The 72,089-nt window shown below is 37.9% G+C and overlaps 3 protein-coding genes and 1 pseudogene across 10 annotated transcripts in view; 2 read left to right on the top strand and 2 right to left on the bottom strand.

Annotated features, from left to right (window-relative positions):
* The window catches only part of LOC114163513 (uncharacterized), a 993-nt gene extending 252 nt beyond the window's left edge, over nt 1-741 (top strand). Inside the window, exon 2 of the mRNA XM_028047818.1 lies at nt 58-741. Within this exon, the coding sequence (XP_027903619.1) occupies nt 58-741 (684 nt within the window). The remainder of the gene's footprint in view (nt 1-57) is intronic.
* Nucleotides 742-13,482: 12,741 nt separating this feature from the next.
* LOC114164851 (GDP-mannose transporter GONST2-like) lies at nt 13,483-20,577 on the top strand. Of its 7 annotated transcripts, XM_085666273.1 has the most exons (6): nt 13,488-13,969; nt 14,857-14,984; nt 15,685-16,035; nt 16,395-16,492; nt 16,586-16,623; nt 19,655-20,577. In XM_085666273.1, the coding sequence occupies exons 3-6, from the start codon at nt 15,938-15,940 to the stop codon at nt 19,730-19,732; spliced, it is 312 nt and encodes a 103-aa protein (XP_085522399.1). In that variant the 5' UTR covers nt 13,488-13,969; nt 14,857-14,984; nt 15,685-15,937; the 3' UTR covers nt 19,733-20,577. The 7 variants fall into 7 exon arrangements, 2 of the variants coding, with proteins under 2 accessions (XP_085522399.1, XP_085522400.1); XR_014984457.1 differs by having other exon boundaries at nt 13,483-13,969; nt 16,395-17,337; nt 19,655-19,877; XM_085666274.1 differs by lacking the exon at nt 14,857-14,984.
* A 33,723-nt stretch (nt 20,578-54,300) lies between these two features.
* Nucleotides 54,301-56,420, bottom strand: LOC114191145 (uncharacterized; annotated as a pseudogene).
* Nucleotides 56,421-69,408: 12,988 nt separating this feature from the next.
* The window catches only part of LOC114162198 (omega-hydroxypalmitate O-feruloyl transferase-like), a 4,124-nt gene continuing 1,443 nt past the window's right edge, over nt 69,409-72,089 (bottom strand). The window contains exons 3-4 of one of the 2 annotated variants that reach the window (XM_085666233.1): nt 69,564-70,440; nt 69,409-69,503 (exon numbers count right to left, since the gene is read on the bottom strand). In XM_085666233.1, coding sequence (XP_085522359.1) covers nt 69,577-70,440 — 864 coding nt within the window. In that variant the 3' untranslated portion in view covers nt 69,409-69,503; nt 69,564-69,576. Of the gene's footprint in view, nt 70,441-72,089 lie in introns of both variants that reach the window. The other variant, XM_028046007.1, reaches the window with a different exon arrangement.

Raw genomic sequence — 72,089 nt, 5'->3', positions numbered from 1 at the left:
CCCTTGTCCATCAAGGATTTTGCTGCTCTGGTAGAGAAGGCAAAAGTAATGGAGAAGATGAAGAATGAGGTAGAGGGCCAGCGATCTCAGCAGCCTCAGAGGATTGGTGGACCATCTGGGTCCAAGCCCAGACATGACGAGTGGAGGAGACCATACGACAAACCTCATCATCAGCCTCAGGGGTCTAGGGGTCCTCCTCCCCAGCAGAGTCGAGTTCAGTGCTATATATGTGGAGGTCCTCATCTGAGGAGCGCTTGCCCACGCATGGAGGGCTACTGCAGATGCAACAATTGTGGCAAGGAGGGCCACTTTGGGAAGGATTGTCCCACCCTTGCTAGGGCAGTAGCACGCCCTCCAGTTCAGGCTTCTCACCAGCACCAGCGGAGAGATAGAGGCAACAGGCCTCAGGCGACGGGCAGGGTATATGCCATGACCAGAGCAGAGGCTACAGGCTTAGGTAACATTGTTATGGGTCGATGTATGATAGCGGGTGAATCTTTGTGTGTACTGTTTGATTCTGGAGCGACACACTCATTTGTGTCATTTGCTTATGTGGAGCGTTTGGGTTTGACGGTGCGCGAGCTGCAGTGTGAACTTGCAGTATCTACCCCGACATCGGGTTTGGTCAGGACGTCGTCCTTGTGTGCTAGGCTTCCACTGGAGGTAGAGGGACGTAGGTACAGGGTGAACTTGATCTGTCTGCCTCTACAAGAGTTAGAGGTGATCTTAGGAATGGATTGACTCTCTGCCAATTGCGTTCTAATAGATTGTCGAGAGAAAAAACTGCTTTTTCCCGACGCATAGGAGCCTGAGTTGGTGTCTTCTCAGGGTGTTATGAAGGAACTACATGACGGCGCGTAATGTTACATGATCTTCACACATCTGGAGGTGGAGAGAGGAGAGGCGACGTTAGTGATACCAATTGTGCAGGATTTTGGAGATGTATTCCTGGAGGAGGTTCCAGGATTGCCTCCCAGTAGAGAAGTGGAGTTCTCTATTGATCTAGTACCAGGGACAAGCTCGGTGTCGATGGCCCCATATCGCATGGCTCCGGCAGAGTTGGTCGAACTTAAGAAGCAAATAGAGGAACTGATGGCGCAGGTTATCCGACCCAACATTTCGCCTTGGGGAGCGTCGGTGCTATTGGTAAAGAAGAAGGATGGGAGTTCGCATCTGTGTGTAGATTACAGGCAACTGAACAAGATGACTATCAAGAACAAGTATCCGCTCCCGAGAATAGATGACTTGATGGATCAGTTGCATGGGTCATCAGTGTTCTCGAAGATAGATCTGTGATCGGGTTATCATCAGATCTTGGTAAAGGCTGATGATGTACAGAAGACGACATTCAGATCCAGGTATGGCCACTACGAGTATGTGGTTATGCCTTTTGGTGTGACCAACGCCCCAACGATGTTCATGGACTACATGAACAGGATCTTCCGGCCTTTCCTAGATAAGTTTGTCGTAATCTTCATAGACAACATCCTTATCTATTCCAGGACTCAGGAACAGCATGCAGAACACCTGAGGTTGGTGCTTGGTGTTTTGAGAAAGAAGCAGCTGTATGCCAAGTTGTCCAAGTGTGAGTTCTGGATGGGTGAGGTTCAGTTTTTGGGGCATATGATATCTGCCCAGGGGATTGCTGTGGACCCAGCAAAGGTTGAAGCGGTGGTAAAGTGGGAAAGCCCTAAGTCAGCCACAGAGATCAAGAGCTTTGTGGGATTAGCGGGCTACTATAGGAGGTTCATAGAGGGATTCTCCAAGATAGTGGCGCCTCTAACTTTGCTTACTCGGAAGGACCAACCTTTCACTTGGACGGACAAGTGTGAGGAGAGCTTTTGGGAACTGAAGAGAAGATTGACTAGCGCTCCGATACTTGTGATCCCGGATGTCGGGAAGCCATTCGAGGTCTACTACGACGCCTCCCACCTCGGACTTGGATGTGTTTTGATGCAGGAGAAGAAGGCTGTGGCGTATGCTTCGAGACAACTTAAGGTGCATGAGCGTAACTATCCCACTCATGACCTAGAGTTGGCGGCTATAGTTTTTGCCTTGAAGATCTGGAGGCACTATCTTTATGGTGCCCAGTTCTGAGTGTTCAGCGATCATAAGAGCCTCAAGTATTTGTTTGACCAGAAGGAGCTGAACATGAAGCAGAGAAGATGGATGGAATTCTTGAAGGATTATGACTTCGAACTCCTATACCACCCAAGAAAGGCGAATGTAGTGGCAGATGCCTTGAGTAGGAAAACAGTGCATACTGCGCACCTTATGATTAAGGAGGTGGAACTACTAGAGAAGTTCAGAGACATGAGGCTACATGTGGAGTTGGGGTCTGAGTCCATTAGGTGTAGTACCCTTACTATATCTGGTGACTTTTTGGATTCAGTCAGAGAGAGGCAGTTGTTAGATGCCAGTTTAAACAAAGTCAGAGAACAATTTGGGTCAGATGAGGCCAATGACTTTGCTTTGGGTGGTGATGGCATACTGAGGTTCCAAGGTAGAGTGTGCGTACCGGACGATGTTGAGATAAAACGGTTGATCCTTGAGGAGGGGCATAAGAGTCGTCTTGGTTTGCATTCGGGCATGACTAAGATGTATCAGGATCTTAAGGAAACTTTTTGGTGGTAGGGAATGAAGAAGGATGTTGCACAATTTGTATCCGCTTGCCTAACCTGTCAGAAGGCAGAGGTGGAACATCAGAGACCCGGTGGGATTCTACAGTCGCTGGAAGTACCAGTGTGGAAATGGGACAACATCTCAATGGACTTTGTAACCCATTTGACACGAACTTTTGGAGGGCATGACACCATCTGGGTAATAGTGGATCGATTGACCAAGAGTGCTCACTTCTTGGCGATGAACTTGAGAATGTCAATGGCCAAGTTGGCCCAAGTGTACATTAAAGAGATAGTGAGGCTTCATGGGGTGCCTTCGAGCATAGTTTCCGATAGAGACCCATGATTCACGTCTCTGTTTTGGCAGACGCTACAGGGTGCGATGGGTAGCAAGCTCACCATGAGTTCAGCTTATCACCCTCATACCGATGGCCAGTCTGAGAGGACGATCCAGTCATTAGAGGATTTGTTGAGGACATGCATATTGGATCACTTGGGGGCTTGGGATGAGGTGTTGCCTTTGATTGAGTTTACCTACAACAACAACTTTCATGCGAGCATCGACATGGCACCATACGAGGCTCTTTATGGCAGGAGGTGTAGGACTCCTCTCTGTTGGTATCAGGATGGAGAGGCAGTATTGGTCGGATCCGAATTGTTAGAGCAGACCACTGAGAAAGTGAGGATGGTGAGGAACAGAATGCAGGCTTCCCAGAGTAGACAGAAGGCCTATGCAGACCGTAAGAGGAGACCCTTGGAGTTCGCAGCCGGCGATCATGTGTTCTTGAGGGTGACCCGAACCACTGGTGTGGGAAGGGCTCTCCACTCAAGGAAACTTTCTCCTAAATTCCTTGGCCCGTATCAGATCACGAGGAGGATTGGGCCGGTGGCTTATGAGATAGCTCTACCCCTACAGTTGGCGAACCTTCATCTGGTGTTTCATGTATCACAACTGAGGAAATATATTTTCAACCTGTCTCATGTACTAGAGGCTGAAGATATACAGATTAGGGAGGACCTAACAGTGGAAGTACCACTCATCGCCCTTGAGGATAACAAGGTTGAAGAACGCCAAGGAAAGGCTGTCACTCTTGTTAAAGTCATCTGGGATCGTAGGACAGGTGACTCGACTTGGGAGTTAGAGGAGGACATGAGAAAATCACATCCACACCTATTTACCCGGTGAGTCTTTATTTTCGAGGTCGAAAATTTTTCTTGTTGGGGAGAATGTAAGGCTCGTTTTCCATTCTGCCCCTTTTTCTTAAGGCTGCCTTAACCATTGGGCCTTAGGGTTGGCCAAGAAAGGGAAAACAGACTTAGTCCGCCCCAAACCCTAACCTAAACTCACTTTTCGTAAAATAGAGATCCCACTTTCTAGAGCTGCTGTCGTTGCCGTTTTCTGCTAGGGTTCCAACGTTCAGAGTCACGCTTAGCTTGGTCTTTGTTCTGCTCACGTAAGTACCTTTAATCCTTACCGCCTCTATCTTGTATAACTTTCACAGTAACAGTGGGAACCATGTAATAACTCGTTTTATCCACTGTTCCAGTTACGAGTCGGGTTCTAGAGCTGCTGTGCTCCTTAGTTCTATGCCGAAAGTCCTATACGAACCCATTTCTAGGTAGGGAAGCTCTAGCTCACTTGCATATTTCGTTTCTGTTATGTTATGAACTGTCATTTTGAAGTTATTGGAGCTGGTATGATGTGGTGATGAGTTGTGAATGTGTTAATATATGTGGGATGGGCTGGCATGGATCACTGTTGCAGGAAAACAGTAGCGAGACTTGCTAATCTCGCCCAAGCGAGCCAGTCTCGCCTAGGCGAGACAAACAGGGACTCGCCCAAACCCTTTTACGCGAGAGGTCGCCCAGGCGACCCGATCTTCTTTTTGAGCGAGCGAGCATCTCGCCCAGACAAGAGGGGTCTCGCCTAAGCGAGATCCCACATTGCTTTCTTGGTGTTTTGAGCCCTCGCCTAGGCGAAGGGGACTCGTCTGAGTGAGAATGTCTCGCCTGAGCGAGACCCTTCAGCTTGAGCGAGGGGTTAGGCGAGACAGTGCTGTGTTTTGGTTGTGTGTTTACTCTCGGATGATTGGAATTGTTTGGGTATGATTGCTATGATGAGATACATGTACATATGTATGGATATATGCTTAATGGAGTGCTATGTATGCGTGACGTGATTCATAAATGGTGAATGATGGGTATTGTGGGAACTTGGCATGTGAAATGAATGAGTGGATTGGAACTAAAGTAACATGGTATTGATATAAGATGAGGCCCTAGACTCATGGGGTGGTGGTGACTAGTGACATGGATTCAAAATGTGATACGTATGAGGAATTAATCCCAGGGGTTGGTATGAAACTGTAAATATGATTTAATGTTCTCGTATTGCTGATTTATGAATGTTGGTCCGTGTCAGCGTGTAATTCCTTGGGGTCTCTAGGTGAGACTTTCGGGGTTGCGCTTCAGTGGTCGGGACGTAATTCCATGGCCCCTGTTAGTGAGTGCCCATGGTGGTGCCCCATCTGTATAACTAGGTAAGGATTCAAGGTAAGGACTGCATCTTGACACTCTAAGGGGCCAGTTAGTCTCACTCAGAGCGGACTAACTCCTGTTGTGAAAGTAGCAAGAGCCCTGAAATTCATTAAGGGCTAACCTTGTGGTGAAGGAAAATTGATTCATTGAAACACTTGTAACACATAGCTCGGGGGTGAGCAACTCGGGGGTGAGCAGAGGCATCCACCACAAGTGCAAGCGTCCGCTGAATCTGACCAAATTATATGTATCGGATGAGTCGAGTCGTGTCGTAGTGTATTGATTGAAAGTCATAAGATGTTTGGTTGATTGAATGTATGGTATTGTGCATTTATATCTGATTTGATGGATGAAATCTCTTGTACTCTAGCTTACCCTACTTTTATTGTGGTATGTTCTGCTGTGTGGTACTCTCTCTTGCGATGATCATCTACTTGTTGATGTGAGCAGATGCGAGGAATACCCGCGGGCAACAAGGAGATGATGGTTCCGCGGCATAATCTGCATGGGCTAGTTTTAGTTTCTTTAGTGGGCTTCTCTTTAGGGCTAAGGCCCATGTAATCAGATATGTGATCTACTTTCTAAAGGGTCTTAATGATAGTTATAATACTATGAAAGCTCAAATTTTGCTCTTAGATCCTCTTCCTAATATAAACAAAGTTTACTCTCTCATTATGTAACAAGAAAGGCAAAACAATGGTATTGCCAACTTAGGAACAAAAAGTAAAGTCTTCTTTAATGCCACTGAAAGGCATTATAAGCCTTAAGATTAAGGCAATTGGAGAGGTCAAGGAAGAGGTATTGGGTCTCGATCTCAAGGAAGTGGAAGAGGAAGAAATCCCAACTATGGCAAGCAGAGTTCTTATTGCCATAAGATGAACCATACAGTGAAAGAGTGCTACTCAAAACATGGGTATCCACCTTAGTATAAACAAAGGAATGATTACAACAAAAATTCTATGGAAAAAGGGAGCAAATAGAAAAGAGAGCAACAAGTTTGTAATCTCAATATAAAGGAGGATTCTTCTGACAAGCAAACTATGAAAGATGAAGCTATTAAGGGATTCACAACAGATCAAATGTAGAAGTTACTGAAACTCCAAGAGGATTATGAGGATACTAAACATAGCATCAATCAAATGCAGAAACGAACTAATGCCACTGACAGAAACCCACAAGGTAAGAATCTTTGGATTCTTGATACCGGTTAGAATAAAGATTACTTCACTACCTTTTTTAGAATAAAACCTATGAAAATAAAGTTACCTAATGACAATATAGTTACCACAGATTGCTGGGAAAATTCAATTTTCTGATAACCTAATTCTTTTTATTGTCTTGTATGTTCCAAAATTCTCTTTCAATTTAATTTCAGTTCAAACCTTAATTAAGGATTTGAATTGTAATCTGATTTTTTTCCTCTAAGTGTTGTCAGATACAGGACATTATTACATTCAAATGATTGGGCAAGCTAATCTCACTCAAGGTATCTACTACCTTGATAACACTCCTGTCACCAAAATTACTAATTTTTTTCCTAGTACTGTTCTTAATTGTTCTAAGGTTGATGTAGATACTTAACATTATAGGCTTGGGCACCCAGCCCGTAGAGTTACTGAATAAATATGTAAAAATTTTCCTTATATTCAATCTAAAGGTTCTAATGTTTGTGATATATGCCACTTCTTTAAACAACATAAAATACCTTTCCACAAAAGTGATATTGTTTTTGATACTTGCTTTGATCTTGTTCATCTTGATATATGGGGACCCATAGCTATCCCCTTTGTTCATGGTCATAGGTATTTCCTAATTGTGGTAGATGAACACTCTAGACACACATTGATCTTTCTTCTGCACACTAAATCTGAAACTAGAAAACTTGTTCAGAATTTTATAATTCATGTTAAAAATCAATTTGACAAGACCATTAAATGTTTCAGAACTGATAATGGGCCAAAATTTAATTGTGTTGATATATTTAATGCTTATGGGATAAATCATCAAAAAAGTTGTGTAGAAACTCCATAACAGAATTCAGTTGTGGAGTGAAAACACCAATACATTCTCAATGTTACTCATAGTTTGTTGTTTTATTGTAATTTGCCTAAAGCCTATTGGTGTTGTGTTGTCACTCATGCTATTCATATCATTAACAGATTGCCCACTACTATCATAAATAAGAAATGTCCTTATGAAATTTTATATGAAAAACCTCATACTTACCTTAATCTTAAGGTTTTTTGAACTCTATGTTTTGCTAGTACCCTTGAAAATAATAGGACCAGGTTGGAACCTAGAGCTAGAAAATGTGTGTTTTTATGTTTTAAAACAGGTGTTAAAGGTTATGTTCTCCTTAACACTATAAGTAGAGAGATTTTCATATCTAGAAACGTGATCTTTTATGAGAATGTTTTCCCTTACAAAACTTTAAATTAGTGCATTCAAGCAATTGATAATAACGATCATGACTTGGATTTTTTATTGGACGACATTAATAATTGCGTCAATGATGACTATGCCAATAATGATAATAATGATCATCTAAACAACAATGATCAAGGCTCTGAAAGCATAAATCTAAGATGAAGGATTGACCCCAACCAAGGATGGAGGCACATGCTTAAGAAGACTAAGCATGTTTAGAAAGGAAGTTCACTCATCCTTCATCCCTTTCATTTGTGTTTGTTATTTTTGATTCCTAAAGTTGACTTAGTTGAATCAACTTTAGTTGATTTATTGACCTTTGACTAGGTTTGACTTGTTGACTATAGTTGACTTGACTTAAGCCAACATGCTAATCTATGTTTATTTGCTTTGTAGGTTAATTAGGAGTAAGAAAGCAATGCTAGGTGGCGCATGGTGATTGGGGAGCATAAATGATATGGAGGAGAGAGTAAAACAAAGACATAAAGCATAAAGTAAAAGGCATGAAGCAAATGTACCTATGTACCTTTGGTCTCCTTTGTTTTTAGTACACTTTGGCCACTTTTTGGAGACATATGAGACACATTCTTTGTCTCCTTTTGTGCTAGAAGGAAATTAGCCTTGCACACACCATAGTTGGCTCTTTTGTCTCTCATTTTTGTAACCTTATTTGACCTAGTTTCTAGAAGCTAAGGTTAGGTTTTTGTAGAGACATCCTTAGGTATCTTTTATTTGCTTAGAGGCCCCTAAACTCTTCTATATAAGGGGTGCTCCTAGACATGTAAAAGGGTTGAACATTTTGAAGTAAAAACACTCTTGTGTCTCAACCATTTGTGAGAGTTTCCTCCCTTGGGAGTGAATACTTTTAAGCCTTATCTTGCATAGCAAGTGGCGGCACACGTCCACTCATCTTCAAGGTTGCCATGGCTTCTAGCCTAGCCTTATAGTGGCATGCTTCTCACATTTTTACCATTTCTTTCCTATCCATTTTATGTTTTCTTCTTCCTTTAATTGTTCTTGGTTTTTTATGGTTTATGTGCCTTCCATTTCCTTTTTGTTTTGAATCAATCCATCATCTTCTTCTCTTGAGCTTTGTGAAAGGAACCTTCACATCTAGATAGCATGCTATCTTAATGTGCAGTGGGGATTTCACTTAGTTTTCTTATTCAACTCACACCATATTCAATAATCTTAAAAAGAAACAAGATAATCCTTCATCAATCTACAAAGAATAGAAAGACAGAAGAAAACTCCTTTTTACCTAAAGGACTACATAAAAGTGAACAATTCCACAAACCCTAAACAATTCATTCATAATAAATATGTTCATAAGACCAATTATCCCATTATTTTTGTCCTCTTATATAAATATTTGTCTAAAGAACAACTTAATTATACTCTTGCTATAACTGCTTCCTATGAACCTCAAACTTATGTAGAAGCTTCTAAGGATATTAAATGGCCTGATGCTATTAATAAAAAAATAAAGGCTCTAGACACTAGTGCAGATTTTGCTTTTTACCTCGCCTTATATGCCTCGGTTGGCAAGGAACCGAAGCATATAATGGCGTGGTGGCATTTTTGCAATTTCAAGCAACTTTTATGCCTCGGTTAAGCTAAAACTCGAAGCAAAAAAGGGTTATATGCTTCAGTTCAAAAAAATCGGTGCCAAAGGTGGCTCACATGCTTCGGTTGCACAGACTTGAAGCAAAAAACGTGGCTCTTTGGCCTCGGGTGACACTGAACCGGGGCCAAATAGGGCTATATGCCTCGGTTATTAATTGAACCGAGGCCATATAGTGAACTCCAACAAAATGCAAGTGTACAAGGGTCTCGACATCACCACGAACAAGGTCACCGAAGTAGAGTGTGGCGGGTCCCAAATCACTTACTTGACACTGTTGACCCTAGTATAAATTTCACTGCCAGCAACTTCTGTCGCCATGCCACTTCCGCAATCGATTCCATTATGGAAAGGAATGGCTTACCCATCATTGCTGCAAAGAAAACCAGATAAAAAACAAGCACTGTCGTGATGCGCCCAGAAAACGACTTTATGGCCTCGGGTCCCATTGCAACCGAGGCAAAAAAACGACTCTGTGGCCTCGGGTGATAACCGAGGCCAAAAGACCTCCCTTTTGGTGTCACCCCAATATGCCTCGGTTCTAAAACTGAGGCAGAATTACGAAAATAACCAGGGCCAAAAGCCCCAATATGCCTAGTACTTTACTGATCTTCCTAAAGGAAAGAAACCAATAGGGTGTAAATGGATTTTTAAAATTAAATATAACTCTGATGGGACTATTGAAAGACACGAGGCTAGGCTTGTAGCTAAGGGTTATACTCAACTAGAAGGGATTGACTTTATTGACACTTTATCTCCTATTACTAAGGTCACAACTGTGAGACTTCTGTTAGCCATTGCAATGACAAAAAAATGTTATTTACACCAAATAGATGCTGATAATGCCTTCTTACATGGGAACCTTGATAAAGAAGTGTACATGAAACCACCTCCAGATCTTCAAATTCCCAAACCAAGTCAAGTGTGCAGGTTAAACAAATCCCTCTATGGCCTCAAACAAGCTAGCCACCAATGATTTGCTAAATTGTCCTCTTTTGTCATTTCTACTGGTTTTATATAATCCCAATCTGATCACTCTCTTCTTACTAAAGAAAATTTAGATACTTTCACTATTCTCCTTGTCTATGTGGATGATGTGATCTTAGTACGCAATTTCATTACTAAAATTGACAAAATAAAGACTTCCTTACATGAAGCCTTCAAAATTAAAGATTTAGGAAGCTTAAAATACTTCTTCGATTTTGAAGTGGCTAGATCAAGTAAAAGGAATTCACTTGTGACAACGAAAGTATGCTCTGGATATCTTATCTTAGACGGGAATGTTGGAGTGCAAGCCTAGTCAAACACCGATAACGACGCCAAATTTGATAACACTGTCATTGACGCGATCAAATTAATATTGCTTATCTATAACAACTTCAGTTTTGTTTAGAATGTAGTCAACAAAATGGAAAAGGTAAAGTAACCCAAAGTCGTCTCCCATCGAACACGAAATTGATTTTTAACAAATTAGTTGTTATAAAACTATACAAAATGGTTAATCAAATAAAATAAGGAATAAAGAAATAAAATTTGAAAAAGATAAAAAGATAAAAAACAATGATAAAGAAAAATAGATTGATTCCACTACTTTTTCAAAATAGATCCATCATCGGTTATCTAAAGATTATTGCTCAATTAATTATTGTTGTAGATTTTCAAATTAATCAATGTAAATTCTCAATTAATTTGTTGGCGTTCTCACTATTAACCAAAGTAAATTCTCAATCAAAAGCAAGAACTTTGTAGATTAATCATAGTAAATTTAGCTAAAGTATATTCTCAATTAAATATCACTACTTTAATCATGTCCATTCTTTTACCTTTAAAATCATGCAAAAAGCTAAGTAACCAAAGTACATTCTTGATTAATTCTAGTTAAAGTTTTCACCTTTAATCAAAGTACATTCTCAATCATTGGTAGAAACTCATTCAATCACATGAAAATTTCTAAATTTAATCAAAGTACATTCTCTACTAAAATTAAAAACCCTTGAACTCATATGATTGATATGCATATAAATTAAAACATCTCACTAATTAGTTATGATGTAAAAACAATTACTTTCCACGTGATTCAAAGAACAATGAAATTATTTCATTCTAACCTCAAAATCCATAATGAAATTACAATGGAATCAACCCAAAAGTTTAACACTCCATTAAATCAAAATAAAAGAAAAATAGAAGAATGGAGAGAGAAAGAAATTAGCCCCCCCCTAAGGGTTTCTAAATTCCAAAGCGCCAAGCTTGTCTTTGTACTTTCCCTTGGTCTCTTTATATAGGTCTTGATTGAACTTGAATCTTATATTTTCTGTTGCTGAAATATTTTATCTTTTGATATAATATTTCAAATAATTATCAGTTTCTAAAATATTTGGAAGATTTCCTTTGTTGATAATTTGAGATATATCAAAGATAATTAATAAAAAATCTTTAATTAATTATTCAGCAACTTAATTTCTGTTCAATTATGCCCCTCTTGTAATCTCCTCCAATTATCTTCTAAATAATCCAATATCTTCAAGATATATTTTTTTGTTGTGGAGATCTAAAAAGATTCAAGAAGATCTTGCCATATTTAACACTACAAGAAAAATGTTTATTATCTACGAAATATGGTTCATACATAATTTCATTTTATCTACGAAAGTAAAATACATTCTACGAAAGTTTCCTAGGTAACGATAAAATAGATTATCTACGACGTTTACGTAGGTAACCATAACATAAACTTTTCATACGAAATATTACCTACGAAATTTAGCATAGAAAATAAATATCATTAAAAAGTATAAAAATGATTTAAAACAATGTTATCTACGAGATAGTTTCGAATGTAATATTATATAATTTATTTATTTTTATTAAAAATATAATGTATTTAAATTATTAAGTTGGGTCTTCAAACAATTCAAGTCGCTCAGTCATTGCCGAGTCATTATTTTCCTTCATTCCACTAGCCCTTGTGTACCCATTTGACAGTTATTCAGTGCTTAATTGTTCATCTTTAGTGTGTTTTCATCTGTTGGGCTTTATTGGGCCATTGTTCCGAATTTGGGTTAATTTTGCATTATTTAGCCCAATTTTCGTTTTTAATTATTTTTAGGTATTTGGGTGAAGCAATTTTGGAGATTGGACATTAATATTTAGTTGAAGACTTGCCACATCATTGCCACATCATTTCCACGTCATTTCCACGTCATTTGAGTGAATGAGCCAACATTAGAGGCCCAGGAGTGGCATTTTTGTAATTCTGAGTGATAGAATGACATTTTTGTAATTCTGAGCGACAGAATGACTTTTTTGTAATTCTGAGTGACAAAATGGCATTTTTGTAATTACTATGGCAAGGGGTGATGGGACCACGAGAATTAGGTCTATTTTCCATGCACCAGCCGCACACTTCATATTCTTTATTTTCTCCAACCTCCATTTTTGATGTTTATAAGCTTTGGAAGGTGACCCATGGTGGCACAAGCTATTTTTTCACGCTTTCCACTGGTTTTTTGACATTTTATGAGTCTTGGACAGTAGCTATTGCTTGTATCCACGTTTTCTACACCTTGGGTAACATTTATATTGAAGCATTTTCGTTTTTGGTGGCTATTTTCGTTATTCTTCTGTTATCCCTTGCTCATTTTCGTTTGCTGCCCATTTTAAGTTTTCAGCATCAATTCGAAGTCATTTGAATGGTTGAATTTAGAATTCTGTTGAAACCTAATTCGGATTCCATGAGGAACTAAGTTTTCACATTGATTCCTTGCCAAAGAATGAAATGAAACCTTGAGATTAATGTTTTGTTCGGTGGGTTTTGTTATTTCTCCGTTGTGGATTTGTGTTTGGATTTTTAATTGAAGAATCCAATATGAATTTGCTTAATTTTCGGAGTGGGAAACTCATTTTTAGTTGAATTTCATGCTTAATGAACATTGACCAAATCCATGAACGCTTGCATTGCTTAATTGCATGATGAATTTGTTGTTAACCTCCGCTTAGTTGTTTAACAACGAGTTCATGAGCTAATAACGAAACCAATTCAGTTTGCAAATTGTGATGGGAGAAATTTCATTTGAAACAAGGAATCACTACTATCTTTGAGGTTATTTAATTAAAAATTGCAATTACGTTTTGCTGTTGTGTTGAAATTCTGAATTTGCCTGCCAAACCCCCTTGTGTTGTATTGTTGTGTTCATCTGCAAATTAAAGCTTTGAACAAGAACATTGGTCGTTGGAAGACGACTTGGTTCAACTTTCATATACTACATTTTATCTATTTTAATTTGGTGGGGTATGACCTCTATCACTCATCCTCTCACATAGATGCTCTTTCATCTTGTTCATTCCTCTCGCTGTTCAAGTTCATCTGGTTCAAGATTAACTCAAACTGGTTAACCCTACTCACTACTCATGTTCATCCTAACAACTCACCTAACACCTATTCATCTAAGGCCACCCAAAAGTTGTTCATCAAAGGGTCTATTCCTGGACATTCACGACTCTCGACATTCATTATGATGAGGTTCGGTTGAGGAACGAATGTGCGACTGTGCAAACATAAGTTTAGGGCTTTTTTGTGTGACTATGCAAATGACAGCAGCACGACTGAGGTTCGTCCTAGGCTGACACTCACGCTCACCCAACATCGACTGCGATTCATCCCCAACGCTCTCTATCTCGACCCAACTTGCGAGTGTTTGAACGCCATTTGTCGTGAGGAAAGCAAAGATCGAACCCAACTCGCGACTTTGCGAACGAGGTTTGCGAATTGGGTTTTTTTTTTTTTTCCAAAGAGAAGAAATTTGGGTTTTTTCCTGGAAATTCATTGGTTTAGGGATTTATATTTTGCATGTTTTTGGACAATTTTAGTCAATCCTCCACTTTTCCAATCTTAATCTTAGCATCTTAGTTTAGATAATGGTGACTTATGCCATGCATTATGGCTGGAAAATGGCTATTTTTGTCTATTAGTTATTTCATTTGCTTAGCTTGACAACAAGTGGAGGAACATAAAAGTCATAGTGAATTCCAAGGTTGTTTCCTCGGTGGTGTTTGTTATACACCGAAGCTTCTGTCAATTAGATTATCATCAGACACTTACTAGGCCTGGGGTAATTGAAGAGTGTTTTGCCTTTATGTGATGTCCTTTATTATGTTAATGATGGCTGGTATTCACTACTTCTTTATAAATCTTATTAATTATTTTGTTACTTCATTGATACTAAAGTTAAAGATTTTGATATGATTTTAATCAAATTACATTTGCAATATGAATATTTTTGCTGTCAATCTATGGTTGAATTTTCAAGAATATGAAATCTTTATACAGCTTGACTATTGATATTACATTTCCCTATGGTGTTTCTCTACACCAAATATTTTTGTCCATATCTCGTTGATAGAGAAGTGTTGGTTTCGAGAGAGAGAACTTGAGGAGTTCCACAAAAAAGAATTTAAAATTGTATGTATGTTTAGTTTAATTAAGTTGGGTAATTTGATAGATGTAACTACCATATGATATCTAACTTACTTCTAGTCAAGCTTGGCCACTCATAAGAAGGCAAAACTTAGTATCGGGGCATTACTTTCCATGAATTCTGATAACATAAGGTTTTACTGATGTTTCTTTGTACCAATGTGTTGCAGGGTGGTATGTTGGGGTCATGATTTCTCATTTCATATTGTTCCCCTTTCAATTAAGTCCTCTACTTTTCTTGGTTATTGTTGTTTCTAAACGTCAGAATCCCAAAGTTTAGACCGCAATGTTTATGATGGTAAATGGCATTCTTAGATTGAACTTGTTCAATAACATCTACTATATCCATAGGATGACTAAATCATCTTTTATTCTTGTTATATGAAAACTTCATGCACTTGTAGCAGTAAGTTCAAATAATTGTAAGTTTCAGTTTAATCAAGGTGAAACATGTTGGATACTTCATGATGCAAATGCAACAATCCTTGGTAATACAATGTGTTTGAAACAAACATCTCTTTGTTCTGACATTTGTATGCTGACAAATTGAACAATGTTTGCTACTTTATCATGTCAGAAATCATGAAAAAGAAAATGCTGAGAGTCTCATTAATTGGTCAAGTTGTATGATTAATCTTGAAGTCCATGTTATTCACTAAATTGCTAATAAGTCATATTAGTTATTGCTCATTTTAGTTTATGAAGTATTTTCTGGTTCTCTATACAAAATTCATATAGATTATCTCTACTGTCACTATTGTTATTACAGATCTCTCCTTTGATACAATTGGTTATGCCTGGCAGATTATCAATTGTGTTCTTACTACAAGTTATTCCTTATGTCTATTTATCCTTTGTTTCATGTCTATATTCTTTAAAGAAACTTATGATCAATTTGATACTAGGATTGATGGTTTTGAGAATGAGAACCTTCATTAGATCAAATTTCAGTTCTATTTAATCCAAGCTTTGATTATCTGTTTTCCTTTTTGTGGCAGCTTACTCTTAGGTGGTTAATGGATGAAGCAAAAAAGTCAACAAAATCTAGATTTCTTAAAGAGGTGTCAATGGTGTTGCTGAACAATTTATTGTCCTTACCTTTTGCCATCATCTTGATTCTCTTTTTTGGAGAGTGGCATTATGTAATACATTCCTGATTGAATGTGTTTCTCTTCTTCATAATTCAATCATCCCTTTTGCCTCCCCACCATTGTTTTCCTCTCGATTTCCAGCGATGTCGTTAAACTACTGATGTTTTGGGTGGTTGCAACCGCCAGTGGACTGCTTGGACTCTCTATCAGCTTCACCTCAATGTGGTTCTTTCATCAAACTGGTCCTACAACTTATAGGTACTTTTGTGGAGTAAAAATTCAGTAATACATTGATGTAGTCTTGCTAAAAGTCATAGGAACATGTTCAATGATTTCTTATGGATAAAATTTGGAGATAGATTCAGTGACTTTTTTCTGAAAGAAACCAATTAACTTTAGTTAATTTTCATGTGTTGAACGATTAATTTCAATCTCTTTTTAAAAAATTATATAAAATAAAGTTAAAAAGTCACTGAGTCTGTTCCCTAAATCTGGGACAAAAAAGGATGCTAAAGATTTCAGTGAATAAACTAACTCTACCATTTTATCAGATTTTACTATTTCAGATGTTTACTTTGATGTGAGTTCGGTCTAATGCGTTTGTGTGTGTTTTACAGTCTTGTTGGCTCCTTGAACAAGATTCCTATCTCTATTGCTGGAATTTTAGTGTTCAAAGTTCCTCTTAGTGTATCAAATTTATTCAGCATTTTGTTTGGTAATTCATTAAGAACCATTTCACTTTTTATTTATTTGGTAATGACTACTTCCTTTTAATCTTACTGAAACAAAAATTGCACTCTATTTTTAGGTCTTTTTGCTGGTGTACTCTTTGCAAGAGCCAATATTGTAAGACTCGAGGAATTTAAATAATTAATTGAATAATTATTTAATAAATTCGGGTAGTAGGAGCTTTGAACATTGATTTAAGGCATTTAATGCGGAAAGCTATGACGTGGAAAAGTACTAGCTCAAGTGGTTGAGAGTACTTAAATGTGTGAGAGGACTTGGGTTTAAGTCCTATATATGTCGTTTGTGTGTTATTTAATTATTATTGTTTTTAATAATATGCTAGAGCATGTTCAGTGATAATATAATCATAAAATTATATTAATCATCATGAAACATGAATTGGTTAAATGGTGGAACATTGATTTGGCTTTGGCATGGTGAGGGGTTCAAACCTTGGTGAACCTAAATTAAACTTTATTTTTTTGCCAAAATGTTCTTTGGCATGAAGGTGAAAGGGCAAGGAAACCCAAGCAGCCAAGGGAGCGCTGGAAAACCATCATAAGACAACAAATTGAATGGCATTAACCTTAGTTTAATTGTAATTTCGTTTTGCATCATTAATCCCACATTAAGACACCAATTATTGGCCAATTAAGGGAAAAAGAGAGAGGTTTTGTGGCTGGTTTTGTTGGATGGGTAGAGGAATACGAAAATCAGAGTAAGGTGAGTGTATTAAGTGAGACATTGAAGCTAAATTGAGGAGAACTAAGGAAGGCTATTGGAAGTAAGGGAGAACCAAGGGTTACTCAAGTTTTCAGCAAAGGAAACCAGGTTAGGGGAGCTATACTCCGCTATTTTTGTATTCGTTTTGTTAATGATATGCAATATATGATGAATTGGATGTCCTTATTATGGTTATTTTGTGTGATTCTGCATTTTTGGAAATTTTCTAGAAATCGCCTAACGGGTGATGAATCATCGCTAGGCGATACTTCATTTTGTTTGGGTTTTGGGGTTCCTGCAGAGGGACCGCCTGGCGGCACACCCCTGGCCGCCAGGCGATGCAAGTGGATTTACCTTGATTTTTATGTTTTTCTTATTCTGGACGGATTATGATTAGAGGGAAGTCTAGTCCTAACTGTTTGTGAATGATTTAATATCATATGTTGACGAAATCACATGTATTGGGAAAATTAAATTGGGAAGAAATCACATGAACATGGTTAGGGATTTGGAAATTGGGAATTTCGTGACAATGGTAAATAATGCGCGAATTGCAATGATTCAATGTGGATTTAAGATTTAACTTGATTTTCAATGGCATAAAATGAAGGCTAGTCAATTGAAATAGGGTAGTTGACGAAGGAACGCGTTTCTAGACAACTTGAGAATCTAGGAATTTAGTTCACGCAGTGCAGGAAGGAGTTCGGGAAATTCCAGAAAGCTATGATCCGCTTGGCAGTGAGCTGTGTACCGCCAGGCGACGTGACAGTAAGAGTGGTTGAGGTTTGTAGGTGCGAGTGGGATTTTTGGGTCCTTGAATCTGTAGGAATCGCTTGGCGGCACCCAATTGGTTGCCAGGCGCCATATCAATGATGTGTGGTGCTTTGATTCACGAAAAATGCTGTTTTTTGTAATTTTCGCGGAACAGGTACCGCCCGGCGCTAGCTCAGTCCCGTCAGGTGCCACATCCTCACTTCTGGGCGCTAGGCGCAACCATTTTTCTAGTTTGCGCAGTTTTCGTAAAACTGCTTTTCCTGGTTCGTTAACCGTCCGATTTAGGTGAAATTGTGGCAAGTGGTCCATAACATGTGGTTCTTCACTTTGAATGGTGGAGATTGGATTTGGAGGTGAGTAGCTAGAGATATACATTGCTTAATATTGTTGATTCTCTAGTCTGTAAAATACATGAACAAGCTCTGGATAAGTTCAAGTAACTTCTAAAGAAGCATGATTAGGTTATGTGGTAAGTCTCTATCAATTTGAATGTTTCTTTGGGTTAGTCACATGTGAAGAATTGGTTTGGTGAAGTCATGGGTGTCAATATTAAATTGCATCGGTGCATAATCTCATGTGCTTAAAATTGTTAGAGTGTCGCTGCTTATATTTTGTTTGAGCATGCTTGGGATGGTCTATATGACTAGGGGATGAATGAACATGTGAGATGCTATATGGCCTGTAACATTATAGATGGCAATGCTTTTCATTAGGGGTACTCTAGAATGAGAGCAAATGAGAGCAACCTGTGTGAAGTGAGCTTGAACCTGAACTAAAACCAGTAAAGTTCAAGTACCGGTGTAGCGCTTGGCGGTAAGGAGGGGGCGCCAGGTGGAGTTTGTAGTCCAGTGAATACTAAGGCGCGTGGCGCCTGGCGGTAGAGGAAGTCCCGCCAAGTGATAATTATAGTGGCAGTGAAGACTAAGGCGCTTAGCGCCTGGTGGTATGTGTCCCCTGCCAGGCAATCTGGAAGCGGCAACGCCTGGTGGTACGTGTCCCCCGCTAGGCGATTTTGCTGCAGCAGATTGGTGTTATGCTTGCTATGATGTGCGTGATCTGCAAGGCTTCTAAGATATCTTAAAGGTCGGCTTGCTGCTGTTCCTTGAGTTGAGCTCGGAACGTATCCTTTAGTTGAGCTCGGGATAGGGGTTAAGCACGTGGCATTCCTCGAGTTGAGCTCGGGATAGGGGTTAAGCACGTGGCATTCCTCGAGTTGAGCTCGGGATGGCGGATGAACACGAGAAACCCTTGAGTTGAGCTCGGGTTGGCGAGTGTTGCCGGTGTGAGTGTGTTGGTTGTGGCCAGTACGGATGGGTCCAGATAGATTGCCCTCCTCAGTAGTTGACTGACGAGTTTGGTAGTCTTGGGACGTTACGAATTATGTTCGTATATGGGAACTCCACCTAGCGTTACGGTGTATGATCCGTAGCATGGTTTCCCGCACGTGCTCTATCGGTTGTGGCCGATAGGTATGGCAGCAAGACACCTTGAGGTACTCACTAGAAGATGTAGAACATGAATAACATGGAATTCCTTTGGTGTGATTGTGTGATTGATATATTTGTGCCATATATATATATATGTTTATTTAGTTAGCTCACCCTATCTGCTTGTGTTTGGCGATGATCGTGTACGCGGTACACGGGAGCAGATGATGTTGCAGGTGGATCTGGTGAGGCTTAGCAGCGGAGCGGAGAAAACTCATGGGAACAGTTTGATAGAGTTTTAGAATAAAGATGTAATCTATTATGAGACTGTTTTGTTATTTTATTGAATTTTGAGAAGATTTGAACTTAGAGTTATCTTTATTATGAAATAAATTCTTTGAAATTTCCCGCGTTTTTGGGAAATGGATTTATAATAAATGTGATTTTATTTTCTTATTTTATATTATATTTTAAACCCGTAATATCTGGTCGGGATGTTACAAATATATCTTCATAACATTATACCGTATAGGTTATAGTAACCTATATATAAACACTAACACAAAAAAGCCTTTTAACATCCGATATTTTTGACCTTTGACGTCTGCCCAAACATCGACGTCGTACTAGGTGACGTCAAAATAATGTCAAAAAACAGAGCAGACATCACTTAACGTCGGGGCAAAAGGGGTCCGACGTTATCCAACGTTAGGGCCAAAATCAACAAACGACAATTTTTGCGCTAAATGGAGCCAAAAAACATAGCAATTTGACTTCTGTTGGGCTCTGATAGACGTTAAACAGAGCAGTATTGTAACATCCCACCCGGATATTACGAATTTTAAAAGAAAATTAGAAATAAATACGTCAGCATCATTTATTAAATCTCATTTAATAATAATATCTCGTTTCCCCAAAACACGGGAAGTGTAAAAGTTCATTAAGTTACCAGTAAGTCCATAAATACAAAACGGTGAGTTTAGTCAAGTAGGCCATGAGCCTTTACATCAGATTTTCAAAATGGAATAACAAAAACATAAACATAAAAGTTCCCATAATCATCCCCTCTCCGCAGCTAAACCTCAACAGCTCCACCTGCATCATCACCTACTCACGTGTACCGCGTACACGATCATCACCAAACACAAGCAGATAGGGTGTGCTAACAGTTAAAACACACAAAAATATATCAAACATACATATACATGTATAACCAATACAAATAATGCAACAATAGCACCAACTCTTTCTGTATACTGCAGGACCACAAACATATAGAATATCCCTACTTTTCCCACAGAACCTTACTCCATTTCCATCACATGGCCACCACCATGTACACAGATGCACCTAGTGAAAGACTCGTTACCTTCCCTCCACATGGCCACCACTATGTATATTAAATACATCAAGGAACCTCGTTCCATTTCTTTCACATGGCCACAACCATGTTAGCAGTGTTATACCTCTTCTAGTAAGTATCTCAAGGTGCCTTGCTGCCACACCTATCGGCCACAACCGATAGAGCACGTGCGGAAATCATGCTACGGATCACACACCGTAGCGCCAGGTGGAGTTCCCAAATACGAACATAGTCCGTAACGTCCCAGGACTACCAAACTCGTCAGCAACCACTAAGGAGGGCAATCCATTGGACCCATCCGTACTGGCCACAACCAGCACACTCACACCGGCACACTCGCTAACCCGAGCCACAACTCAAAGTTCCTCGTGTTCATCCGCTATCCCGAGCCACAACTTAAGGGAAGTCATTCCGGGCCACAACCCATAGAATGCCACGTGCTTAACCCCTATCCCGAGCCACAACTCAAGGATACGTTCCGGGTCACAACCCATGGAACACTAGCAAGCCCACCAAGAAGATATTTTAAAAGCCATGTAGAACACCTCTTACAAGTTTCATCTTGACTTATAAACACAGCAGGTACATCATCCTTAAACGTACCTCTTCGCCCTTGCTTGCTTAAATTAGAACTTTTGTTTAACCATTACAGCCCACCTCTCATAGCTAGACCCCCAACTTGTGCAAGCATCCAGAACCACTGCAGCCTACGTATTCTCGCTTAAGCGATCTCATGCTCGCTTGGGCGAGACTCTCGTTCGCCCAGAATAAAAGTGCCTCGTGTAGACGACGAGTCTCTCAACACAACAACCTTCCCTCGCGATCTCGCTTAGGCGAGAGGGTCTCGCTTGGGCGAGACGTACTCCCGCTCAAGACAACCATCAACCTCGCCTGCGCGAGTTGTTCAAGCAAACCACACAAATGCACATGATTTCTCGCTTAAGCGAGTCTCACTCGCCTAAGCGAGATGAGCCCTCGCCCAAACTCCAAAACTCTCCGCCCGAGCGATGGCCACGAGCAGACAAAGGATATGCGTCCCTGCATATCTCGCCTAGGCGAGCCGGACTCGCCTGAGCGAGAATTGCAGGTTTTGACACTGATTCACGCACACACATTCTACACCAGTAATCCAACACACTCCCAAAATATGCCCATCCAATTTGATCAAATTGCAACACCAAAACAGCATACTTTAGACACATTAAAACCCATAACCCCGGAATTTCACAACAGCAACACCCTCAAATACAAAATACCCATCATGTTCATGCAATTCGGTAGAAATCCCAATCAAATAGTGCCAATTCACCCAAACCCCCAATTCATCACATGATTAACCCGAAAATCCAAGGCATAAAATCATCAAACTCATACAATCAAAATAGATTACAATATTACGGGTTCAGCTCCCCTAACCTGAAATTTTCCTTTGTTTAGACAATGGCAGAACGTTGGAAATCTCTCCATGGTCACTAGGGAGCCCAACACCCTCCCTTCACTATGCTCTCAGATACCAAAACCCTTCCCAAATTTTCGCACCCTTGCAGAACCCTCAGAAAACAGCTTCTCCAAACCCATTTTCTCTCTTAAAAATTGCCTTTTAAAGGTGCCTTAAAGGGGTTTAATTGCCTAAAACGAAAATTAGGTTTTAATGGTAAGTTTTATTATTATTTAAGGTCTTGACTATTAGTTTTCAGCCTTCCTAGCTCCCGCTAGAATTCTCTTCCCCTTTTTATATTCCCGCCATACCAATTTTTCGCAAAAAGAAAACTAAAGGTGTGCCATCAAGAGTTGAAGCCATGACGTTCCCAACGCCAAGTCAAAGCTAAACCACCAAGCCAACTTATATTTCTTGCTAACACACACAATTCAAGCATTATCTCATACACAAATGTGGCCCAACATATTATTAAAACATTAATAACAAAATACACATAATTGGCATATACAGGACTCGAACCCAAGTCCTCTCACACAAACAAAATACTCTCAACTACATGAGCTAACCCTTTTCCACGTCACATATAACAGAAATTAATGTCATAAATGCATAACTTACCCGCATTTATTAATTAATTATTTATTTAATTAATTATTTTTCGCGGATCTTACAAGTTTGACTTCAGTCGGTCAGTTTTAACATGGGACTTTTTCTAGCCAAATGTTATGTGGGTGACATTATAGGGCTTTTTGTGTTAGTGAAAGTGTGTGAGAATTAATACATATATGATAACTATACATATTTTTTATTAAAACGTGTAATTCTTTAGTTTATTTATGGCTTTGTTTATTTCAGTAAAAGATTTTGTAATTTCTTTCTGATTTGATGTATTCTTCTTATTCTTCTTTTTCTTGAATAATAATGATCTGATGCTATTCTTTGACAAACACCCGAAAATGTAAATAGATTGTGTGATATGTGTAGGATACAGAAAAACACAAATAACAATTTTTCTGAGTACTGGAAATAATAATATTTAATGTTCTTAGGTCATAATAAGTTTATGTACTCGTGTTTATACATATTCAGTGTTCATGTACAATTGAAGACAACTTGGTTTTAGACATCCTTTTCCTAGCATATTACGACTCATTTTGTACTTATAACGGGGAAATCTAGAAGAGTCTTGGTTCTCTTTACAAGGTATAATAATTATAATTTGGTTACATTAAATAGGTAGATATTTTATGATTTGACCAGGAAATATTTTACCAAATATTTCCTATCATCCTTTGCACTCTTTTTCTCCACCATGTTCTATTCACATTCACAAATCCACACCAAAAAATGTCACTAAGTAGGTTCTTGTATGCATGTTGAACTTGATATTTGAACTTTACCAAATATTTATTTGATATTCTCTCTTTCTCTCTCTCTCTCTCTCTCTATATATATATATATATATGAATTTTAGAATGTTTTAATTTTTATATTTTGTTTATATTTGAGTTATCTACGAAATTCTTTGTAGGTAATTTATCTACACAGGTTTTCGTAGATAAGTTACCTACGAAACATTTCATATGTAAGTTACCTACAAAATATTTCGTAGGTAATTCGAATATCGGATGACACATTTTTTGACGAATATTTTCGTAGATAATTATGGACGCTCCAATTTCATAGATAATGATCGTAGGTAAGTTACCTACAAAGTATATTTTAGTAGATAAAGTTACCTACCAGCAAAATACCTACAAAATTTTCTTCGTAGGTAATTCGTAGATAAATTCAAATTACCTATGAAAAAGACACATTACCTACGAAATATTGGCATAGATAATAAACATATTTCTTGTAGTGTAAAAAGATTTAGTAGTTATTATCTTTTGATATTTTATGATATAATTAAATAAGATAATTATTTAAAAATATAAAATAAAATATCTAAAGATATATTTTCCCTAATTATCTTTCATCATAAATATTTATGAATTATCAAAGCCCTTCTTCTTGAAAAAGATAGAGAAAACCGCAAGGTCAAATTTTTGTTGCTTGTTCCCTCTTCTTGGCTTAGCCAAACTTCCTCACTTTTTCAAGCTTTCTTGTCGTCTTCATGCAATGCTTGACTTGGATTTTTATGATTTGGATAATTTCCTATTATTGGATTTATCTTTAAAGTGTCATGAAGCTTTAAGCAATTTATTTTCACACTGCCATGAGCTCAACTTAGCTACAACGGAACTAACACACCTCAAAATATCCAAAGAACATATATGCAACTAAAAATCTATTTTTATCATCTTTTTGTATCTCATGCTCAATAAATCCAATTATAAGAAATCATAATTTGATCATCTCTCACCATCATTCAATCAATATGCTTAAGACCCAAAAGCCCATACCTAAAGAATCACATTTTCTAGACACGTGGAGTTTCCCTTACATTACTCTTTATCCCATTTCAATTGTAAGTTCAATATCATTTTCCGGATCCACCTTTGTATGAGCACACCATCATATTCTCTTCCTTAACACATTCCAAATTACCTTTGTTTAATTACACAATGATTGCAACCCTGACTATAAAAAACAATAGAACCCAAACCTCGCGTCCTTCACAGCCAGAACACTAAAACTGGAAACTAGAGCTATTGCCTGGCAGTAGATTATGTGCTGCCAGGCAACATATCAGATTTTGGGAAAAGTCCCAATTTTCTCATTCTTGCGAGAATCCCTATCCTTTCCCAACCTAATCCAATCATGCAATTAGACTAGATTCACACGTAACTCATGGAATACATTGCAAAAAAATATTTCTACGAAATATGTACCAATTAATGCTGGAATCAGAATCTCAATTACCTTTCCCTAGAACCCTAATCATACATTCATAATTCAATTATGCTATGATTTTCTCGATAGATGCACGCACCATACGCTTGAGTCACTTTTACAACATTAGACCCACAACACAATGCAGAAAATATATTCTAGAAGTCACAAGGACCTCTACACCAAACAACACTCGAAAAACAACACCAACAACGTCGCGCTACTTGGCGGCAATGAACGTCCGCTAGGCAGATCATATCAAAACCTAGAAATCTGGGTCAAAGGGGATGTGTCGCCCGGTGGACCTGCAATGTCGCCATGCAGTTTCTGGGCAAAAACCCAAAAGCTTACGAAAATAACGTGAAAAAGATGGAAGTTCATACATTTGAGTCATGGCACAGCACGACACATGACACAAATAAAAACATATAAGAGAAGCTCCCTTTACTAAGTAATCTTAGCTTTGAATGAACTTCTAGAGTTTCTTTTCTTTGATAGCAAAAGTCGTCCTTTGCTCCTCCAAACACTCAACTCTCACTCACTAAAGCACGTATGGATGCTCTATCAGAACCTCACCTTAGTGCTCACACAAAAAAAAAAGTTGTCCTTCTCACAATCCTTCCCTTTCTCCCAATTACTCGTCCAATTATTACCATTCAATCAACTAAAACGCATTTTTAATTATAGAAGGTTTAATGACTCCAAAGATTCCTAAGTTCTATGGTGGAAGTGGTCCCAAAATCTTCCTTGATTGGGAAGCTAAAGTTGAGCAAATTTTCAATGAAAATCATGTAAAGGATCAAGTACAAGTTGATCTAGTAGTTTTAGGATTTTTGGAGTATGCCAATAGTTGGTGGCATAAAGTTTGTAAGAATTATGACCAAGGGCCACCTGCGGCTTCTTGGATGGACATTAAAACTCTTATGCGTGCTAGATTTGTTCGTGGATTAAGGATAGACATACAAGACCAAGTAGAGTTGTATGAGTGGTCTTAGGATAGACATACAAGACCAAGTAGAGTTGTATGAGTACTCCACTCTTGAAAATGTTTTCATTTCACACTTGCCCTTGTGATTGAAATTCAATTGAAAAGAAAAAGAAGGGGAAAGAAGAGTTACTCACCCAACCACTACTTTAGTCACTCATGGAAGAGAAAGGATAAAAAGAAACATGATAAGTTCCCTTCTAACTCTCATCAAGAACCACCAAGTAAAAGTAAGTCACCAAGTGATCACATTCACCATTCCACTTCTCTGAGATCAAGTTCCATTAAATGTTTTAAATGTTTGGGTTATAATCACATTGCTTTAAATTGCCCAACCAAGAGCACCATGATCTTAAAGAAGAGTAATGATGTTGAAAGTGAAAACTCATCTCCCAATTCTCTTTCAAAAGAATCTTCTTCCTCTAGTAAAACTAAAATTTTTTAGAAAGACCCTATGTTATTAAGGCGCATTGATGGACGTCATTGATGTAGAAGTAGAAGGAAATCTATGGAAGACACCAAAAAGTAGATAACGTGTAGGCTTATTGGGATCACATCACGCATGATAAGTCAAGATCAAAGTGAGCTTGAGCCAACTCAAAAAAAAACATTTTTCAATCTATATGCAAAATTAACAAATGGGTTTGCTCTCTAATTATTGATGAAGGAAGTAGTACCAATGTGGCTAGCACAAGGTTAGTGGAAAAGCTTAACTTAAAGACCATTCCTCATGCTATGCCCTACTTGCTTGCTTGGATAAGTAAAGAGGGAGAAATAGATGTCAATAAACAATTCCTAATTAACTTCTCTATAGGAAGCTACAAAGATGAGGTGCTATGTGATGTCGTTCCCATTGAAGTCACACATATCTTACTAGGTAGGCCATGGAAATTTGATAAACAAACTTTACATGATGGTCATACCAACCAATACATTTTCTTCATAAATGGAAAAAACATAACTTTACTACCTCTATCACCTCAAGAAGTTAATAAGGATATAAATATAATAAGAAAAGATAAAGAAGAAAAAGAAAAGGGGCAAGCTTAAGAAGGATTGATTGATGAAGGATTGACCCCAACCAAGGATGGAGGCACATGCTTAAGAAGACTAAGCATGTTTAGAAAGGAAGTTCATTAATCCTTCATCCCTTTCATTTCTGTTTGTTATTTTTGATTCCCTAAGTTGACTTCGTTGAATCAACTTTAGTTGAGTTGTTGACCTTTGACTAGGTTTGACTTGTTGACTATAGTTGACTTGACTTAAGCCAACATGCTAATCTATGTTTATTTGCTTAGTAGGTTAATTAGGAGTAAGAAAGCAATGTTAGGTGGCGCATGGTGATTGGGGAGCATAAGTGATCTGGAGTGGAGAGTATAGCAAACACATAAAGCATAAAGTAAAAGACATAAAGCAAGTGTACTGATAGAGGCCGTATCCCACCAAATTAAAACAGTTAAATGCAGTATGCTAAATTTGAACCAAGTCGTCTCCCAATAACCAATATTTTCGTTCAAAGCTTCAATTCCCATATTCAAACACAACACTAACAGGGGGGTTTGGCAGATTCAGAAATTCAACACAACAATAAGACGTAATTGTAATTTTGATTAAACAACTATGAAAAATAGCAGTGATTCCTTGCTTCAATGAAATTTCACCCATCACAAATTGCAAATTGAATTGGTTTTGTTATTCCTCATGAAACTCGCTATTAAACAACTAAGCTGAGGTTAACCAAACCAACTTGCAATTAAGCAATGCAAGCGTTCATGAATTTGTCAAAGTTCATTAAGCATGAAAATCAACTAAAACGAGTTTCCCACTCTCAAAATTAAAGAAAACTAGATTGGGTTCTTCAATTAAAACACAAACGTAAATCCACAACGAAGAAACAAAAAAATCCTCCAAACAAAACATTAATCTCAAGGTTTCATTTCATTCTTTGCAAGGAATCAATGCATTCGAAAATTAGTTGGCTATAGAATTCGAGTTAGGGTTCAATAGAAATTGAGATTCAACCATTCAAAGGAGTTCAAATTGGTGCAAAAAACTTAAAATGGTGCAGCAAATGAAAATGAGTAAGGAGAAATAGGGGAAGAGCGAAACCAACACTGAAAAAGTTAAATGTTTCAATATAAATGTTACCCAAGGTGCAGAAAACGTGAAAAATAAGCATGTGCCTCCATGGGTTTCCTTCTAAATCTTCAAAAACCTAAAATGGAGAGTGGGGAAGATGATGGGTGTTGGAAAACGAAAATCAGCCCCTCATATACGTGGTCACATCACCACAGATCCACATATTTACAAAAATGCCACTACTAAGTACAAAATTACAAAAATGCCACTACTAGGCCTCAAATGTTGGCCCACTCACTTAGATGACGTGGAAATGATGTGGACATGATGTGGAAATGATGTGGCAACTCTCTTCAATTGAATATTAATGTCCAAGCTCCAAAATTGCTTCACCTAAATACCTAAAAATAATTAAAAACAAAAATTAGGCCAAATAATGTAAAATTAACCCAAATTCGGAACAATGGCCCAATAAAGCCCAACAGATGAAAACACACTAAAGATAAACAATTAAGCACTGAATAACTATCAAATGGGTACACAAAGGCTAGTGGAATGGAGGAAAATAATGACTCATCATGTACCTATGTACCTTTGGTCTCCTTTGTTTTTAGCACACTTTGGCCATTTTTTGGAGACATTTGAGACACATTCTTTGTCTCCTTTTGTGCTTGAACGAAATTAGCCTTTCACACACCATAGTTAACTCTTTTGTCTCTCATTTTTGTAACCTTATTTGACTTAGTTTGTAGAAGCTAGGTGTACTATACCTAGGTGATCCTGGCTAACTACCCGGTCCGAACCGCCTACGACTAGTTCTAACCGCGTACGAGTAGCTCCATTATGATGTGACCCCACCAAGCCCAATTGCACCTTCAAGCCCAAGCCCAAGCCCAAGCCCATTAAAAGGCCCAATTACAAGATCAATGATGAAAAAGATTCAAAAGGGCCTCCCATTAGATGATCACAAAATCAATGGGCTTCTCACATTCTTTACATGGGCCAAAGAGATCACAAAGACTTGAAGAAGTGCATGTAAATCTAGTAGTGTAGATTTAAACTGGGCCATTGTTGGGGCTTTGCTTTCCAATAATACATAAGACATGAAAGGAACATAGGATGGGTTAAAATTGGGCTCGGCCCAATTCTCTTCATACATGGCCAAGATTTTCATGACAAGGAGGCTCCTTTGCTTCATAGTTTGACTAAAGTTGGTCATCACATCTAAAGGCTAAGAATCCTTCTTGTTCTTCAAGCCAAGATCCAAGGGGCATGATCTTATCTCCTTCTCCTAGCTTGATCTAAGGGCCAAGATCAAGGCCCACTCCATCCAATGGCTCTCCTTTCTCATGTGTAAATGGCTTCATATAAAAGCCAAAATTTCACTCATTTGTAGACACTCTTGAAATTTTATGCAATAGATGCAACTTGAGTTGAGAGCACTCCTCCCTCTATTGCCTTTGAGAGTCACCACTTTCTAGAGATTTCCTCTCTCTACCTCTAGCCACCTTCCTTAGGCTAGCATATATTAGGAATTTCTATCACCTCTCTTTCACCTTCCATTGCTTGCAAGTGCCTTCCAACTTGCCTCCATTCCTTCATCCATTTCCGCTGCCCATGGAGCTCTTCATGCACCTTTGGAGCTCCACCACATTATAAGAAGAATAGACGGATGGTTAACTGAACAAGGCAGCAATACACATAACGGCTCAGGCTGCCTACTCAAAATAATAATGCATAAGGAAGAACCGCTAACCCCAAACTTAGGAAATTACAGCGAGGCCTCTAGTGTCAACTCACTAACATAAGACTTGGGCTTGACCTAGGCCCATTTAGAACCTGAAAATTAGTCCAACGCAATAAAGAGGGCCCAATCCATAAGGAGGGAAGAACATAATTAATGACTCTATAAATGCATGTGGGCCCCACCAATTAAAGGTACGCTTTCATTAATTCACTAATTTATGATTTGACTTTTGAGAGCATTTGCTGACTTGATCGTCATAGTCCTTTCCGCAGGTAACCCCTTAAGATGTGATTTGTGTTCTCTGATGTTCTGTTATTTTTTCTGTAGGAATAATTACCACCCACCGTGAAGCACAAGTTAGTATCTTTCCAAGCAATTTGAGAACTTGCAAGGATGGTTTCCACATGTAGCAGAGCTGGAATTGTGAAGAAACTTGAGGAAGGGCTAAGCATGCCTGCAGATTGTAAGACCCAGGAAAATTAATTAATTAATAAATGCGGGTAGAAAGCGCCTTTATGGCCTTAATTATTGTTTGATGTGACGTGGAAAAGTACTAGCTCAAGTGGTTGAGAGTACTTTGATTGTGTGAGAGGACTTGGGTTCGAGTCCTATGTATGTCAATTATGTGTTGTCATTTTATTATTAATTTTAATAATATGTATGAGTATGGAATTGGTATTGTAAGCTTATGATGATTAGAGTGTATAACTTGACTTGGTTGGATTGGTTGTGCATTGCTATGATAATTGATGGGTTGTGGGTTTAAACTTGGTTGGGAATGAAATTGGAACTTTATTTTTTTTAGTGTAGTTTTGGAGGGAATATGAGAGGGCAAAAGAAAACCTAGAAAGGGAAAGTAAGAGGGGCTGGAAATCATCTTATAATGATAATTAAATGAGACTTAACCATACCAAAAAGCCTAAATTCGCTTCAGCCCTTTAACTCAATAATAAGACACATATAAAAGGCAAAATTGAGGTGGAAAAGGGGTTTTTGTAATTATTTTCATTTTGGTTGAGAGGAGAGGGAAAATTGGAAGAGTGAGAGGCTGAATTGAGAATGCAAGGGCTGAGTGGGAGAGAGAGGTGGAAGCAAAGAATTTGGTGCACCAAGGAATCCCTATTCTCTTTGCAAATTCAATCAAGAATCCAGGTTAGGGGTGCTGAAATTAAGTGTATATGAATTTTGCATGTGTTCCCGAGTTTCTGTTTTCGATTGGATTCTTTGTGGTATGAATTGGTGTTATATGCATTTTGTGATTGAGAATTTGGTACACTTGGTGCTGTTGTCAAGTCATTTATGTTTAACAAGTGTTGGATGGGGTTTTGGGGTATTGCGTGGTTCCTTTGGGTGAATTTCGAGTTTTGGTATCTCCAATGGGTACAAAGCATGTTAAATGGGTTTAGTGTTGGATTAGAGTGAATGGGAATGGGATACATTGTTTTGTAATGCTTGTAGTGTGTTTTGGTATGTTTGTGCATTGTTAGAGTGAACTGTGCGCGTGATCAGACTCGAAACCCTACAAGTCTCACCCAAGCGACTCCATCTCGCCTAAGTGAGAGTTGCAGAGTCTCGTGTTTGGTTCTGGTTCGCGTTACTCACCTAGGCGACCTTGGATGGGGTTGAGCGACTTAGTCTCTCGCTCAGGCGACAAACACTCGCCTAAGCGAGGTCACGAGGAAACTATGATTGTTTTGAGCGCGAAACCTCGTCCAAGTGAGGAGTTTTGCGGGTTTGAGCAAACCAGGGTCTCGCTCAAGCGAGACGGTCTTGCCTAAGCGAGATTTCATGATCATTTGGATGTGTTGCTTGCATTGTAGCTCAGGCGAGATTGAATTGGGTGTTTGGGCGAAAGATGATCTCGCCTAAGCGAGATAACGTGATGTGGCCACTGTTTTAAGCTCGCTCAGGCGAGGTGAACTAGCCTAAGCGAGGTTGAGGGCTTAGCTTGGGCGAGAGTCCCTGGCTTAAACGAGTTTATGCGAATTTCCATGTTTGTGTTTGCTTGTGTGTGTGATTTGGCTAATTTTTCCTAAGTATAGGAAGTATATGCATGTGGTGTGGTGTTAGGGCTTGAAGGACTAAGTCCAATAGGGGTTTGGGATGTGCTTGATGGTGGGACACATGATGGGCATGGAATTGGTTGAGTTCCCGTCGGCTACTAATGGGCGAGGAGTCCTTGGTATGGTGATTACATATGTCGAGCGCACGATGGGCAAGGAACTGTGATGTTCCCGTCGGGTACTATTGGGTGAGGAGTCCATGGTATGGTGATTGCGTGCGTGCCAGGGTCCAAGTCGAGAAGGCTTGGATGATTTATTAAAGACGAGGAGTCTGTAGGGCAGGACTATGAGCGGGATAGGCTCATAGGGTTGGACCACGAATGAGTTAGTTTCGTGGGGGCATAGTGAAGTCCCAAAACCTAGTTCATGTAAATGACTCATGAAGGACTATGAGCTCATGGTTGGGTAATTTTGAAAAGCATGAAATATTAGTTATGTTATTTTGGGGATGGGTGACATATTTATTTCATGTATCTGTTTTATATATTGTGCATAACTCACCATTTCTGTGTGTGTGTGGCGATGATTGGATAACTCGTTACAAATGATGTGATAGGTGGGCCAGGAGATGCATAGACTCGGAGCAAGGGATAGCATGAGATTTTGTATATATTTATTATTTTGGTTTTGAGATAATTTTGTAACCCTTTTGGGAGCCATTTGAATATTACTTCAGTTTTATAATTATGGACTCTTGTTTTTATTACATTGTATTAAAGTTTTAAATTTCCCGTGTTTTTGGGAAATGGTATTATATTAAATGAGGCATTTATTTTTATTTCTTATTTTATATATTAAATATTAGTAATATTCCTTAGGGATGTTACACAAATAGCACCTTCAATTTGGACGTATCCTGGAAGGGCTGGCTAAGATGCAACAAAAGCTTGTTGATCTTAAGAAGCGTAGTGCTAACGAAATGGAAGCACTAAGGCATGAGAATTCCAGGCTGAGAAGGAAGATTGAAACTGATCTCACCTAGAATGGGAAGGGTAGGGAGCTACCAGAGGACCCCGATAACCTAGTGCACCAACTCAATAAGGAGGAAAGTGAATATAACCCTACCCTGCACACCTTCACCACCACTCAACAAACACCCACCATATCCGCCCACCGGATGACTACCCAACACGCACCCACCCTCCCGGCACACTCCACAACTATCCATGCTGCCACTACCGTTCCCACCACCCATAACCCTCCCCATTATTACACTACAACCTTCCCCATCATCATCCAACACCTCATACCACCACACCAACCCAAACGTCGCCATCCTTTTGTTGATGTCGTAATCACCATCCCTCTTCCTAGCCAGTGGGAACCCTTCACACTGGAACACTACGCTGGGGACACATATCCTGATGAACAACTCAAAGTGTATGTCATCCATGTTGCTTTATACATATTTGAGGATGTCGTTTTCTGCAAGGAATTCCCTACCACCCTAAGAGGAGTAACCCTAGAATGGTTCACCTTTTTGCCCCCATACTCCATCAATTGTTTCGACATCCTCTTTCATCTCTTCACCACCCACTTCGCAGGAAGCCGCCCCCACCAAGCCATGCCTCAATCCCTCCTCAGCATCAGAAATGAAAAAGACGAGACACTAAGGGTCGTCATAGACCGTTTTGGCAAAATTGCCCTCTATATGCAAAACTTAACCGAAGAAATGATCCTACAATGCATGATCCTCACACTGAAACATGGCCCGTTTGTCGACAACATCTATCTCAAACCATCGACCTCTATGCACGAGCTCAAGCTGTGTGCTGCGCATTACATCCGTATGGAGGAGATGAAAACCCTACGCACCAAATTCTACACAAACTACATGCCCTTAGCTCCCAAGACCAAAAAACCACCATCACGATCAAATTCTAGGCCTAGAGAACCTAGACCACCCCGATTTTCGAGATACGACCTGCTAAGTGTTCCCCGATATCACCTTCTGAACGAAGCCCTTCAAGCGGAACTTATCCCTCCACCCCGCAAAACCCTGAACCCACCCAACGTCGACATGACCAAATACTACAAGTACCATCGGAATAAGGGACACACCACAAATGAGTGTAAAGCGCTTCAAGACAAGATTGAATAATAGATATGCATTGGCCACCTTCGACGATTAGTCAAAAAAGACGAACCACACCACCCTAGGAAATCTGACAACCGTATCCCCACACGCGATCACCACAGCAATACTCGTCAACAAGATAATAGACGTAGACACCACCCCCAGCCCATACCGACATCAACCATGCTGATCCCCCAAGTTATGCAACACCATAATCACTATATCTAACGGGTTCGCCAGAGAAGGCTCCCCCTCATCCGCCTTGATGAAGCACCTCCGTAACATCCAGTTCATCAACCACATCGCTTGCTCACACCATAGACGGAGAACGCTGCCTATCACTTTCACTAACGCTGAATTACATGGCGTCGACCAACAACAGGACGACCTCATGGTTATCACCATAGAGCTCGAGAACTTCGCGGTCAAGAAGGTCTTTATAGAGCAAGGGAGCTCAGTACACATCCTGTACTGGACGACCTACCAAAAACTCCAACTCCCAGTCACAGCTATGGTACCCTATGACGAGCCCATTGATGGATTCTCTGGAGAAAAAGTATCCACTCAAAGGTATATTGATCTCCATGTAGTATTCTGTGAAGTAACCAAACAAAAAATGTTCTCATCTGTTTCTTGGTCGTTTAGGCCCCCTCCTACAACGTCTTCCTTGGACGACCTTCCCTTAACACCATGGGAGCAGTGGTCTCCACACCCCACTTAGCTATGAAGTTCCCGTCCTTCTATGGCGACATCATCACCATCCATGGTGACCAAAGACTTATGCGTGAATGCTACATTGCGAGCTTATGACACCCAACTAAAAGTTCTCCAAACACACAATATTGAACGGTAACTCGGTTCAGGCCTAACTCTATCCGGTGAAGACCTGGACCCCATAGTAGGGCTATTGGCACAAGCAAGCTTGAAGCAAAGAATTGATAAAGCGATGTGCATGAAGATCATATGTATTTGATGAAGATTGATGAAGATGCACTTGAAGATTAAGTTTTAGTGTGTTAAATATGAAAATAACATATTAAATGTAATGTATTAGTGTTATATCATGTTGGTAGGCTATATGACATAGGTTAGATGTCTTGTGTGTCTTAGTGTGTCTCTTTTAATATGTTAAAATGGGTTTTAACAAGTTAAAAGGCTTGTTGTATATAGTTTCTAGGATGAATGCATTCAGTCAGTTGAATTATTTTTTAATCGACCGATTTCACTTATGTAAAGTGAAATCAGCTGACTGTACTAAAAATTCAATCGACTGTTCACTTAAACCAGACTATATAAGCTATGTTTTCGCGAGCAGAGGTGCTAATATGATTTTTTGTGCACAAAACTTTATCATTCTTCTTTGGAAAGCTCTCTCACTGCAATAGACAGTTGGAACTCGTGTTTTGAAGATCTTGGTTGATCTTGGAGGAATTTTGGCTTGTGAGTAGCTTGAAGAACACATGTATGGTTGGCTAGGGAGAGCCACCATCAGGTTTGGATGTTCTTGTACCTCTGGTTAGTTTGCCTGATGTGATTTCAGGTCTATAAGTCTGATTTTTGCATGGTGTGTGTCTATATTTTTGTGTGAGTAAAAAATCTTGTGAGTTTTGTTGTTCAAAAGTGTAATCTTGGTGTGTGTAAAACTTTTGAATATAGTGGAAACCAGACTCAAGTTGTCCTGGTAAATTGGATGTAGCTTTGTGATTGAGTGAACCGGTATAAAAACAATTGTGCAATTCTCTTTCCCTCATCTCAATCACTTTGAATCTCTTTAAAAACTCAAGAAAACCAAACAATTTGATCTTTGGTGTGATTTAATGCGTTCTTGTGTAATATGAGGTTGCATACTTGTTAAAAATATTGATTGGAACAAGTCTTGTATGTAAAAGATTAATGTTTGAGTTGAATTTGCAAATTCTGCATTCTGCATAAATCTCTAGTATTTTAGCCAACTGATTTGTATTTTTAATCGACTGTTTCATAGCTTCAAGAACAAATTAGTCTATTGTTTTATATTTTAATCAACTGAAAGTGTACTGGTCTGCTGCATTTACATCCAAACTTTCCAGTCTATTTCATTTAATTAAGCTTTCGAAAAAGTTTTATAAAACCAATTCAACCCCCCCTTCTTGGCTAAAATCACCATTTCAAAACTAACGTGGGCGCAATTCCAGTATCGAACTTAGAGCTTTCACCTAGAAGAATTCTTAAACTAGGCGCAAACCTACAACAAGATGGCCATGACATAATTGCACCTACAATAACTACCAATGCCAACCTGTTCGTTTGGTCAGCTGCAGACTTTCCCATCGTTGATCCTTAAGTTGTCGTTCACAAACTGTCTGTATACAATGAATCTAGGTACGTCTCCCAAAAGAAGAGAAAGTTAGGAGAAGAACGACGACTAGTTGCAAAAGCAGAAGCCAAAAAATTACTAAATGTCGGATTCATCGATGAGGCACACTACACCACCTGGCTGTCCAATGTTGTCATTGTCAAGAAAGCTAGCGGCAAATGGCGGATGTGTGTTGACTATACGGACCTCAACAAAGCATGCCCCAAAGACGCATATCCTTTACCTAGCATTGATAGGTTAGTAGACGGCGCAGCCGGGAACAAAGTGCTTAACTTCCCAAACGCTACTTAAGATACAATCAAATACCTATGGCTCCGTCTAACATATTCAAAACCGCCTTCATAACTGAAGACACCAACTACTTCTACAAAGTCATGCCCTTCGGACTTAAAAACGCAAGCGCTACCTATTAGAGGTTAATGGATAAAATGTTTAGCCATCTGATAGGCAAGTGTGTCGAAGTGTACGTAGATGACATGGTTGTCAAATCACCCAGCCACCTGCAACATTAAAAGGATTTGTCCAAAGTATTTTCCGCACTGCAAAAATATAACCTCAGACGTAACTCCGAAAAATGTGTTTTCGACGTAGATAGCAGAAAATTTTAGGCTTCATGCTAACACAACGAGGAATTGAGGAAAACCCTGAGAAATGCAAGGCCATAATAGAAATGCACAACCCAACCAACGTCAAAGAAGTACAACGCTTAGTGGGCCACCTCACTGCCATATCCAGATTCCTGCCAATGCTAGCGGACCAAACCCGACCAATCATCCAACTCTTAAAAAAATCTATGAAGTTCTCTTGGAGCGATGATTGTGAGCGAATTTTCCAAAACCTTAAAACCACCCTAACATCCCCTCTAATCCTCCGCAAACCAAACATAGGCCTCCCTCTACTAGTATACATCACAACAATTGACCATATAGTTAGTGTCGCCTTGGTCTAGGAGTTGGCTGGTGTTCAATATCCAGTATACTTCGTCAGTTAATCTTTACAAGACCCAGAAACCAGATATCAGATGGTGGAAAAACTAACCTAATCTCTAGTAAATGCTCAAGATGGCTTTGCCCCTAATTCCAGACCCACCAAATTGTCATTAAAACAGACTACCCCTTTCAAAAAATCCTCCAGAAACCTGATCTAGCGGAAGGAATGTCATCTTGGGCTGCAGAACTATCCGAATTCAACATCCGCTATGAACCACACAGCTTGATCAAAGCCCAATGCCTACTTGACTTCGTCAACGACCTTCAACACACCCCAGAAGTGGAACAATAGACACTATATGTTGATGGTTCCTTCAATCCTAGGGGCAAACGTTGATATTGTTCTAGAAGGCCCAAACCATATACTTACCGAAAAATCCTTATACTTTGCATTCAAAACCTCCAACAATCAAGCCGAATATGAAGCCATCCTGGCCGGCCTATTCTTGGCATGGGAAGTCGGAGTACGCGCATTGACATGTAAAACGAACTCCAAATTAACGGTGGGCCACCTCAATGACGAGATTCAGATTAAAGATGTCATCTGCTTCAATACTACCACTTTGTCCGCAACATCATGAAATCCGACTTCGACGAAGTAAAGATACAACATATACCAAGAGGGGATAATACCCGAGCAAACGCCTTGTCCAAATTAGCAAGTACAAGGCATAATGGGCAGCACAAGTCCCTCCTGCAATAGACGTTAGCAGCACCGTCAACAACACACATATGTCTAAGCATAGACAAGGTCGACAATTGGATGACTCCATATATCCAATATCTGAAATCCAGAAAACCCCCAGCCAACGCTGACAAGAGATGGCCATCAAAAGTAGAATGATACACAATGGTCGGCGAAAATTTATACAAACATGGATACGGACAACCCTTGCTTAAGTGCATCACGAAAGAGCAAGTAGATTATGTAATTAGGAAAATTTATGAAGGGATATGCAGATACAACTCGGGATCACAGACCATGACGACCAAAATACTCAGAGTCGGCTATTTCTGGCCTACCATGGAAACAGATTGTAATGCTTTCGTCAAGAAATATATACCATGTCAGAAACATGGCAACCTCGTTCACTAGAAACAAGAATAGTTGCACGCCAAACTCTCCCCGTGGCCATTCATAAAGTGGGGGATGGATATTTTGGGATCATTTACCCCCGACAAGGGGCAAGTCAAGTTCCTCATTCTAGGAATTGATTACTTCACAAAGTGGATAGAGGCTAAACCATTGGCCACAATCACAGCACAACAAGTCCAATAATATGTATGAAAGAATATAATATGCCAGTATAGGGTGCCGCACACTATCATAACTGACAATGGACAACAACTCATAGATAAGGAACTCGCTAAATTCTATACCAGCCTAGGCATCAAGCATATCACCAACTCAGTGGAGCATCCGTAAACCAGCGGACAAGCCGAAACCGCCAACAAAGTCATACTAGTCGAATTGCGCAAAAGATTAGATGGGGCAAAAGGTAGATCATCGAAGGAATTATTTGAATTATTGTGGGCCTATAGATGTACCCTTCAATCCGCTACGAACGAATCTCCCTTCAATTTAGTATACGGGCCGAAAGCAATGATACCAGTCAAGATCGGGGAACCATCCTTACGAAGACAAGTATACGTCTACAACAAAAACCAACAGAGTTTATGTGCCAGCATAGAGTTACTAACATAACTATGAGAAAAAGCGCAAATTAGAAATATGACGGTAAAACAAAGAGCGACAAGAAAATATAACTCAAAACTTTGTCCGCGAACTTTTGTCAAAGGGGACCTGGTGTGGAGAATGGCTATCAACACAATAGAAAAAGATGGCAAGTTCTCGGCTAATTGGGAAGGACCGTATAGAATACGAGAGGATTCGGGAGGAGGCGCCTACATGATAGAGCAATTATCAGGAGAAGAGATACTGAACATGTTGAATGTATCTCACCTCAAGTTCTACTTTAGTTAGGATTGCCAATGTAATCAACACAAGTAACTTGTAACCCTGGATGTAGTCTTTTTTCTCACCTGGGATTTTTACCTAAGGAGAGTTTTGGCCAAGGCGTTTTTAACGAGGCACTTTAACATTATGAATAAAAATAAGGGTTCTTCACACATTCGTGGGTCAGATACAATTTTCTTAAGTTTTCCACCACTTACCAAAGTAAGCGGCCTAGGTCGAACACTTACTTATTAAGATATTTTCTTAAGTTCCCCACCACTTACCGAAGTAAACAGTCTGGGTCGAACACTTATTCATTAAATTATTTTCTTAAGTTCCCTACCACTTACCTAAGTAGGCGGCCTAGGTCGAACACTTACTCATTAAGTTATTTTCTTAAGTTTCCCACCACTTACCAAAGTAAGCGGCCTGGGTCGAACACTTACTCATTAAGTTATTTTCTTAAGTTCCCCACCACTTACCAAAGTAAGCGGTCTGGGTCGAACACTTACTTATTAAGATATTTTCTTAAGTTCCCTACCACTTACCTAAGTAGGCGGCCTAGGTCGAACACTTACTCATTAAGTTATTTTCTTAAGTTTCCCACCACTTACAAAAGTAAGCGGTCTGGGCCGAACACTTGCTCATTAAGTTATTTTCTTAAGTTCCCCATCACTTACCAAAGTAAGCGGCCTGGATTGAATACCTACTCATTAAGTTATTTTCTTAAGTTCCCCACCACTTACCAAAGTAAGCGGCCTGGGTCGAACACTTACTCATTAAGTTATTTTCTTAAGTTCCCCACCACTTAACAAAGTAAGCGACCTGGGTCGAATACTTACTCATTAAGTTATTTTCTTAAGTTCCCCACCACTTACCAAAGTAAGCAGCGTAGGTCGAACACTTACTTATTAAGATATTTTCTTAAGTTCCCCATCACTTACCAAAGTAAGCGGCATGGGTCGAACATGTCGCATAATCACAATTAACGCAAACACAATCATAAAGTCATAAAACGACGCACTGATAATCATAGTAAAAATAGTAGCTAACGACATCACACAGCGCGGTAACCATGACAAGGCATTCTTCAAATTATAATACCATAACGATGTAAAATGATTGTTCAAAAAGAAAATAATTGTGCAAGTTATTACAAACTTAGAACGAATACGAATCAAAATTTAAACATAATCCTAAGGTATAATTAGTCGCAACGTACCTAGTTTCGTCCCAATGTGTCTAAATGGTACTCGCTTTTAACTTTGTATCTACTTAGTACCCAAATTAGTTAATTTGCATCAATGTGGTCCATCCCGTTAAGTTTTCAGAAACGCCGTTAACAGATCAGTGATGTGGCATTGCAGAACGGATACGTGTCAATGAAAATAACTATACAGTGGAAATTTGTGGATAACGTGTCATGCCCTATTTGAATTGATTGTCCCCATTCAAAAAACCCTAATTTCCCATTCCCATCTTCATCTTTTTCTTCATTTTTTTTGTCGGGAAGTTGATTTGTTGTAGGGGTAAGGTGGTGAGTGAAGTGGGAAATGTCGCATGGTTTTAGTCATTCGTGGTCGTCTTGTTCGTGTGGGTCACATAGCCACAACGTTTCTTCTCCTGGTTCTGTATCTGGGTCAGTAGGTGGAATACCACATATCCTTCACATTGGCATAACCCATCTCCTTCAGAATACCTAAAACACCATTAAATTAAACCACGCACAACATTCAACCACTAACCCTAAACCCCACCATCCCAACAATAAATAATACAATCAACGACAAAAACAAATGGTTTGTGCACCTGTAATCCCAAATAGCTACCAATTTGATGTCAATTACACCTTCAATTTTGTCCACAACGCATGAAATGGACCAAATTTCGTAAACCCTAACTCCAAAAAACCCATATTCTATCGCAGAAAACGTTCCAATTCTGTTCCCAATTCATGCCTTTTTTTCTTTTCAATTTCATCTTACACTGCACTGTTCCACATCACACACTACTCTCGTGCCACCTCATAACATTTTTTCTCACTTAACTGGTCAACACAGTCAGACGTTATCTTATTTAACGGAGTCAACGAAAAGGGACCATATTGATGCAAATTAACTAATTTGGGTACTAAGTAGATGCAAAGTTAAAAGCGGGTACCATTTAGACACATTGGGACGAAATTGGGTACGTTGTTACTAATTATACCTAATCCTAAACGATCAGATCAACATCCATCTCCACCAGAGTTCCATCATCCATAGGGTCTGCATCCTCGGTAGCCACCACCTTGTCAGCTTCCTCTTCCGAGCTTGAGTTCATTTCATTCACAAGACAGCCGTCCACCACGTCCTTATTGACATCGAACCTGGCATCAAACACGTCCATATCCTTGTAGAAAAAGGCCGTTTGTCGCAAATCCATTTGGAACCCATTTATGTGCTCTTGAATGATGTGGCCCTTTAAATCTTCAAGTTGAGCCCATCATTCTTTTCCTTCAGCTCGTCATAATTTACCTCCATGTGAGAAATTTTTTCATTCAGCTTCTTTTCAGAGTCTAGACATCTAACCTTCCACGACTCCAACCGCTTCCTCTCCACCAGCCACTATTCGCTCTCCTTCTCCCAAGTCGTTTTCTCCTCCGCATGCTTCGTTGCCTAAACCTTCAATTCCTCTTGGAGTTCCTCCATCTTGGCCCACCCACCTTCCTTGATCTCCCTTTACAGTAGAGTGCCCACCCTACGACCCAAGACCAAGGCCTTACTATTGAACTCCAGCATGGCTTTAATCATCAAGTTGGTCTCCATGTTGTCTATAGAGGAGACCAAAGATTCAGCCAAGGAAATCTCATTGTCATGGCGAACTGTGGTCCCTAGTAACTCAATCAGACAAGCTTACGACTTCTTCGCTGCAAAGGTAGATCTTGGCCCCAACAAGGTGGCCCTAACTCGCTTCAAGTCCTTCCCGACACCTTGCTTTGCAGGTATAGTCACCTTCCTTTTCGATCCCTCGTGGACGTGAACCTCGACCAACGGTTCCTGCAGATTGGGAACATCAATATTCCCGACATTTTTGGCCTTTTAAGCTTGCTCCTTGCACAAAGCCTTGAACAGATTCAAGTTCTTCTTGCCAAGCTGAGCCATGATGTAACATCCCTACTGAAAATTACTTAATTAAAATAAATAAATAAGAATTGAAAATAAAAGTCATAATTTTATTATTCCCAAACGCGAGAAAATTTATAATATCCTTTAATGTGCCATAATTTAAACAAAACTAAAGTAATAATGTTATTACAAGTTCCAAAATTCAACAAAATAGTAGAAAACATAATAAAACCCCTAGCTCAAAGTCCCCCAAACTAGCCCTCTCCCTGTCGCTATGCATCAACAGCATCACCTGGAATACCATATGCTCCCGTGTGACAAGTCACACAATCATCGCCAAACACAAACAGAAAGGGTGAGCTCATAATAAATTAACACATAAGTTAAGAATATAAAAAAAACCAAACTAATTTATTCTATTTAGTTCTTGGCCAAGACCTTAATACCCCAAGGCTTTTCAACCTTCAATTCACACAAATAGTTAACCACGGACTCAGGATTTATGATGCTCACACAAACTTGCCCGCTCGTGGTCCTGCCTCTACAAACCTCTCCGCTCGTAGTCCTACTCTACGAACCTCCCCGCTCGTAGTTCTGCTCTACGAACCTCCTCGCTCATAGTCCTGCTCTACGGACCTACCCGCCCGTAATCCTGCTCTACGAACCTACCCGCCCGTAGTCCAACACACGAGATCCACCAGCAACGAACCTCCCCATTCGCAGCATCTCTCAAGTGTGAGCATGGAACATACAAACCTCCCTGATCGTATCCCCACACGAGAGTAACAAGATATGAACCTCACTGCTCATATCATCACGTTTTCACCACCATCCATGAACTTACCCATTTATGGCACAACATCTCCTTATCCAAGTCTCTCATCACTTCGTACAAGCAACACACGCAAACCACTGCCTGCAGCGTTATCGCTTGGTGCTGCCTAAGTGCCAACAAGCGAAAATCCTGTGCAGACCGCCTGGCGGGACACCATTGCTGCCAAGCGACAGGCCTCTCCCATACCCAATGTTTCAGGGTCTATCGCCTGACAGTTCACAACTTGCCACTAGGCACCACGCGTTGTAGGGACATCCCTGCTGCTACTATCGCCTAGCGGCCACCTCGCGCCGCCAAGCACCATACTAGAGATTGCGATTTATATTGGTTTAGCACCCCCAACCCATCACGTATGACGATGAACTGATTCAATATACACCTCCAATTTACAGTACCTGATTTCCAATGCCTTCCACACGTTTATGCCTCAGTCTTGGTTACATCCCAATTTTATTCCTCCACTTAAACTCAATTCTAGGCTTAAAGTTGGAAAATAGTACAACCACTGGCTACCTAAAACTTATGATAGAACCAAAATCTTAAATCAATCCCTGTACCAATTTCAGCTCATTAGCAATCCTATACTTAACCAATTTTTATACACCTTTTCATCATTCAATTACTATACCTAATTTCATCTACTCCTACACACCAAAACCCACATTTCCATTTTAGTTATCCTCCCTTTTTCTCATTTCCCTGTTCCAAATTGTTAGACCATAATTAAGAATTCATTACCAAACTCTAAGTCATTTTACCGTAAGCATATCATCTCACTCCATGTATTGCCTTGTTCATCACTAACCCCCATTCAATTATCTTAATCTCTTTGTCACACTTAATTTCTTTTCAACTCAATTCAATGATAACTCTCTCTCAGCCATCCCATAAGTTTTTAGAACCACTCATTGTGCACCGCTATCGGTTGGCGACGACTAAGATGCCGCCAGGCAATACATCAGTCCCTGTGAAAAACCTAGGTTTTTTTGTGCCTTCAAACACCATTTTGTTTAACATGAAACATCCAGTAATTCACCCACGAACTAATAGTTCACAATTATCCCATTTTCTGATGCATACTCAACCAATAACATCATACTAATCCAACCAAAACATAATTGATTCATAATTATACTTAAGAAATCGAATTGCTAAATCATCTCCCAAACCCTAACAAGGTTAACGTAATTGAATGCCTCCCATTCAATCCCCAAGATTCATCCGCACATATAAACATTCGTAATTTCGCACTTTTCATGAATTCCCATCGTACACATGAACAATTCCAGAGAACCCAATCCATCACAGAATTCAAAAACACATACAGAACATATTTCACGCTTGTGTCGCCTGGCGGGCTCACCCTTTCCGCTAGGCAGTTCATCTCAAAAACCCATAATTGGGTTAACACTCATGTGTCGCCTGACGGCTTTGAATGTGCCGCCAGGCGGCTTCTGGGAATTTTTTCAGAAACGTGAAAATGATAAAGGTTTAATTCAACAGAGGCATCACATTCATGCATTACAGTACAAAATTAATTATAGAGTATGTATACACATAAATGAACTCCCCTAACCTGGATAGTTCTTGCTCAATTGAAAAGAATTAGGACTCCTTTTGTGCCACCACTAGTCCAACCTTTGTCTCCTCTCTAATGCACTTGATGTTCTGGTTTAATTCACTCAAAATCACCTTCAGAACTCCCTTTCTCTCTGCCAATTTCGTTTGCCCTTTGTTCCCTCACTTTTTCTCTCTTTCTTCTCCCAAAACAACCTTAATTAGACCATTAACTAAGCCTTAATGCTTGTTAATGATATGAAAACGAAAATTGGTTTGAATTGGGTGTTAATGGCCATTCAAAGACCATTAATGGCTGCCTTCCCAACCTACTAGGTTGCCCTTCTTGTAGCTAGGGTTTTTCCGCCCTTTCATATTCATGCCAAAAGAAAATTTGGCAAAAAGAAAATTCAATTTATTCTTAGCAAGGTTTGAGCACAAAACCATTCAATCACAAAGCAATTTCACAACCAATTCAATTAATTCATGTTTCATAATAATTCCTACAATTTTAGGATTATAATATCACTCATCATGATCAATCAAAACATTAAATAACACACTTATTAAAATAGCATACACTTTGGCATACATAAGACTTGAACCCAAGTCCTCTCCACACCACTAAGTACTCTCAACCACTTGAGCTAGTACTTTTCCACATCATAATAATCCACATTAAATGCCGTAAAGGCTCTTACTACCCACATTTATTAAATAATTATGGGTTAAATATGTTTTTGGTCCCTCAAATTTTAGTGAATTTTGGAATTAGTCCCTCTTTGAAACTTTATACCAATTTAGTCATTTATCTTTACAAATGCATGGATTTAGTCCTTCTTACAAAATTTTGTTAAGTTTATTTGACATTTTAAACCCATTTTATGATAATATTTTATTTAACATTGAAGCGAAAATATGTCAAAAGGTGTAAACAATTCAAATACTATCATGAAATGCACTTAAAACATCAAAAAAACTTAATAAAATTTGGTTAAAAGGACAAAATCATGTATTTTTAAAGATGAAGGACTAAATTGGTCTAATGTTTTGAAGAGGGACTAATTTCAAATTTCACTAAAACTTTAGGGACTAAAAACATATTTAACCGAATAATTATTTACTTAATTATTTAAATTCCTCGGGTCTTACACATGAGACTTGCAAAATAAGCAATATCGGTTATTTCTCTCGAACACAACATAACGATAAAAATACGAAATGATACCTACTAAATCAACAAGTGGGTGCATAGATAAATAAACCCTAACTAAACCCTTAGTGGGCATCTTATCAACGTATCCACCACCTCCCTATCAGCGACCGACAACTCCTCCCTCTTTGTATGCTTTTATCGCCACAGGTTGTCGGTCCAACTAAAAGGGAACTTTGTACTTCCATCGTCATTGTAAAATAGAGAGCATCCTGGCTCCTTTATCACCATCTTGAAGAACCCATCTTTGAAATGTTTGAAAGATTGGGAGAAGACATCTAATTTGCTTATCCCTAGGCGGCTTATCAAGGACAACCACGTAATTGGACTCTTAGGTCGAGTGTCGTAAAAATAAAAAAAGCATCACGGTGATGGGTGGAGGTATAGAGACTGGCACAACACCCATAATGCTTGAAGATAACCCTAGCTATTAGGATGTAGTTGGGTAGGAGTAACGTTGAGTAAGCGGAGTACCCCCATCGTAAAGTCATCAAAGGGAATCCACATATGTAATTGAGAAAAATGACACATACATATAGAAGAATCCTTCTGTGGCTCCCTCTTGGTCGTGGCAAATACAATCAACGAAGTTTACCCTTTCAAAGCACACTATGCTCCGCCGAGGACCCCTCTCGAGAATAGAAACACAGTTCAACCAGACATTCAGTATGCAAGACCTTCTAAAAAGAGAATATTGGGTTCGTACGTTTACAACTACCCACTTATACCCAGCTTTTGCCGACAAGCTGCTCTCGGCTATCTCCTCTGCCAAATCTTCTCTTTTCTCAACAATAACCTCTATTGGAATCCCCCCCTCATTGGCCAATTGGCCACTACCCTCATCCCCTGATCTTCCACTACCACTACCTGAATCGAAAGAAGACACACTATCATTATCACTAGACATACCTTTTGAGTATTTTAAGGATTGTGGCAAAAACAAGGAATATATCAGACAGATTTCAAAGGCAATCGATGTACTTTTAGCAAATTTTAGCAAATGAAGCAGAATAAACAAATCTTATTCTCAACCTTTATTTATAAGAACATCTATGCATCCATAAAGTTTTCTCGCCTAAACGTTGTGCATGCGAAACATCACAACGAATGCAAAGCATCACGAATAAAAATCGACTGCACAAACCCATCTGATGCGATCCTTGACAACTGACGTCTCTTCAACTACTCCCATCACTTCTGACATAGTCTTAGCCACGTTCTCACTTCTTAAGACTGGGGGACAACCATATCCCTTAAGACTACGAAGAAATGAGCAATTTTTTTCTTGCAAAAATTACCAAAACAAGCATGTAAACCTCGAGGTGACCTATCCCGCCAAAGGCTGGGGACTGGTGTATCGAACCTATGCCACCAACACTGGTATGGTTAACCACCTGTTTCAAGCTGACAACATGTAACCTTCAACATGACCTACCTCGCCAAAGGCTGGGGGATGTATTATACCTAGGCGATCCTGGCTAACTACTCGGTCTGAACCGCCTACGACTAGCTCTATTATAAGAAGAAGAGACAGATGGTTAACTGAACAATGAAGTAGCGCATAAAACCACTAACCTCAAACTTAAGAAATTACAATGAGGCCTCCAATGTCAACTCACTAACATAGGACTTGGGCTTGGCCTAGGCCCATTTAGGACCTGAACATTAGCCTAACACAATAAAGAGGGCCCAACCCATAAGAAGGGAAGAACATAATTAATGACTCTATACATGCATGTGGACCCCAACAATTAAATATACGTTTTCATTAATTCACTAATCTGTGATTTGACTTTTGAGAGACTTTGCTAACTTGATCGTCAGAGTCCTTTCCGCAGGTAACCCCATAAGGTTCAAAACCGCCAACGTTAAGCGAAGACATATCCAAACCAAGGAGTAACCAATCCGAGAATTCAATGATTGGGGTAAGATGTGATTTGTGTTCCCTGATGTTGTGTTATTGTTTCTATAGGAACATTAGGGTTAGGTTTTTGTAGAGACATCCTTAGGTATCTTTTATTTGCATAGAGGCCCTTAAACTCTTCTATATAAGGGGTGCTCCTAGATATGTAAAAGGGTTGAACATTTTGAAGTAAAAACACTCTTGTGCCTCAACCATTTGTGAGAGTTTTCGGCCTAGGGAGTGAATACTTTTAAGCCTTATCTTACATAGCAAGTGGCGACACACATCCACTCATCTTCAAGGTTGCCATGACTTCTAGCCTAGCCTTGTAGTGGCATGCTTCTCACATTTTTACCATTCCTTTCCTTTCCATTTTATGTTTTCTTCTTCCTTTAATTTTTCTTGGTTTTCTATGGGTTATGTGCTTTCCATTTCCTTTTTGTTTTGAATCAATCCATCATCTTCTCTTGAGCTTTGTGAAACGAACCTTTACGTCTAGATAGTATGCTATCCTAACGTCCAGTGGGGATTTCATTTAGCTTTCTTAATCAACTGACACCATATTCAATAATCTTTAAAGGAAACAAGATAATCCTTCATCATGTGGTATTTAGAGCCTAGGTTATCTTGAATATGGTGTTTTTCATGTGCTCAACTTGTTCTTGTAGCTATCTTGGTATGGTTCAAATCCACTTCCATTACACAAATAGTGCTGGCAGAAAACGTGACAATTTTAAAACATTAAACTGCACCAGCTCAATGGTCCAAAAATTATGTTCTTTGTTTCAAAAGAAAGCTCTTTGAATCTAGTTTCCAGAAAAAAAAGAACCAATGCATTTGGAGTTTTGTAGAGAGAGCTATGATCAAATTAGTGAGCAAAGGTCAGATCTACCAAGAATACATGAATCCTTGTTTTCAGGTTATATGTGACAGTTTGGCTACGGTTTTTGCACCTTTTTAAGCTCCTAAATGTTGTTGGATAACATGTCTTTGGATGCATAGTCATTGAGCCTCAAATCCATGAGTTTAAATGCATGATAGCTACATGTTTGTGTCTTTGTGTATGTCATGTTGAGTCTTTAAATATGCCTAACTTTTGCTTGAGTCATATGTCATGATAACTTTAAGTTTTCTTATTCTTGTTTTTCCACGTATTTGAATCTTGCTTTCAATTTATGTCTTACTTGATGTATGCTCCATGAAATTGATTTTGGCCTAAAACTTGAGGACCTAAGTGTCCAAGCCACCTAAAACTCTTTCTCACCATTTTATGAAACTAGTTGTGGAAAGAAGAAAATTTTGCACCAATTTTTGCCTAAAAATCGAGAGCAACCTTGCTCCTTGGTGAACTAAAAGAGTGTTTCTCACTAGGTGTTATGCTACTAGTTTTCTTACTTGAGAATTGGGTGATATTGGCTAATTAGTTCCATGCTTTAACTTGGTTATGATCTTTCTTGGTGTATGCAAGATTTTAGACTTGAAGATGCTTGTCAAGTGCTTTCCATAGAGTCTTTAAAATGTGATTTTCTTGTTTTAGTCTGGTTAAAATTTTTGTCTCAAACTTTTCTTCTTTAGAGTTTAGCTTTCCTTGTTTTTGTGCTTTTCTTGTTTGTCACTAGGTGTTCTTTGTTTTGTCGTAGTAGTTTTCTTTTCTTCAAACTCTTGGAGTGTTGTGGCCGAATCACTTGTCTTTCCATTTGAGTGCTAGCCTTGCCTTGTTGCTTTGGGAGTGTGATCTAAACACTTGGTTGCATTTTGGGTTGGAATCACTACCAGAAAAATGCTAACTATCGATGGTCAGAATCCATCGGTAATAACGTTTTACTAACGGACTTTCTACGGCAACATATCCGTCAGTACACCGCTCGTCGATAATCATTTACCGACGGGTTGTTCAAGTCCGCCGGTAATTACCGACGGAAACATCCGTTGCTCTATCCGTCAGTTATTACCGACAGATGAGATCATCGATAATTACCGACGGCCTCATCCGTCGGTAAATGCATTCGTGAAGTCCATGCCATTACTGATTGATATATCCGTCAGTAATTACCGAGAGAAGCATTCGTTGAAAATTACCTACGGATATATCCGTCTATAATGGTATGGACTTCACGAATGGATTTGCTAACGGATGAGTTCGTCGGTAATCAATCGGTAAGAGTAAAAATTTGGTCTAAGTTTATTTGTTTTTTAGACATTCCACAATACCTGCATATAGAAAATTCCAACACAGACAAATCCAACAGTCCAACATTCCAGCATTCCATTATATCAAATATTATATCATTATCAAACTCCATCACAATATATATCAGATGACACACTAAATTGTTTATAAAACAGAGAAAATAACATGGAGCACAGGAATGTTTGTCAAATATTACATAAGCACGATCAGTACCAAGAAGGAATAATAGTACACAGGTTTATTAAGTACATGTTGAAGGAAGTTTGTCTTAAGAACATGAAAAACTAATAATCTTCATAATTAGGAGAAGATTCTTCATTTAGATTATCGTCCTCTTCATTATTTTGTTGTTGAGAATGAGGTGGAGGGATTTCAGAGTTTTGTTGAGTAGGGTTTGGCTGTTGTGGCTGTGGCTGTGGTTGTGGTTGTGGCTGTTGAAGACGAGCCTGAGCATTAGGAGTGAGATATTGCAGAACTAGGGATTGAAAGGACTGAAACTTAGACCTCAATTGCTCATTTTCCTCCAGGCTGCGTGAAAGTTGCTGCCTAATATTAGTGAGGTCCTCAGTATTAGAAGAGAAAGAAGCTGGTAGTTGGTTCAGACTTTCATTTGGACCAGTATATTTTGAAACAAGTTGACCAACCCCATAAAGTCTTCCTTTCTTTTTCCCTCTTACTGTCTCAATCCAACACCTAGTCCTGATAGAATCATCCTGTGTAGGATCAGCAGAGGATTGTTCTTGTGTTCCATCAGCACATGACGAAACCTCATATATGACTTGAGAAAGCCTAGTCTGAAATTCTTCCTCTAAGTAAACAATGAACAATTATTATTCTGTGGTGGGATACATTTAAGAGTAAATAATATTGAACAATAAAAGAGACTTACATTTGTCTTCCTAGACCTCTCATCCACATACTCGCCAGTACCTTTCTAAATAGACCTCTCATCCTCATATATGACTTGAGAAAGCCTAGTCTGAAATTCTTCCTCTAAGTAAACAATGAACAATTATTATTCTGTGGTGGGATACATTTAAGAGTAAATAATATTGAACAATAAAAGAGACTTACATTTGTCTTCCTAGACCTCTCATCCACATACTCGCCAGTACCTTTCTAAATATGTGTCTGCTGAAAGACTTCATCAAGAAACACATGGCGTCCCAACTCACGTGCCTGCAACAAAATGTTATAGAGTTAGATTTGATTTGATTTCAAACTTTAAAAATGTAGTTCAAATATGACAAATACAAACATTTAATGTGTTTACCATACGAAGGGCATACTCGTAAGTGGTAATGGATCCCCTTATATGTAGGGTTCCACCTGTTTCAGAAGCCCTATTCTTTTTTGTTGCAATACATTTGCTTCGATAACTTGGAGAATTCCAATGTTCTAGCAGCCTTGTCCACACATCATTAGGAATCCATTCTAGCCTTTCTCTACCCATTCTAGCATCTCTAAATAGCTCAAAGAGACGATGAGAAGCTTTGCCGTTGAAATTTCTCTTAATGGCAATTTCATGCTCTGGTGCTCACTAAACTCTCCTTTATAACACAATTTAAACATATAAAACATTATAAGTATCTTAAACATGGAATAGTAGTTAACAACATAATTTACCTATATAATAAGTTAGAACACATTACCTTGAAGCGTTGCCAAAAAATGTCCTTGTCTTTTTCAGGTATTGATCCCCATGATGGCCAAAGATTAAGAAATTGTTGCTTGATTGTCTTTGTGATAGCCTGTGAAGCAACTCTATATGGAACAAACCTATAATTCATGGAAAATTGTTAGAAGATGAAAGAAGTTACATAATATAAACAATGAGAATAACTAAATTTAAATATTACCCTCAACTGACAGGTTCAATCATCGGGCGGTCCTGTAGAGTTGGGTTAGGTTCTGCATCTAAATCAGGATCAACCATAGGTTGTGGGGCAACTATATCACCTGCAACTGGGATGGTGCAGACTGCTGACCTACGACAGAAGATGGGCCACCAATCGAGGCTGGGGATGGTACAATATGAGGTGATGGGGATGCTCCAATGTCTGTAGAAGGGGTATGTAACCCAGTGTGTGTGGAGCTGAGGAAGATGAGGATGGTATATGTGAGGGTGGTACAGAAGGGGGCCTGGGAGCAACAACAAGGGTATGCAACCCTATGGGTGGAGGTTGAGAAAATGAGGATGGCATATGAGACGCCGAGATAGATGTAGGGTTATGTAACCCTGTGGGTGGAGGTGGGGAAGATAAGGATGGCATATGTAAGCCCGGGGTAGGGGTGATGGGTCGGAGTGGAATCCGAAGCATATAATTATTACGTCTCTTTCTTGTTTTTGCAATACCTTTCCCTTTATCAACTGGGGGTGGTCGAGGTGGATCTCCCGATGACATGGCGTATGGAGTTTAGGATCTAAGTATCAAACAAATTAAGATGGTGTATGATAACAAACAAATATACCAACTTAATAACTATTCATTAGACATATTACACAAGTTGAAGTACAACAACAAAAAGTTCTAATGAAATGAAAAAGAAAGACAAACATATTAAAAAGTTAAGTACAAAAACAAAAAAGAAAAAGTTAGTCATTATCACCACTTTCATCCTCATCGTCGTCGTCCTCTTCATCCACTTCTTCAGTTTCATCATCTTCTTCTTCTTCTTCTTCTTCATCTAGATCTTCCTCCTCCTCCTCCTCTTCCTCTTCTTCTTCTTCTTCTTTTTCTTCTTCCTCCTCCTCCTCCTCCTGTTCCAACTCTTCATCATGACCTTCTATGTGATGAAATCCATATACACGTTCTACTTCAATTACTTCGTTGACATGTGACATTTCATCAACTTGGTAAGGGACATCGTCTTCCACCTCATTTGATTCAATGCGACCTCTCGGCTTTGTTTTAATTGCAACACACCAACCACGATTGTCTTTTCGAGATGGTGGATATTGTACATAATATACTTGTCTAACATTGTATGTCAAAATAAATGGATCAAATGCTTGGTACCTTGAAGTCATGTGAATGTCCACAATGTTATATTTAGGATTCACTCTTGTACCTTTCCTTGAGGGATCAAACCATTCACACACAAAAAAGTACAACTTTCTTCGGTTTATTAGAAGTATTGTAATCTAGTTCATATATTCTATGAATGATCCCATAAAAATCATTTTCACCTCCTTCGGTAAGGCCCTTCACATGAACACCACTATTTATAGTCTTTTTCCCTTTGCTTCATGCGTTAGTATGGAACTTGTACCCATTCACGAAGTACGTGTGCCATTCCTTGACACATTTCATTGGCCAATTTGACAAATCCCTTAGGTCTTGGTTTCTAACACTTAATGGCTCGTTATAAACCTACAAATATAGAAAGATAGATGTAGAATTATGATACATTAAAATCCATTTATTGCATAATTAAGGGTACAATACATACTTGATATTGGAACCATTCAGGAAACTCTGAATGAATACGAGCAGAAGCACTGCTCTTAGGTATTTGTAAGCACATAAGGAATGAGCCGGTGAAAATAAATTTCAATGCTATCAGTTAACACATGAGGAATATGCTGTTCACAAAGGAGGATATAACTTACTCAAGATATGGTTTGACTTAAGTGCAATTGATTAACACATGAACATGAGCAGATTTGAACTCTGCATCAGTTAACCAATGAATCGATTCTCTCCTTGCATGTCGACCTTTTTGCTGAAAAATAGACAATGTTGACACATCTTTTTGACATTCAACTTCATTCCTCCAATTGCGTGGTGACAACATGAAGTTGTTGAAATAATGAGAACAAAAGTATGTTGTCTCACGGTGTAAATAAGATGCACAAATAGAACCTTCAACTCTTGCTTTATTTTTCATTGATCGTTTTGAATCACCCATGAATCTATACAAATAAAAAGATACATCATGATGAAAAAAATTGGTCACAAACTTAATTATAAATATGAATAGGGAGGTCCTTTAGTACCTTTCAAATGCATACATCCATTTGTATTGCACTAGTCCACCCAACAATGGTTCATAGGGGAGATGAATAGGGAGATGTTCCATGGAATCAAATAATCCAGGAGGGAATATTCTCTCTAATTTGCAGAGAATAATTGGAATATTTTCCTCCATTCTTCTTAGGCATTCCTCTTTTAATGTTGCAGAGCACAAATCTTTGAAAAATGGCTAATTTCAGTAAGAGGATTTAAAATATGAATGGGAAAACCACTAAATGCAATAGGAAGTAATGACTCCATGAATACATGACAATCATGACTTTTCATTCCATGGATTCTTCCTTTTTCAACATCAGCACATCTAGCCAACTTGGAACTATAACCATCTGGCATCTTAAGTTCCTTTATCCACCGACAAACTGATTTAGCTTCATTTGGAGTTAAGGTGTAATTTGCTTTAGGCTTTAATATTTTCCCATTATCTTGAACCTTCAACTCCAAGTCTTTTCGCTTTCAATACAATCCTAAATCCCTTCGTGCCTTCTCATTGTCCTTTGTCTTTCCCGCCACATTCATAATAGTATTGAATATGTTCTCAAAGAATTTTTTTCTATGTGAATTACATCAAGATTATGCCTTAACAAATTATCTTTCCAATATGGAAGATCCCAAAAAATGTTTCTTATTGTCCAGTTATGCCACTCTCCATATCCATCTATCTGTGTTACACCGTTTTCAGTGACTTTAGGAAAATGTTTCACTCTTCTCCAAACTTGTAATGGTGTTAACCTAGGAGGTGGCCCATCTATTTCAACTTGCCCTTTTCGAAAGGCTTTAATATTTCTCCTAAAGTGATGGTCATTAGGTAAGAACCTACGATGTGAGTCAAACCAACGACCATAATTTAACGTGAATGACTTATTGTGCTCCATCCAATGCGGACAAGCTAATCTACCATGTGTGCCCCAACCAAATAACATCCCATAAGCAGGGAAGTCATTAATAGTCCACATCAAACAAGCCCTCATCATAAAATTTTGTTTCCTTGAAACATCATAGGTCAAGATACCAACCCACAACTTCTTCAAATCATCAATTAAAGGCTCCAAGTAAACATCAATAAAGGCCTTTGGATTGGATGGCCCTGGTATAAGACAACTAAAAAACATATAAGGTTTTGATATGCACATTTCAGGAGGAAGATTGTATGGAGTAACAATCACGGGCCAACAAGAATATGGTGAAGATGAAACCTGAATGTAAGGGTTAAATCCATCTGAACATAGACCAAGTCGCACATTGCGTGGATCAGACGCAAAGGTAGGATGTTTACGATCAAAGTGCTTCCAGGCTTCACCATCAGATGGGTGGCGTAACATTGCTTGGCTTTGGTTTTCATGATGCCAAGTCATATGTGGCGCAGTTTGCATAGAAGCAAACATTCTTTGTAATCTTGGGATTATAGGCAAATAGAACATTAACTTAACTGCAATTGGTTTTTTGAGCCTTGATCCCTGATGAAGTGGATGATATCTTGGTTTGTGACAAAATTTACATTCAAGAAATGCTACATCTTTGTTTCCATTATGATTCTCATAAAAGATCATACAACCACTCACACAACAATCAATCTTCTTAGCCTTCAATCCCAACTTTGATACTAACCTCTTAGCGTCATAATAACTCTTTGGCAAGCTCATATTTGGTGGTGTGAGATCTAACAAAAGTTTGGTGAAAGCCTCTAAGCATTGGTTGGGAATATTCCAATTAGACTTATAAGATAGAAGTCTAACACATACTGAATATTTAGAGTCTCTTGCCCCTTCAAATAAAGGTTGATTTGCCTCTGCCAACAAATTATAAAACCTTTGTGTGGATTCATTAGGACACTCTTCTAAGTTAGTGTCGTTGGTTTGTTGGTTTGATTGAAATTGACACAAAGAGTTATTGACCATCTCTTCCATGTCACACAATTGCTCCATTTCAACAGTATGTACATCATCTCTAGGGACAAAATTATCACCTTCAATTAAATCAACAACTGGTATATCTTCACCATGTAATGTCCAAATCTAGTAATTTGGTATGAACCCTTTTTTATAAAGGTGAACTTTTACAATCTCATATGTCAAAATCCTTGTACATTCACACTTAATGCAAGGGCATCTAATCCCACCTTCAAGTTCAAAATATCTAGACTGTCTTGCTACTCGAACAAACTCTTCAATGCCTAAGACAAAAGACTCCTTCAATCCCCTTCTACCACTATAACAACGATCATACATCTATGCACTATTCAAAGCAAGTTCGCCCATGTTCTATACCACAATAAATGGTTTAAATTAGAATGTAATGGGGAGAATTGAAATAAAGTGGAGACATGTATGTCCCATGTATTGCTTAAGATCATGACATTGTCGAGATATATCTTACTAATTAAGTAAGATATCCAAATACTAACACAACTACAATGTCTTAATTGGAATGCAAGTCCCATGACTCTGCAGACCATTTTAGCTAAAATTTTCTTTCTTGTTGTCTTTATTAGTCTATTTTTAGGTTTTACAGTCAAATTGTGATTTCTTTATTGTTTAGAGTAATTGACTTTATTTTAAGGAACATTTTACCATTTAAAACTTTGTTAGACACTTACTTTACATTTTCATTAACTACATTAATACAGTTCATTGACTACTTAAATCAGCAGCATGATAATACTTAGCAAGAATCACATCAAGTGGAAAGAAATTATACCTCACAAAAGGTATTAGGCAACCTTTTAAGGAAATCCTTCCTTGCTACTGTGATTTACCTCCAGATCCACCCTCACCCTTTCCTCCCCTATCATAGTGCATAAATAAATATTAGTCTTCATGCAAATGAATATATCAAAACAAGCATAACATCTACCCAAATAAACAAGCATAAGTAATGGTTGATTGAATCTGTTATACAATTTGCAAATAAACTTCAGTTTATTTCAGTTTACAATTTGAAATGCAAATAAACAGTTCATCTCATTCCATGAATTCAATTTTCTATATATTAACAACCTATAATACATATTAACAACCTAATATTAGCACTAAACTATGCTAAAACTCACCAAAATTAGAGCTGAAATAAACTACTACATACAAATTTTATAAACACCCTTGGACAGCTTTTAATTACCAAAAGAAATGTGGAGAAGACATCACAAAACAAAATTTGGAGGGAAATTCAAATCTACCTAGAGAAAACACAAAAGTCAACTAGAAATTGGTCAAAATGAGCTTAAGACTATCCAATTAGCAAAGGAAATGTTGAGGATTGATGCAAAAACAATGTATTCAGTATATGAAAGATGAAAATTAAGCTAAAAGTGAGCAATATCAAGGAAAACGAAAACTGAGGTGGAAACTAACTTGTATAGCTAGTTTATGAATCTCTAGTCTAGTTAAATACCTAACTTCATTATTTTTTTCATTGAATTAGTGTGACTAAGTTGTGTGGCCTATTTTTATGCAGAAAAAGTAAACCAAGGACAGAAAAACTAACAAAAACAAAGAAAGAATGCAGTAACTTGGCTGAAAAGCTGAAAAGTTGACCAAGAGTTGACTTTTTGCCTTTTTCCTCTAATTTGAAATCTATTATGCGAAATTGGTATATGAATGATGAAAACTAATGCAAAAGTCTACAATAACATGTTGCACGAAAATTGATGTTTGGAGACCCAAACTTGAACAATTCCACATAAAAAATGTGCATGAAAGAAGTAGTACAATAAAATTGGTATAAACAGCACCAAGGACCTAATCAACAAAGTTAAAATGACTAAAGGAGCCTAAGGAACAAATCAGAACTGAAATCCTACCTAAAACTCAAAATTTCACTACCTAAAACCTCTAAAAACACCCTAAAGGTAGGATAAAACTAAGTTTATGCTAAAGCATGGGTAGAACTACCACTAAACTACCTAGACAAGGTTAACTACTCATATTTAATAGTTATATAAATATACTCTAAACTAAGTGAAAACAAACTATTTTTCCAGATCTCAAAACAATTCCAATTTAAGTTTCTTTCTTAGGGGGTTTCTCTCTCCCTTCTTAGGATTGAGGTCTCATAACCTAGTTGATATAGGCTCATATTATTCAAATTCTTGGCAGCTTTGAAACTTTATTCACTCCTTTAATGCAATTCATATTTTTGTTAATCATACCCTATGTAGTTCAAATTTTTAGAATGAGATTATTATATGGGAGGTGAAAAGTGATTCTAAACTATTCTCACAAGACTTAACTTATAAAAAATTAAATTTGTGGCTTTTTTGTATGAAAGTTGAGATTGATTCAATGGTTGTGGCTGTGGCTGTAAAGGATGCCCAGTTTCACAGTTTATCACCCATCTTTGTGGCTGTTAAGGATGCCCAATTTCACAGTTTTAGAAATAAGAACATAATTAAACTTGATGCACAATTTGATCAACGAATTTGTTCAAAACTACACCAAATCCCTAATCAACCAACTCAATCAAACAAAAAACAGAACACATCACTCAATAAGGGATCGAGACAATGAAAGGGGAAAATTGCACACACCTAGCAATGACCACTGAATTGGGAAACACAACCCAACGAGACATGCTTATATGAGACATAACACAGTCACACAATGCATCAATCAACTTAATAACTTAATGGAATCCAAAACAAAACCAAGCAATCAAATTCGGATCCAACAAAGCAATCAATTCAGAAATGCAATGAAGTCAGAAAAGGAAAATTGATCAAACCTAGTGTCTCACGTCTCTTGCAAACAACCCATAATATTGCAGCTTTCACGCTTGCCCACCACTGCTAAACCCAACTGGACATCATCTCCCCCTTACCAATTTCAGAATCAACGACAGTGAGAACAAGTTTTGGGATAAAAAATTCAAACAAACATCATGGAAGTTGACACTTACCACTACAATGTTGACATCGCCGGATAACGCGTCGTCGTCCAAGACCCACACACACTACGCTACAGGATGCTCGCGCCGGAGAATGCATGAAGAAGATGAGGCAGTGACAAATTACGCTAGAGAACGCACGAAAAGGTCAGGGCATGAACGGAAGAATCATGGTGGAGCGGCACATGCAGTGGTCACGGCGATTTTCTGATCAATCCTAAGGCATTGGTTTTTCGCGATTTTGGGGGAAAGGGGTAAACTGAAAATGGTGGAGGGGAAAGTGAAATCTTATTTTCATTTGGCCGAGAATTTACCGAAGGATCTCATCCGTCGGTAAATATGAAAACTCTGTCGGTAAGTTACACCTACCACATTACCGACGGATCCATCCGTCGGTAAATAAGAAACCCCATTCACATATGACATTATCGATGGATCCTTTCATCGGTAAATAAATCATCAATATTCGTCGGTACATTTGTCGAAAAGTAAACTTTACCGACGGATAGTTATCCATCGGAACATCTCCGTCGATAATCAATGAATTTCTTGTAGTGAATTGGTCTCGGTTTTCATGTTGTCTAACCCCTAATCACTTATTTTGTCTCGGCTTTGAGTGTTTTGTTGTAGGAAACAAGGCAAGTTCATCAAATGCACCTAATCCAAACAAAAACAATACATTGATGAGATTGCTTCAGGATTTGGAGTTGTCTAGGAAGGAGGCCTTTGAACATTTGAGAAAAGACAAGGAGCAAAGTGACCTAAGAATCCAATAGCACATTAAAAGGCTTGAAGCTAAAGAGCAAGAAAGAGAGGCTAGGAAAAGAAGGCATTCTAGGCGTAACCCATCAAAAGACAAGCAAACTCCAAAGATTCTTACGTTCTATGGTGGAAGTGATCCCAAAATCATCCTTGATTGGGAAGATAAAGTTGAGCAAATTTTCAATGAAAATCATGTAAAGGATCAAGCACAAGTTGATCTAGTAGTTTTAGGATTTTTGGAGTATGCCAATACTTGGTGTTTGTAAGACATATGACCAAGGGTCACCCGCGGCTTCTTAGATGGACATTAAAACTCTTATGCGCACTAGATTTGTTCCTCCCTCATAAAGGAAGGAACTTCTTTTGAAGTTCCAAACTCTTCACCAAGGTCCTATGAGTGTGAGTGAATACTTTAAAGAATTAGAGTCTCAAATGCGTAGGGTTGAAATAAAAGAAACTAAGAAAGAGAAAATAAAAAGATTTGTGAGTGGTCTTAGGAGTGACATATAAGACCAAGTAGAGTTGTATGAGTACTCCACTCTTGAGAATATTTTCATTTCACACTTGCCCTTGGGATTGAAATTCAATTGAAAAGAAAAAGAAGGGCAAAGAAGAGTTACTCACCCAACCACTACTTTAGTCACTCTTGAAAGGGAAAGGATAAAAAGAAACATGATAAGTTCCCTTCTAACTCTCATCAAGAACCACCAAGTCAAAGTAAGTCACCAAGTGATCACATTCACCATTCCACTTCTCCAAGATCAAGTTCATTAAATGTTTTAAATGTTTGGGTTATAATCACATTGCTTTAAATTGCCTAACCAAGAGGACCATGATTTTAAAGAAGAGTAATGATGTTGAAAGTGAACACTCATCTCCCATTCTCCTCAAAAGAATCTTCTTCCTCTAGTAAAACTAAAATTTTTGAGAAAGATCCTATGTTATTAAGGCGCATGATAGGTCAAGATCAAAGTGAGCTTGAGCCAACTATTTTTCAATCTAGATGCAAAATTAACAAATGGGTTTGCTCTCTAATTATTGATGAAGGAAGTAGTACCAATGTGGCTAGCACAAGGTTGGTGTAAAAGCTTATCTTAGATACCATTCCTCATGATATGCCCTACAAGCTTGCTTGGATAAGTAAAGAGGAAGAAATAAATGTCAATAAACAAGTCCTAATTAACTTCTCTATAGGAAGCTACAAAGATGAGGTGCTATGTGATGTTGTTCCCATGGAAGTCACACATATCTTACTAGGTAGGCCATGGAAATTTGATAAACAAACTTTACATGATGGTCATACCAATCAATACATTTTCTTCATAAATGGAAAAAAGACCACTTTACTACCTCTATCACCTCAAGAAGTTAATAAGGATAGAAATATAATAAGAAAAGATAAAGAAGAAAAAGAAAAGGGGCAAGCTTTCACTAAGGTGTTACTTGCCTACAAAAAAATTCTTCCAAAATAAGATGTGCATCACCCTTCCTTTTCTTCCCAAGCCAAAAAAGAAGGCCCAAATCACAAGCAAGAGAGGAAGAGTAGTGATGAGTTCAAAATTTTGGCCTCATTTAATATTTAAATTTGGGGTTTTAATAGAATTTTTGTGCTTAAGGATTGCTTTAATTAGGATTTGCGATTATTGGATTTATTGAGTACGTAAGGTAAAAATGGCGTAAAAATTGATTTTAGTTGCATAAGATATTATTGTATATTCTAACGTTTGTTAATGTAGCTGAAGTTTAATTTGGGTCATTAAAAGTGTGGATTTGAAATATTCAAAGTTACAAAATAAGTCCAAAATCAGCAAATTCTGGAAAGAAATAGTCAGGAGCTAAATGCACCCCCAGTTTTTATTTACACACTCCTCCTGCAAGTGGACCACAAACACCTATTCTGCACCCCCAGTTTTTACTAAGTTGCACCCTTCATACCACTTAAATTCAACTCAACCAGATTATGCCATGTAGTAATCCCCACCTTTCAAATCAGTCCAACCACATGATGACATGTGTCATAATCCTCGACTTATTAAACTAACAAATTAGAGAATGACACGTGGCGACATCCAAGCACTCAAAATTCAACCAACCAAATGGTGCCACGTCATCATCTTCATCTCTCCCATGAGAAACCCTAATTTCTCCTCAAACCCTAGCTGCCACCAGCAACCATGGTATTAGTCGTAGCAGCACCATGCTTGAGCAAGCACACAGATCCACGCGTGCAAAGCCATTACTCGTCGGAGCATATCAGAAAACAGTCGCCAATCTTGCCGGAATCTGCATCACACAACCGTCAGCTTCATTCTTCCATTGCATCTGCAGAAACCCTAATTTTGGAGAGAGAAAGTACTCTACCACATGTCAGCATCTAATAGGGCAATCAACTAGTCAAAACTGGTCAAATCTGGTCAACTAGTCAATGGAGCAGTCAACTTTGGTCAAATTCTGGTCAATTTTGTAAAAATGGTTAAATGAGAGGGGTAGAATTGGAAATTGGATAGAAATTAAGTTGCTAATTAATTAAATAAAGATAAAATATTTTAGCAACCGAACAGATAAAGTCCAAGTCCGATTGAAGCCTATATAAAGAGGCTTAAGGGAGTAGAAGAGGGACACTTAGCAACTCTCTGGTTTTGACAGATATCGTCATCCACCACATCTCTCATTCTTGCCTTTCTTTTATTTTCTTTCCTTCATCATATTATCATGTATTCCATCAAAGCCATGGAGGGCTAAGCTTTTAGGGTTGATTCCACTATAATTTCTTAATTGGATTCTGAGGTTAGGTGAATTTATGTATTTGTTATTTTGATTATTGTTGTGGTTTTTTTTTATCTATGTCCTTTGCTTCTTAATTGAATAGAAAATAATGATTTTAAATCTACACGCTTGCTAATCATATGAGTTAAAAGGTTTTTAAATTCAATTGAAACTTTACTTTGATTTTATTTAGAAACTTTCATTTGATTAAATAAGTTTTTGCCAATAATTGAGACTGTACTTTGATTAGAGGTAATCACTTTAACTAAAATTAGTCAAGGTTTTACTTTGATTAATTAAGTTTTCTATTTGGTGAGGGAACAAAGCAATAGACATGATTAGGCATAGTAAAATTTAATTGAGACTGTACTTTGTTTGAATTTACTATGGATAATCTAAAAATTCTCACTTTTAATTGAGACTGTACTTTGATTAAAATTGAGAATGCCAACAAATTAATTGAGACTTTACATTGATTGTTTTGTAAATCAACAACAATAATTAATTTAACAATAATCTCTAGATAACCGATGAAGAATCCTATTTTGAAAAAGCAGTGGAATTGACCTATTTTCTATTATTGTGTTTACAATCTTTTATTTGTGTGACATTCAATCTTTGCATATCAAAACCCCATATTTTTATACTTACTAGTTTTAATTGCATTTTTATAAGAATCAAATATTTGAGATCAATTTCGTATTCGTTGTGAGACAACTCAGGGTTATCTTAACCCTAACTAGTTTGTTCACTACTAACTTGGCAATACTGAAGTTGCTAAAGTTAAGTAGTGGTAATTTGATTGCCTAACGACAGCAATATCAAGTAGTCTAGAAAATAAAGATGGCCTAACCAAAGCTAGGGGTAATACCATTAGAAAGGATGGAACAAGAGCTCATATCACATACCTGCATGTGTTCATACAATTTCAGTCATTGAAGCAAATTGATTGATGAAGGATTGACCACAACCAAGGATGGAGGCACATGCTTAAGAAGACTAAGCATGTTTAGAAAGGAAGTTCATTAATCCTTCATCCCTTTCATTTGTGTTTGTTATTTTTGATTCCCTAAGTTGACTTCGTTGAATCAACTTTAGTTGACATGTTGACCTTTGACTAGGTTTGACTTGTTAACTATAATTGACTTGACTTAAGTCAACATGCTAATCTATGTTTATTTGTTTTGTATGTTAATTAGGAGTGAGAAAGAATTGTTAGGTGGCGCATGGTGATTGGGGAGTATAAATGATGTGGAGGAGAGAGTAAAGAAAAGGCATAAAGTATAAAGTAAAAGGCATAAAGCAAGTGTACCTATGTACCTTTGGTCTCCTTTGCTTTTAGCACACTTTGGCCATTTTTTGGAGACATATGAGACACATTCTTTGTCTCCTTTTGTGCTAGAACGAAATTAGCCTTGCACACGCCATAGTTAGCTATTTTCTCTCATTTTTGTAACCTTATTTAACCTAGTTTCTAGAAGCTAGGGTTAGGTTTTTGTAGAGACATCCTTAGGTATCTTTTATTTGCATAAAGGCCCCTAAACTCTTCTATATAAGAGGCGCTCTTAGACATAAAAAAGGGTTGAACATTTTGAAGTAAAAACACTGTTGTGTCTCAACCATTTATGAGAGTTTTCTCCCTAAGGAGTGAATACTTTTAAGCCTTATCTTGTATAGCAAGTGGTGGCACACATCCACTTATCTTCAAGGTTGCCATGGCTTCTAGCCTATCCTTATAGTGGCGTGCTTCTCACATTTTTACCATTCCTTTGCTTTCCATTTTATGTTTTCTTCTTCCTTTAATTGTTCTTGGTTTTCTATGGGTTATGTGTTTTCCATTTCCTTTTTGTTTTGAATCAATCCATCATCTTCTTCTCTTGAGCTTTGTGAAAGGAACCTTCACATCTAGATAGCATGCTATCTTAATGTCCAATGGAGATTTCACTTAGCATTCTTAATCAACTCACACCATATTCAATAATCTTAAAAAGAAACAAGATAATCATTCATCATTGATAAACTTAATTGATGTTTTCATAACTACCAAATGCTTAACCTAAGTTTGGAACATATGATCCTTCTTCTCCGTGATTCACCCAAACATAGTAATTGGCATAAATCCAAATTTTAACAAGTGACCCTGACATACAAAAGTTTGAGGATTTTCTCACATTTGCACTTGATGCACAAATTAATAGAGGATTATCCATAGATTCCACACAAGAAAAACTTGAAGATGGAAGATTATCGTCCTTATGACAAGGGCAAAGAGCAAGAGATTGGAAGATTAAATATATTCAAGGCTCCTAATGCTACAAGCAATCAGAAATTCAAAGGATATGAAGATCATGGCTTGGAGCACATTTAAAGGATAGTGTTTAGGAAAATTAGTTTATGTTTTTGGACTTTGGGTTTTCTTTTAGAAATTGTATGTTTCTATGTTTTTGTGCTTTGAACATTCTTTAATAAATTATTTTATGTTTATGTTTTTATGTTTTTGGGCTCGGGCCTTCTTGTAGAGTTCTTAGGTTTTCTTAAATTTATGTGCCTATATATAGAGGTACCAAAAACTAATGTAGACACTTTTAGTGATATATTGAATTTTATTTCATTAAAGAGAGGGATTATCTTTGTTCTTGGCTTAGGCCTCAGGTTCTTATCAAAGATTAACATTTTGTGGAGAATCTTCCTTGACTTATCAATTTTATTGATTGTGGTATCTCTTTTATCTGTTCTTATCAAAGATTTATATCTTTGTGACGAATCTTTACTTCACTTATCAATCTGCTAGGTTGTGGTATCCTTCGTCTTTGTCTTATTTCGTGCTTTTCTCTAATTTATTTTCATTGTATATTTGGAAGATTCAAATTCAGAAACGGTCGTACTCTTTCCTAGATAGGATCGTATCACAAACACCTTATCCCTTCATCTAAAATAAAGTAAGGTTGATCCATTGCCTTTGATGCAAAGTCTCTCACTCAATTAATGACTTCTTCTATGAGTCACCTAGAAGGATCAAGCATGTTATTCATCTAGCTATGATCCATTTCTTCTACATGTCCAACACCAAGGTATTAATAAGTGTTAGACACAATTGAAAAAGAAAATTGGTTCAATTCTCCTAAACAAGTAATTTTCATTACCTTCAAATAGAGGTAATTCCTATTTCTTTATTTTTTTTTAAAGAAAGTGATTCCACAATGCAATCACTTTCAATATGATCATGCATATAATTAGGAGTTGACCATGCTAAATAAAGTGGATGTTCCTAGGTTCAATTCACATTTCATTAACCATGTTCGCATCATTGGCATAGTACCTCATCTAATTTCATAGAGACTAAATTCACAATTCAAACCCTAGCTAGGCTATCACACTAGTTGCTTCCAACTTTGGTTCTAACTTGTGATTAAGAGATTTCAACTTGGTTTTAAATCTTTCATTGAATTTCCAATATTAGGTTAATACTATAAACTAATTCGGATGTTTACACATGTATAAAAACTGCATTTTAGAATTATAGAACATGCAACATTTGCACCCCAAACAATAAAAAGTCAAGCTGTCAAAGCTAGTTTCCAAGTGCGATTTTTTAGCTATGCTTCATTTCAAATTCATATACATATGAGAAAAAGCACCATCTTTGGTCATCATGACCAATAATACATAAGTATGGGCCTGAGCACCCAACATGTCTACAGATAACAAAAAACTTCAACACAAATACTAATAGCTAACATTAACAGTAGACAACTTAAAACAACACATTATAAACAACATTTTATCATTTTCAAAGACGTACACAAATTATCTGTGTATCAATCCTAACTCTAGAATAGACCTTCACCATCGTGCCACGTGGTTCACCTCCAGACCAAAACTCTCCTGAGGTGAACCCCATTTCTGCAAGGGCAAACTTAGGATCTTTAGAGTTAGAACCTTGTAGGAAACTTGGAAAAATTAGTGAAAATGTGGAATAGAAAAAGGTTGAAATTCCACTTTGTACAAGAAATGTCAATATTTCGGGCTGTGGAACTCCAATTGAGGTGATTCCAAAACGTGGTGAAAGTTCACATTCTAAACTATAATTTAGGCTTAAGAAACACTAATATTGGGCGAGAAGAACGAGAGTTATGTCGACGAGATAAATCTTGGCAGAATTAGGTTTTTTTCCTAAAATTTAGGTGAAGAAGAAAGAACAAGAGGTGAATATGAAAGATGGAAGGAAAAAATTACTTTTTCCAAAGGAGGAAACACACAAAGGATGGAAAAGTCCTTTGATACAGTCAAGGGTTCTTTATTCACTAGAGAACTTAGGAGAATCACTCTTATGAAGATAGAACAAATGAACTCTAATATTTCTGAATAAAACTTAACTTTCTTTTCATTGATGAAAATAGTCAAGCTTATACAGAAGATTTAACCATCAGAATTACAAAAGACTCATGAATTGCAATTACATCTCACTTAAGCTAATAATAATCTAATTACTTAAGGATTGATTGTGACTGAAATTGTGGCAACCTAAAAGTCACCCAAAATCATTGAACTATGCATCCTTTTAGTCTCTCAAAGGTTGATGATTAAGTTGTCAATTGAGCTCTTATTACAACTTGAAATAAAACCAAACTAGAGCCCGTTAATTAATTAACCCAAAACATAATTTAGTCAGCCAATTTTATAAAAGATTGGGTCATTATTTAAACAAAGTAATAACTTTAAAAAAATTGCACCAAAGTGGCATGTTAGTTCTTCTCAATTTTGGTCATGATTCAATTCACAACCTTAGTCTTTTTCCTTGAAATTTGGGCTTGTATTCAAATAATATGGACAACACTTGGTGAAGAGCTTCCTTAGCTTTCCTTGCTTTAGCCTTTGTCATAGGTCCTCTGTGTTCTTCAAGTGGATCCTTGTCCTTACTCATTGTCGCGTCTAATCATCTCCTTTGCTATACCTGAGAGACCAACTGTTTTTAATCACAAATCCATTTCAAAATCATATAACAAGTTCAATTTTTGACTTTAGAAAATCAGATATCTCACCCTCAAAACTCCATAACTCATTGCCAAGAATCTAAGCTCCAAGTTATTGTTCCTTCTAACAAACATTTCAATCACCTTCAACTTCAACATTGGGGATCCATTAAGGTTTGTCAATGTAAACTAATCAACAAATCAAAGAAGGGATTTGACCCTTACTTCGCAACTCCTGCTCAAATGTGTGAAATCGACAATGGTGTGGATTCACACAAGCCCAATGAACCCTCAAATTGATTCACCTCCTACCACAACATTCGCTGATCTTAAACAATCTTAATCTTGTTTGGGAAAACGCTGCGATAGGAATGAAGAAATAGCCTCGAGATGGACGAATGTCGCTGGAAAGGATACTTAGTCTTGTGTGAGGAACGAACCCTATTGCATGAAGAACCGGTTCTAAATGAATGTTAGCTATATGCTTATGAAGGGTATTCTTTCAAAGAATCTTTGTTCCTAGTCCATACCCACATTTAGGGAACTTCTGAACTTCATGTTCACATCTTTGTCTCCCTCTTTCAAGTGAGTTCAATTAGCCCTTAAGGTCATAAGAGAGCTCATATGTACTTCCTTACCTATGAAAGCAATTGATTCTCTTATAGCCTTCATTTCCTGAGGAAAAGAATAATTTCTTAAAAAGTAGAAAGATATGAATCCTCTATTGTGCCTTTATAATACACTGATTACCCACTAATTTTGACGTTTTAAAATATATTAAAAAAATATTTAAAACATCAACACAATATATTTTTAATGCTCAGCAAAAGACAATCCCAAAAAAACTAGTAGAGAATCTAAACTCCTTAAAAAGGCTGAAGTTCGTATAATGATCGGTAACATGAGTCGGCAATACCATGACTCTTTCTATTTCCAAGCGATGACCACTTATTATGACTCTTGAACCAACCGTATTGACACTTATGTCGCTTGCTGCTCGAAGAAATGTGGAATGGAGAACTGGGTGCGATAGAATGGAATGGTTACTCGAAAAATGAATACTGCTGGGTGCGCGATAATGGAATGGCGCTCGAAGCGGGATCAAATGGGGCTTAGGGCTCGAATGAAAATGAAAACAGAGAGGAGAGAAATTTTAATCCTAATTCAAAATTTCATTTCTCACTTTAAAGCCAATGTCGGCCTAGAGTCGTAAACACATGACGCTATTGGATCACAGAAAAGAGGACACTATTGCGTCACATACAAGAACGACGGTAAAGCGTCGACACCATAACTACGCCATTGCATCGGAAAAGAAACAATGTTCATCACAAAAGTCGACGCTACACTTGTCTTTTAATTTAAAATATAATTTTATTTTATCCGACATGGTTTTCTCATTACTAAAGTTCATTTAATTTTTTTTAATAACTTTGCATCGGCATAGGCAGCACTAATTAATAATATAAATTATAATATGATTGTGTGTTTAATTTTTGTTTTCTTACACAGCATCACTTCAGCTTACATATCGCTGCTGGCGCTATGAACGTCTTACATCTGGCCGACCGACGCTTTTTGTTTGCAGCTAAAATGAAATATTTTTGTACGCGTTATTCTTTCTTCTAAATAAGAAGACTTCTTGCACTTCTATCTACATCTAGAAAATCTTCCACTTAACGCGTTTCTAGTATTCCTTCTAGAGTGTCTCCCTCGTGGTAATCCTACTTCCATTTTTTGAAACTTAATTCTTCTTTTTTTGTTTACACTGCATGATACTATTGTTATATACACTACAAATTTTATAGGAATTAGGAGATATCAGAGTTTAGTGAGACACTTAGATATTTGGGTGCATACATGATTGATTCAATATACTTACTACCAACTTCATTTTAAGAAAATTTGTGGGTGTACACACAAATGTCTTTATTACAAATTTGAGGACATGCATACTTACTACCAGATTTTTTTATTAGGGTTTCTTTTTAATCCGACCAATAGTAAACCTATGCGAACCTACTACATGATCTCACACCTGCATCACCAAGTCTTCAAAAATTTCCATGGCAGACTTGGGCAAACCCAGAAGAACATTTACGTTTTTCCTTTCTTGACCATGAGATAAAAACAAAATGACTTCTTTCTCTGGCAGGGTGACAGGACCAGAACATAGAGGTTCACCCCAGCCAAAATCTGTGGTGTGGAAAGACAACTTAGTCCAAGTTGTGATCAAAAGTGTGGCTGTTAGAGATGGCCTAGCTCGTGTGACTTCAAAATAGTCAATGGCAGATCTCATGTAATTATCAGTGACCATGTCAATTGCCTTGCGAACCAATCCCACGGAATATGACAAAGGGTTCTTCAATAACTCCCCAGCCTCACACAACGAATTTGTCAACACAATAGCATTGCCAAAGTACCCTTCTGGTATTGGGGGAACGAATCTTGACCTTCCATCAACTGCAAAGAGAAGCTTTGTTTGTTGCTCAGGTTGCATCCTTAATGCTGCAGTTCGAGCTCTCCATACAAACGCTGAGAGCGCTTCAAAAGTTGAGCACTTGCTCAAAACTCCGTCTTCTGTGACCTTTTTCTTCAGTAGATCGATCTTCTCAGGATCGAAGAAGAAGGATCTGTAGAGCATGTTTTCTTCCTCGTAAAGCTTTCTAGTGTTTGACACATCTTCTATTTCGGCAAATTCGTTGTGTTTGAACTCTACTTTGGGAGGATCACGTGCTTTGATTATGGTTCGATCAAGAAATGGTGGGATTTTTAAGTCTAAACCTCGAGCTGTCTCACTCCATGCATTCACAAACTCCATGGCACATAGTCCATCTTTCATGCAGTGGTTCATGCAAAGCCCCAAAGTAAAACCTCCGCATTTGAACTTTGTCACCTGCAACTTACAATATTTAGCATCTCTTACATAAATATCATTATCTGAGTAAATAACAGAAATAAAAAGAATCTCCCCTTTTACTATAATTGAAGGAAAGATAAAAAAAAATAAAATTGAGCTATCATTAATCTTATCACTTATTATGAATAATGCAACAACTTACTATTAAATGAGCTCGTTAGAATAAGAACAAGGTTCTTGATGTCAAGAAAAAAAAATTAAAAAGGAATTTTGCCTCATTATAATTAAATAAAAAATGTCATATTCCTTTTTTTTTTAATCCAATTATAAAAAACGAACACTAGCTTTTCTTTTGGAAACGATGAATTCTTAATATGTAGAAATCCTAATTTAAGTATTTCTGTATGAACAATGATATTTTTTGACTACTAAATTTTGACAACTTTCTTTTACAACATGATGTGTCATCTATAAGTGGTTTTAGAAGATTGAAAATGAGATAAAGAAAAAATGAAAAACTACTTGGAAAATGTCACCTAAAGAAATTAGTAGTAAAAAATTATTTTCCTTTCTGTATAATTCTCCTTGTAAGTGCTCAATACATTTTTATACTTAGTATCCAGACAATCTTCTATCAATTGACAACTTCAGTGCGTAATATGCTTCTTACTTTTTGAAGTTTATTGTTATTTTTCTTTTACGGTGGTTATCTTTTCATTTTAAAGAAAAAGAAAAGGTAGAATATCGAATCGTATGATTTTCATTTTATTTACATATTCTTTGTATTTGAGTTGTTCAATTTAGTTTAGCTTTTTGTAGATTTTTTTTTATCAATGGTCAATCTTAGGATTGATAATGAGTCTTATCCTTTTAAAAAAAATCCACTTTAATATTCATCAGCTTAGATTTTTTATACCCACAAATATTTATGACACTCATATATGCTTTTAAAAAATAATTAAATGAATTATTTGAAACCAAAGTTTCAAAATATAAATTCAAATAAAAATGTAATCTTAAAATATAATTCAAATAAAATTATATAATAAAATATTTGTACAAATAATTTAATATTTATAAAGATAAATTTAAATAAATTGAATTCCAAAATATATATATATATATATATATATATATATATATATATGTATATATATATATTAAAAAATTAATCGTATTAATGAAAACCGTAATTTCATACATTTAAGTAAAAAATATAAATCTATACAATCAAATTTTCAATAAAGCAGTCATAATGGGTTGGAATCCGCGAGCCAACCTGAACCCATGATGGATCGGACCGGGTTAGATCGAAATTTTTTTATAAATTTTAATATAGGTTAATTTTTGACTCAGCTTACCTAGAATACAGCTCACCACGGGTTGAGTTGACTCACCAACCCACATAAGTGCTTAAGTGCTTTTATTATGTTGAGCTTTGCATTTAGGTCAAGTTAGGTTATTTTTTTTAGCCAACACAATGGTATTTTTGTGATTTTGGTTTGTAGGTGAAGTTTAACATCCTTTTGGATTGCATTTGGATTCTCTTGAAGTTTATTTAAATTTTAATCAAAATTATAATTTAGTTTTTTTTATATTGAAGAAAAAAATTATATTTTTTTTAATTAAGTGAATGAGTTAACATGTTTAACTCATCGACCTATGGTGGGTTAGACCAGATTCGA

Source organism: Vigna unguiculata, chromosome 9 (genome assembly GCF_037176805.1).
Source record: "Vigna unguiculata cultivar grain cowpea cultivar isolate G323 ecotype 2 chromosome 9, ASM3717680v1, whole genome shotgun sequence".
Classification (NCBI taxonomy): domain Eukaryota; kingdom Viridiplantae; phylum Streptophyta; class Magnoliopsida; order Fabales; family Fabaceae; genus Vigna; species Vigna unguiculata.
Note: the sequence above shows the minus strand (reverse complement) of the source record. Positions and strands in the feature narration are given on the sequence as shown.

Excerpts from the sequence above, each read along its gene's own strand:
- LOC114164851 (XM_085666274.1), top strand. The coding sequence starts at position 15,938 with ATGTTTTGGGTGGTTGCAACCGCCAGTGGACTGCTTGGACTCTCTATC. Across the intron at positions 16,036-16,394 it reads ACTGGTCCTACAACTTATAG|TCTTGTTGGCTCCTTGAACA; the intron begins GTACTTTTGTGG and ends TGTGTTTTACAG. Across the intron at positions 16,624-19,654 it reads TCTTTGCAAGAGCCAATATT|ATGATGTTGCAGGTGGATCT; the intron begins GTAAGACTCGAG and ends ACACGGGAGCAG.